General features: G+C 35.7%; 3 protein-coding genes across 4 annotated transcripts; 2 read left to right on the forward strand and 1 right to left on the reverse strand.

Annotated features, from left to right (window-relative positions):
* The first annotated feature begins 17,737 nt into the window (after positions 1-17,737).
* Positions 17,738-19,495, forward strand: LOC104245665 (transcription factor RAX2-like). Its single transcript, XM_009801304.2, has 3 exons — positions 17,738-17,979; positions 18,338-18,467; positions 18,818-19,495. The coding sequence occupies exons 1-3, from the start codon at positions 17,844-17,846 to the stop codon at positions 19,362-19,364; spliced, it is 813 nt and encodes a 270-aa protein (XP_009799606.1). The 5' UTR covers positions 17,738-17,843; the 3' UTR covers positions 19,365-19,495.
* Positions 19,496-42,383: 22,888 nt separating this feature from the next.
* On the forward strand, positions 42,384-50,860 carry LOC104217843 (meiotic nuclear division protein 1 homolog). 2 transcript variants are annotated; one of them, XM_070150224.1, is made up of 13 exons: positions 42,384-42,584; positions 44,929-45,009; positions 45,979-46,095; positions 46,271-46,309; positions 46,389-46,496; positions 46,607-46,669; positions 46,774-46,825; positions 46,970-47,014; positions 47,104-47,183; positions 47,854-48,778; positions 48,952-49,074; positions 49,293-49,670; positions 50,559-50,860. In XM_070150224.1, exons 1-10 carry the CDS (start codon positions 42,582-42,584, stop codon positions 47,929-47,931), a joined length of 666 nt encoding a protein of 221 aa, XP_070006325.1. In that variant the 5' UTR covers positions 42,384-42,581; the 3' UTR covers positions 47,932-48,778; positions 48,952-49,074; positions 49,293-49,670; positions 50,559-50,860. The 2 variants fall into 2 exon arrangements, with proteins under 2 accessions (XP_070006325.1, XP_009766813.1); XM_009768511.2 differs by having other exon boundaries at positions 48,952-49,670.
* Positions 50,861-53,503: 2,643 nt separating this feature from the next.
* On the reverse strand, positions 53,504-58,104 carry LOC104218612 (vacuolar protein sorting-associated protein 32 homolog 2). The gene is made up of 6 exons (XM_009769448.2): positions 58,036-58,104; positions 56,854-56,934; positions 56,044-56,154; positions 55,860-55,949; positions 54,372-54,488; positions 53,504-53,846 (listed from the first exon to the last, which is right to left on the reverse strand). The coding sequence occupies exons 1-6, from the start codon at positions 58,102-58,104 to the stop codon at positions 53,655-53,657; spliced, it is 660 nt and encodes a 219-aa protein (XP_009767750.1). The 3' UTR covers positions 53,504-53,654.
* Between the last annotated feature and the right edge of the window lie 13,985 nt (positions 58,105-72,089).

Consider the following 72,089-nt stretch of genomic DNA (forward strand, 5'->3'; position numbering starts at 1 on the left):
AAAGGCGTTTTATTTTTAAAAGTTGTTGAAATCTCGCAAGCCTAAAGAAAGGAATGGCAGTTTATTTTCAAAGTTGTTGTTGAGGTCAGGAGCCCGCCTGAAGAGAGGAATGACGATTTAGTTTTCAAAGTTGTTGTTGAGGTCAGGAGCCCGCCTGAAGAGAGGAAAGGCGTTTTATTTTTAAAAAGTTGTTGAAATCTCGCCAGCCTAAAGAAAGGAATGGCATTTTATTTTCAAAAGTTGTTGTTGAGGTCAGGAGCCCGCCTGAAGAGAGGAAAGACGATTTATTTTTCAAAGTTGTTGTTGAGGTCAGGAGCCCGCCTGAAGAGAGGAAAGGCGATTCATTTTTCAAAGTTGTTGTTGAGGTCAGGAGCCCGCTTGAAGAGAGGAAAGGCAATTTATTTTCAAAGTTGTTGAGGAGGTCAGGAGCCCGCCTGAAGAGAGGAAAGGCGATTTATTTTTCAAAGTTGTTGAGGAGGTCAGGAGCCCGCCTGAAGAGAGGAATGGCGATTTATTTTCAAAGTTGTTGGTTGAAGATGGGAGCCCGCCCATATAATAGAGGAATACATTGCAAGTCAGAAAAGCAGAAGAATCCAACAGGAATTCCCAGCGGGAAACAATAAAAATCTCCAGCACCGGAAAGCAGAAGGTTGCAACAAGAGATCCCAGCGCAAATTCAAGCGCATGAGTCAAAAGGAAGAAAAGACGCATCTTGAAAGAAGCGGCCTATGAACATTGAATTATGCCCAGCATAACAAATCTGATGAAGAAAGCCGTATCCCCAGAGGAACCACCGAAAAGCTTAATGAATGAATCCATATCCCCAGCGGACCGAATTAGACAGTGAGAATTGGTATTCAGAGTAGCAAAAGGTCGGTGTCATCCCCGTCAGTTCTCGGAAGAAAGAAGCACTGGAATAGACACAAGCCGACAAGAAAGTAAGGCATCAAGAACAAATGGAAGATAGATAGGATCTTGTAATTCGTGGTCTAGCCTAGCTTCTTGATTTTTTTAAAGCATGGTGTAACAAGGAGATTAGTAAGCAGTAGTAACAGTATGCAGCAGCAGTAACAGCAAAATTGCAGTCTCATAGTAGTCCCAGCTACCAAAACTTCCCGAACTACATTAACCTGATTCCCCTTTAGCCAGGGATATGTAGGAAACCTTTGAAGCAAAGGTTCGGTTAAATCTTTTTTCAAAAAATGCTTCACACGGAGCACTCCAACATGGCAAAAATCGCTCGTATCCACTCACTTTATCTTTGCACGAAAGCTCTTTGTGCTTTTGGACAAAGAGGGGCAGCTGTGAGCACGTGATTTTTGCTTCACGGAAACTACTCCAAAAGAAATCGAAAAAGTAAAACAAGTTACCTTCAGGTACAATTTTGAGAATTTGCGTGACATTTTGATAATTTTTCTGTCCGTAAATGCTCGCCTTGCTATAGTTAAAAATACAAAAATACATGTTGCATGCATTTAGGAATAAATGGTACATTTAGGAATTAATTAACCATAATTTGGTTTTAAAAGCGAAAAATCACAAAAATATGCATTTTATTCTATTTGTTGTCATGGTGATTTTATTAAAAGTTTTAATTCGGGTGATAATTGTTGTTAGGTGTTAATTAATATTTGTGTAGTTTAATTTTGGTTTTTATTTTGATTAGGAATTTTTGTTTAATTATAAGGAAAGAAAATACCGAATTTGAGCCAAAATTTCAATTGAAAATCAGGCCCAATCTATTGCATTGGTCCAGTCCAATTGCCCGACCCCTCAGATGCATCAAACGATGCCGTTTCGATGCCTCAATCTGAGTCATCGATTTGTTTCAATCAGACGGTCCAAGTGCAGCCCCTGCTAAGTTGAAATGACGCCGTTTTAGGCGAGTTGATCTGAGCCGTCCATCCAATCCAATCCAACGGTCCAAGATCCCTTTCAGCAACCCGTCTCCAACCCGACCCATTTGTCTCTGGTTCGAACCGACCCCCCTTCTTAAACCAAACGACGTAGTGTTGGTTAACTCCCCTAATCCTGGCCATCGATATTGATTGATCCAGCGGCCAGGATTAAACCACCCACCCCGTATAAAAACCCCCAATCCATCACCCCACGCCCCAAACCAAACCCCTCCCCCCTCGCCTACTGTTTATCCTCGTCCCCAGAAACCCCCCCTCACAAACCCTAGCCGCCTTAGGATTCCCCCACCGTAAACCCGGCAACCACGACTTCGATGACTACCAAAATAACACCCCTGATGCACCTAACCACCCTCGTTCCAAATCCGTTAACCATTTACCTCGAATCACCCTACAACTTCTCGAATCTTCAATCGAAGATTCGAGCAAAAACCTAACTCACCCCAACCAAGCCCAAATTCACACCGTTCATCTTCCTGACCTTCCTCACCCCCTGAATGACCTTGGTTCCGTTCGAATCTAACCAGAAAGGCTCGAACCCCTAATTCGATCCCCAAGAACCCTAGAACTCAAACTTATGGGGGTCTGTCCAAATCAACAAAAGGGTCGGGGTCAAATAGACTTTAACCGAGGTGTTCTCAGTTGAGAACACTTCGATTAAAGTCCATTCGACCCTAAAAATGGTCGAGCCCAAGTTCGAGCCTGGGTCAGTATTGATTTTGAATCCCTGAGGTAAATTTTTCCCTTTCTTTTGTTCCCCTATGAATTCTATCTGTTTTTCAAGTTTAGTTTAGTTTGTGTTGATTTTTCAGTCAAGTCTGTGAATCCTGAGGTAATGTTTAGTTTGTTTTGTGCATTTTATTGATTGTTTGCTGTCCATTATAGCTTGTATAGTCATTTAAATAAGTGTAGTCAATTAATTTGTTTGAAAATTAAAGGAAACAGTACAGTAGCACATTAATACCCTCCATGTATGTTTGCCAGCACCACATCTGTATGCTAACTTATAATGAACCTGTTGAATATGTTCAGTTTTGTCTTTGATCTAGACTACTCATTCGTTCAGTAACCTCATGATCTTCATAGTCTGCTATGGAAGCCTGTTCATTACTGCTTTGGCCTTAGCTTGTTGACTGTTGACCTGTTTGCATTCTGGTTTTGAGTTGGTCAGGATTGGCTCCCAATATGACCAACTCATACCATTTGATTGGCACCCTTGTTTGATTGAGTTTGAATCATTGGTTGAACTTAGGCTGAGAATTGGGTATAACTGTAGAAGTTTAACAGATCAACCTGAAATCAGTGTTAGGCTTAAGTTGATACAGTCAGTTCAGTGATTAGCTAAATTCAGAGGGGTTTATATACTGACTGTTAAGAGTCAGGGTAATACAGTAATATGCAAGGGTTAAGGGGTAATTTTGGGAGTTTAGTAGCATGTTAACAGGCTGTAAAGCTGAGGACTGCCAATTTGTTAAACTTAGTTTAATTGTCAGTGGGGTACATAACATAAGGGCATGGGTTTATTTGAATACTATAACCCCTCCCATGACTCTTGATTAAAACAAATAGGACAAGCATGGGGAACAATATAGTGGGCATCAAGAAAAGACATTTAGGCATGGGGAATTAAGGGGTATGGGCAGAATAAAGGCTGAAGGTATCAAGGCAGCTTGGCTGGCCTGGGTTGGCTTATAAATAGGCTGATTTAGAGTTAAGAAGGGGCTGGACAGTTTTAAGTTTGGATAGAGAAAAGAAAAGCAAAAACAAGGCTGGTCTTTCAACCTTTAAAGGACAGTCTGTTTTCAGAGTGATATAGAGTTGAAAGTGTGCTGGCATAAATACCGTTATAGCTTGCAACAATACCGTTAGAATAAAATAACACCAGTTTCCATTTCAGCCTCATAAATGTTGGGCCTGAGTCGAGTGAACTAACAGGCCCTTATCGGAAAAGGAATGGCCTAGGTCCAGTCCATACAGTGTGCGCTGGGCCTGGGCCCGCAATATCTAAGCGACTGCCCATATACGCGTTCATGTTTCGGATTTTGCAAATCATATTCGGAACCCGACTATAACTAACTTGTAAGCATATAAATAAAGTTGGACCGTTCTTCTTCTTTCATTATTAGAGACAAACTCAATAGAAAACATAGCCACTATAGGATGACCTTTTAAATAAAAATGAGACGAGCCTCGCCAAATTAAACGCACAGATTGCGGGGCCCTCACAAAAATGTATGTATTGATTACTTAGAACTCGGGATAGGCCGTTCAGCGAACTCCACGGCTTTACCCAAAATAATAATACGCTAATCGCTTTAGGCGCGCATTTTAATAAATCTTACCTTCTTAAACTCGGGTGCACATTTATGTGACCCAAATCCAAATCTCAACGGAGTCGAAATGTGTCTCTAATCACGGGTACATTGATTTTGACGTGGTCCGAGATGCATGTTCATGACGTTGCAAATTCCTTTTAAAAAATAAGGATGAGATGAGCCTCGCCAAATAAAAATATAAAATTGCGGGGGCCTCGGTAAATATTTGCTTTGAAATTGCTTAGACTTCAGGATGGACCGTTTAGCAAAATTTCACGGCCCTACCCAAAGTAAATGATACGCTAGTCGCTTTAGGCGCGTCTTTAATAATTTAATTTTCTTAAACTCGGGTGCACATTTATGTGACCCAAATCCAAATCTCAACAGAGTTGAAATATGCCAACAACCACGGGTGCATTGATGTGACGTGGTTGGAGATGTATTTCCATGATGTTGCAACTCTTGATAAAAAAAATATATAATAATGACAAAAGCGGTTAAAAGTTAAAACTCGCACATGAGCTCATAATTGTATAAAATCAGATAAACAGGCCAAATATGACAGTGGAGCGACCGTGCTAGAACCACGGAACTCGGGAATGCCTAATACCTTCTCCCGGGTTAACAGAATTCTTTATCCGGATTTCTGGTTCGCGGACTGTTAAACAGAGTCATTCTTTTCCTCGATTCGGGATTAAATTGGTGACTTGGGACACCCTAAATCTCCTAAGTGGTGACTCTGAAATAAACAAACAAATCCCATTTCGATTGTCCTTTAATTGAAAAAACTCCTTCACCCTCGCGGGGGCGGAAAAAGGAGGTGTGACAGTTGCATTCATGGCCGGAGAGAGAGTGTTGCTCTGGATATCATCCATAAAGGGTGAAATGAGGTTCAAAAAGAAGGGCAAGTTGAGCCCTAGGTATATCAGACCATTTGAGATTTTTGAGCAAGTGGGAGAGGTGGCTTACAGGCTCACGTTACCACCTGGTTTATCAGCAGTTCATCCGGTGTTACATTTGTCCATGCTCTGAAGTATCACGACGATCCATCCCACGTGTTAGATTTCCCCGCTGTCCAGTTGGACAAGGATTTGACCTATGAGGAAGAGCATGTGGCTATTCTAGCCCGGCAGGTTCGCCAGTTGAGATCGAAGAGTTATCCTTCAGTTCGAGTGCAATGGAAAGGTCATCCCGTTGAGGCAGCTACCTGGGAGTCCGAGTTGGACATGAGGAGTAGATATCCCCACCTTTTCACCAGTCCAGGTACTTTTCTATGTTCGTTCAAGGACGAATGGTTATTTTTGAGGTGGAGAATGTAATGATCCGATATGTCATCTTAGGTTTTAGAACCAAATTCTGTGTTTTGAAGCATTTAGAACCTTATTTTAGCCTTTCTCGATCTGCGTGCACAGTAGGGGTATTGACTTGAAAGGCTTATATGCTAAAACTGATAAAAATAATAATTTTGGCCTTAAAAGTTAATTTTAATATACTTCGCTTCACATTTTGAGTAAACGGACCTGAACCCATATTTTGACAAATCCGACAAGTTCGTATCGAAATATGAGACCTGGGCGTATAACCAGAATCGAATTCGGAGGTCCCTAACTCGAGTTATGAGTTTTTGTTGAAAATTTAAAGTTAGAAAGTTTAATGGTTTTAAGAATTGATTGATGTTTGGCCTTGTTGATACCGGGTCCGTATTTTAGTTCCGGAGACCGGTACAGTTTCAATATAATATTTATGGCTTGTCTCTGAAATTTGATGAGAAACGGAGTTAATTTGACGTGATTCGGATGTTTGTTTGTGAAAATAGAAGTTTTAAAGCTTTCTTGAAATTTCATTCGATTTGGTGTTCAATTCGTAGTTCTAGGTGTTATTTTTGCGATTTGATCGCGCGAGCAAGTTTTTACGGGGTTTTAGGACTTGTGTGCATATTTGGGTTGGAGCCCCGAGCGCTCGGAGTGAGTTTCGGATAGGCTACAGAGTGTTTGAACTTAGAAAAAACCCAGCAGTTGATGCACTAGATCTACAGACTTCGCATTTGCAAGGTCTGGCTCGCAAATGCGAGCCTTGCATTTGCGAAGAGGCCATCGTATTTGCGAGCAGTGGGCTGGGAGGAACACCTTCGCATTTGCGAAGTCATAATCGCATTTGCGATCCTCAGATTTCCGCATTTGCGAATATTTTGTTCACATTTGCGAAGGCAGCAGAAATATGGGAGTTTTGCATTTGCGAAGCTTTTCTCGCATAAATGCGAAGCCCATGTCTCATTTGTGACTTCTACAGCTGGGTAAAAATGACTTAGACGAGATTTTCTCCCATTCTTCAAATTTTCAAACCTAGAAACATAAGAGGCGATTTTCCAACGACTCCTTCTTCCCCAAATCGTTGGTAAGTGATTCTAAGCTATCTCCTTTCAATCTTTCAATACATTTCACAAGTTTTCAACCTAAAATCTAGAGTTTTCATAGTAGAATTGGGGTTTTCTGGGTAGACCATAGGGATTTAGAAAATTGGAGATTTAGACCTCAAATTGAGGTCGGATTCCAAAACTAATTATATAAACGGGCTCGGGGTGAATGGGTAATCGAATTTTAGTGCGAATTTTTGGTTCGGATCAAGCGGGCCCGGGTGTTGACTTTTTGTTGACTTTTTCAATAATGACCTAAATTGAATTCTTTGCAATCGTGGGTAGTTTCTTGAATCGTTTGGTTGGTAATTTGCTAGTTGTCGCGTTATAGCATGCGAGTGGGTCTTATTCTTATAATTTTTGCTTTCATTGATCAAATTATCCATGCTTAGACTAGAAAATCGTTATGTTGATCGTTCTTATCATGTTATCGGACTTTTGGTTATAATTGAGTATTGATTCAAAATTGAGGTTGGTATTGTGGAACCAAATATGGAAGTAAGACTTGTTCTTGTTATTTCTATCTCCTTGTTGTCATTGTTCATTTGTTTTGGTGAGAGAGAGTGTTAATGCACGAAGGGTGATGTTGTGCCATGTTGTGAGTGTTAATGCATGAAGGGTGATGTTGTGCCCTATTGTGAGTGTTAATGCATGAAGGGTGTTGTCGTGCCATGATATAAGAGAGTTAATGCACGAAGGGTGATGTCATTCCGTTTTTATTGATTCATATGGTGAGGTTGAGAGTAAGAGCACGAAGGGTGACGCCGTGCATTTTCCTTTACTGTGTTTAGTTGTTCTTGTTTGTTCAAGGTATATTGGGTGATCAAGTTCTTATTACTGCAGGAATTTCTTTATCTTGTGATCCCCTCAGCATGTCCCCATCCCGATATTTCCTATCTGGATTCTTTCATTGCTGTTATTTGAAGATATACTATTACGCTGCACATGTTTATTTGTAGGTGTCTTGTCATAGCCTCATCACTACTTCGTCGAGGTTAGACTCGACACTTACCAGTACATGGGATTGGTTGTACTGATATTGCACTCTACACTTCTTGTGCAGATTTTGGTATTGGTCCTAGTTGATCGAGAGGCATAGCAGCTCGGACCGTACCACCGGAGACTCGAGGTAGATCTGTTGGCGTCCCCAGACCTTAAAGTCCCCGTCTATCTTTTCTATTTTACTGTTTCTTTCGTTCAAACAGTTGTACTTCTTTCAGACTTTTACTTGTAGTAAATCTTAGAATGTTCGTGAAATTGTGACATCAGATCCGGTTAACAGTAAATGATGAAGTTTTTATATTATTTCGCACTTGCTGCATTTCACTTTAGCTTATTAATTGTTATTCATTGAATTGAATAAGGCTTGGCTTAATAATTTTCTAACGTTGACTTGCCTAGCTAGTAGAATGTTATGCGCCATCGGTCCTGACGGTAGAAATTCCGGGTCGTTACATTATCTATGGTCCTATGGAGAGTGAATCATACTGAAATTATACCATGGGTTTAAAATTATATTAAAAGTATTTTGAAATTATGCTGTGAAAATGATTGGAGAATTTGTTTTGCTCGAAATTCGTTATTATTATGCTATAATTTTGGAACGAATTGCTTAGGCCGAGAAACAACTATTTCCGTATAAAAATAGAGATTTTTACATGGTAGGACTTTTATTAAGAATTATCAATATCTATCTATCTATCTATACTATATTAAAAGCGCGAAGGCCCTATCGAAATATTGTTCACCTTTTTTTACCCTTTGTAAGTGCATTATATGTTGGATATACTTGTAATTCTTATCATTAATTATTATTTTTGAGCAAAATTAAAAACTATCATGTGCTTCCTTTTAGATTTAGAATTCTTATTGTTTGACATACTTGCCGTACGAGTTTTTCTTCTCGTTTATTTTTGTTTCCTTTAGTTTTAGGATTCTTGGATTTTTTTTTTTTGTTGTTTTTTGTTTCCTTTAGTTTTAGAATCCTTAGTACGGTAAGTCTTTTTTCCATTGCCCTTTTTGTGCTTGTTTAGAACGCAATTTTTATTGTCTTTTTTGTGTAGGTTTAAGATTCAATTTAATATACTAAAACAGTTTAGAATAAGGAGGAGCTAACCATTTCTATAAAAGAAGTCACCATCCTATACTCTTTGTCATAAACTGCTCATAGCATTGATGTTCGCATAAGTAATTTTTTTTGTGATTTGAGGTAAATTTTACTATATTTTTGAAGTTATGTAATAATGGTCGTTCGTGCATTATTAAGTAACAACTCCACATTGAAAATTTGTTAATTATGATTTTGTTTGCAATATTTCATATATGGTCATTGGCTTAAAATTGACTCATATACAAATGTTGTATAGGTTGTTTGGATCGTTACATTTGTCGCATAAAATTGATTAGGCATTCTAACTCATATCCCTTGAATATTTCATTAATTTAAGATCATTTTCATTTTGTGTTTGATAGTTTAAACTGTCGTGTGCTTCCTTTTAGGTTTAGAATTATTTAGAATTTATATTATTTGAGACTCTTGCCTTACGGGGGCTTTTCCCCCTTTGGTTTTTGTTTCCGTTAGTTTTAGAATTTTTGGAAATTTTCTTTCATTGCCTTTTCTTTTGTCCATACCTTTCTTTGAGGGTTCCAAACATAATGCTATAGAAATTCTTTGTATAGGTAAGCTTGTACTTCACTATCTTTTGAGCATATCTCAAAATATGGGGTGAGCATGATGCTCGTGGCATTGTCCCATCCTATAATATTTTGCAAATTTTGCTTGCTGCAATAGCTCTTTTTTATAAATGCATAAACGTCCAATATTTAGCGCGCACACGAAATAAACACAAAGTTATGTCTCCACATTAGTAGTCATTAATTGAAAATACAAATAACAAATAAGATACTATTTCTTTTTCATACGTGCGTGATTACATACAAATAATTTTATTATTATCTATACTATATTAAAAGCACAAAGGCTCTTAGCGAAATGTCGTTCGTCTTTTTTACCCTTCAAAAACAGCTTTCACAATAGACAAAATTATCATTTAAGTTACTCTCCTAATATTTAGGGCATTGAAATCAATTAAAATTTTGTATATTAAATCTATCCTTATTAAACTATGTAAAAAGTTCTAATATTTAGGACATAGTATCAATTAATATTTTACCTTATATAAATTGTACTAATTATAAAATCCACACTTGGTGTAATACTTATAAACCAAGACTAGAACGAGATTATATGTGCCTTCATTTGATTTCTAATTAAACCGAAATATGAGGACATCAACTCAAATATTAAATTAACATTATTTAATACAAGAACACCTAAATAAAAATTATTTCTTTCTTTTATAATTAAACATGCATTAAAAATTCTTATTTTAATCATACAAATAACAAACTCATGTTCAATTAAGTACCTAAAATAATTATTTGATAGTATATTTAATCATACTAAATCGTACAAGCCTAAATCTATATTATAAAAACACGAAATCTCAAAAAAAATGTTAATTGATATTTTACCTATAAGGATAAATTTATATTGAATAAAATATAATTTAAATAGTTTATTAATATTTAAGACTTCAAATTAATTAAAATTATACTTATTAAATCTTTTCTTATTTGAACTATGTAGAAAGTACGAGTATTTAGATCTTCAAAATGGATGATATATAAAAAAAATATCTAAATTAATATGTACATACACAATCAATGGATTCAATAACTTTTCACTATAATTTGTTTGCCTTGTAAAATTTCATATTTTTTTCATCTATTAAATTTCATATTTAGTAATGTTTTTTTGCCCACATATTTCGACAAAGTTATGTAACTCATAAATTCTTTTTTCTTCTTATCTTATCAATTAGAACCTCACTGCTTGGGTAGCATTGAAACCTTCGAAGGGATACAAAGAAGACATAAGATTCAATTTTTTAATTTATGTTATTTGAATATCTTTAAAGAAACATAATAAAAGTACAACTAATTAATTATGTCATTTTCTTCTTGAATGAACTTGAGAATAACTTATGAAAAATATTTTCAATTTTTTTTTTAAATCTTCAAAGGTTATGTGCTTTATTGAAACTAAAAAGAAAGTACAATAACTCGTGAAATTCAACTGATAAAATTATAAAATTAGAACAATTTTTAAGGTGAATATATTGAATAATGATTGAGGACATCAATGAATAAAGTTTTTTCCTTTATTGAGTTAGCTATATAAGATCAATATTCATTAATTTCAGAAGCTTATAATTTATTTTATAATTTAAATATATATGTAATTTTCTTACAAAAAATAATTTATTAAGATAAGAAACACGCGCAACACGCATATCCTAAGATTAGTACTATATTAAAAGCACGAAGCCTCTATCGAAATATTGTTCGCCTTTTTTACCCTTCCTATAAACATTCCGTGTTGGATAAAATTGTAAATAGATATTAAGGGTTTGTTTTCTTATTAAAAAAATCAAAATTTCCGTAAGATTTAAAAAGGAAGCCGAAGAAGAGAATGAGTTGGTTTCAAACTCATTAAGATCAGTTCATATTTCAGCAATGTTACTTTAGGAGTTTTTCCCCCCTTAAGTGCGTAGGTTAAAAATTAAACAAGGAATATTTAGGTTTTTGAGATCTACTATGAGTTTTTCACTGTGACTTTCCGTTACTCCTATTTCTTTTCAATGCGATTAGATATTCCAATCTCCCACGTAAGGAAGGGACTAAAATAAACTCCTAATAGAGTTCAATTTTAGAAAAGATTCATATTTGTATGAAGCTATATGAATGGCCAATAAAAAAAATTGGAACAGATTTTTCACTGAAAATAACCAAGATGAATTACTTCACATAACACTGTATGCGGTTGTATCAAGATGAACTACACATTCTGTCTTGCTTTAATTGTATGAGTTAACCGCTTTATCAATATTTCCTCAAGCACGAATATTAGTCTTTCCCGAGGCCAATGATTTTGATAGTTCTCCTTCTCCTGATGTTCCTAAAAAATCAGAAAATAATGTCAAATCTCTATCATCACTATCATTGTACGTGGTTGTATTTAAGTAGTGTTAATTTTGAATGATCCGGGTATGTTTGTATTTTCGGTCTTGACCTTTCTTTTTTTATGTATCTATTTTTCTATTGTTTCTCTTCCTCTAAATCATCTGTTATGAGTTTTCATTCAGAAATTCTTTTCGAATAAATTTGAGTTGAAATTTTTTATTGTATTATATTGCCAATATGTATAATGAGTATGGATTAAATTAACTCTAATTTCTTTTACTTTATTCTTTTTTGTTGATTAAGGAGCGCAGTTGATTAAATTTGAGTTGGAAATATTTATTCTTTGACTTTAAAGGGTAACGACATGACCAAGCACCTTAATTAATATGTTAGTATATTTTTGTCAATTGTCAAACAATTCTTATTGTATGAGAATATTTGAATTATAAAGCTCAATGCGGTGTCTATAGGTGAAATGAATTTTAGGAAGCTCCAACTATTTTTTTTTTAAGTCGAATTTTATTTTAAATGAGGTTCAATTTGTTCTCGCACAACATTTAATATTTAGTTCAAAATTGTCACGACCCCAAATATCTGTCATGATGGCGCCTATCACATTACTAGGCAAGTCAACCAGTCAACTAACCATAACCCATTCCTTTAGTAGTAAATTATTTCCAACACGAGTTTTAAATACTGCACAGCCCAACTGATCTGGTGTCACGAGTCTAGAGCCTCTAACACAAGCCTGAATATCTAATACATCAATAGCCTAGAAAGTGCGGGAAAATAACATGATAGAAGGGAAGAAGTGGGACTGCGAACGCCATGCAGCTACCTCGAAATCCCCCAACAGAACACTAAACCGGTTGAATAATGCTCACTCAACCGCTCGGGCACCTGGATCTGCACACAAGGTGTAGGGAGTAACGTGAGTACGCCAACTCAGTAAGTAACTAAAGTAAATAAGGCATGAAAGTAGTGAGGAGCAGTTCAAAATACATAACGGAATAACCAACGAAATAACATGTCATCTTTACAGTTCAAAAATCAGTTTACGTTATAAAACCACATTTCCAGTTAAACATTTGGAACCAATTACTTAGCAGCATATCAAATAGAGGCTTATTTAAAAGAAGAGTGGAATCAGTGAAAAACATCATGATAAGGCCTCTCAGGCAAGGAATCATTCAGAATCTGGCCCCTCGGGTAGTCTCTCGATCACTCGGGGCTCAACTCTCGTCACTTAGTACTCACTCTCAATACTCGGCTCATATATATATACCTCATAGTAACCGATGCAGCGTGTAGCCCGATCCATATATTTATAGTCGACTACTCTCACTAGGGGTGTGCAGACTTTGGAGGGGCTCCTACAGCCCAAGCGTCATATCGCTGCGGCGTGTAGCCCGATCCAATATATATATCGCTGCGGCATGCAGCCCGATCCATATAGGTATCGCTGCGGCGTGCAGCCTGATCCATAATATATACATATAATATCCTCACAATTGGGTTCTCAACCTCTCTCAGTCATTAACCTCACAGCTTCTCGGGCACAATAATAAAAGGTAGGGATCTCCGCCCAAACAATCCTCACATTTAGGAATAGAGTGATAAAACCAGCTTTTAATAATTTAACAGGTAAAAACATGATTGAGGATATGGTTTTTAGCAAGTAAAGTGAGTTAAAACAGTCAAAATGCCCCAACGGGTTCTACAGGTCGGCACAAGGCCCAAACATGGCATACAGCCTATAGTATAGTATAAAAGACTAAAACACGGAATAATATAAGATTTCCAAATCAAGTACGCGGCTTAATAGTCGCTATGGGACAGACCAAGTCACAATCCCTACCGATGCACGCCCACATGCTCGTCACCTAGCATGTGCGTCATCACTTTTACCCAATCAAGTCAAATACCGGGATTTTGTACCCTCAGTTCCAGATTTACAATGGTTACTTACCTCAAACCGGTGAAAATACTATTCCACGATGCCTTTGCCCCTCAAATAGGCTTCCACTCGCGTCGAATCTATCCAAAATCAGAACGAATACGTCACAATATGATAAAGGAACAAAGCCCAAGCGAAAACAATCGAAAAATACTGAAAATTCCGAAATTAGCAAAACCCGAGCCCCGGGCACATATCTCGAAATCGGGTAAAATTTACATTTTCAGAATCCTCATACCCTCACGAGTCTAACCATACCAAAATTATCCAATTCCGGTACCATTTGGTCCTTCAAATCATCATTTTATATTTTTAGAAGATTCCACAACTTTTCTTCCCAAATTCCATCCCAACTCACGAATTAAATGATGAATTCAATGATAGATTCATATATTCTAGCCAAATCTGAGTTAGAATCACTTACCCCGATGAATTTCTTGAAAAACCTTCAAAAAATCGCCAAAATCCGAGCTCTCTAGGTCAAAATATTAAATAAAAACTAAAACCATGTATTTATAGAGTACCCCACAGATTTTCACCTCTGCGGACCGCACTAAACGACCGCGGTCCACACAAAACGACTGCGGCCGCACAGGTTTTCATATGCAGTGATAGGCTTTAGTATTTTGGATGTAACTGTCGCTACAGATGTCCAAATTGCGATATCTTTACCTTTCTGAAAACTAGACACGAAGCGCTACAACTTTTGTTTTTGAATCATCTCAAAATTCCTTGTAGATCAAAAGATATGAGCTTCCGAAGTAGGACCAGTGAAATATTCCCCACCGCGGCCGCACTGCATTTTGTGCGGTCTGCACAGTACCTACCGCGACCGCACTTCATTTTGTGCGGACCGCGCTGGTGAGTTTCGAGACCTGCACCCCTTTTGGACCTGCTACAACTATGATTTTCGGCCTAAAACATCCCGGAACCTACCCGAAACCCCCCAGAACTTCAAACCGATTATACCAACACATCCCATGATATCGTTCAAACTTGTTCAAAACTTCGGAATGCTCACAACAACATCAAATCACCAATTTAACAGAGGATTCAAGCCTAAGAACTCTTAAATTATGTTTTCGATCTAAAAGTCTATCAAATCTCGTCCGAATGACCTGAAATTTTGCAGACACATCCCAAATGACACAACGAAGCTACTGCCACTCTCGGAATTCTATCGACCCCCATATCAAAATCTCGGTTATCAACCGGAATTCGCCAAAATATCAACTTTGCCAATTTAAGCCTAATCTTCTCTACAACTCCAAAACTCATTCCGATCGCGCTCCTAAGTCACAAATCGCCTTCTGAAGCTAACCGAACCATCGGAACTCTCTTCCGAGCCTTCTAACACATAAGTCAACATCCGGTTGACTTTTCCAACTTAAGCCTTCTTAAAAGAGACTAAGTATCTCAACTTCACCAAACTCATTCTGGACCCAATCCAACCAGCCCGATACCATAAAAACACAGATAACGAAGCATAAAGAAACTGAAATGGGGAAACGGAGCGGTAACTCATGAGACTACTGGCAGAGTCGTCACAATAATTTTACTATTTCATTTTTTTTAATTAAATTCTACCTCAATTATTGCTTTAATTTTATTAATACTTAGTTATATGACGAAGAATATATTTTAAATATATAATGGACGTTAATGAACCATTTGGTGGAAACTAATAGTTTTCCAAGGTTATTTTTATCCAAGTACTACTGGTAGCTCCAAAGTTACGAGAGTTAAAATAACAAATGCAAGCTGGGAAAAATCATATTTGGGTTATCAAATGAAAAGATTTAATTAAACAAAAGTATGGGGGTAAGAAAAATCTAACATTCGGTGATTTCTTACTCTGTATTGCTAAGAGATAATTTGGTCTTTTTTCTAGAAACTTCGATTGTTATACATATTTGCGTAATATTTAAATACCAACAACCACAATATGAAGAGTATTTAAATATTCTAACACTAATTACCTTCCACCACATAGTTTTGTTGCCAAAATTATATTTTTTTGTAGAAATTTGGATCCTATAAACGGCTTCTATATTGATATAAGAGTGATATGCAGAGACCTTGATAAAAACACCATACATGCAAAAATAATGATGGAGCAAAATACTTCCAAACGTGTGCTTATCCCCGGAACTCAACTTTCACCTCCAGAAAATGAAGAATACTCTTTTAAATTCACATGAGAACAATTTTTAGTACGTTAATATTTTTCAATAACAATAACTAAATCAGGATCAAATAATCCATGCTATTTGACTATACTTGTCGCAATATATTTACTTGCATGAAAAAACTATGCTATACTTTCAAGGGTAAATTTCAATGTCAACGACAAAAAATTTGGTCTAAAAGAGCAGTCGAAGCAACAAAAAGGAGTATAAACTAAGAATATCGTCTATAAAAAAATATTAGGCTAGATACAACATAACATACCATTTTCTCATAAAATAAATATCTTCAATGACAAATACTACTATAAAACTTAACAAATTATATTCATTTTTTCCTGTTTAGAAGTTATTTAATTATTTTGGATTCAACTATAACAATATTTTTTTCCATTTAAATAAATATTGCATCTATTTCATTCTTATTCTATTTAATTTCTTATTTTTTGACGTTAAAAAATACTTGCAAAGCACGTACACTAAAACTAGTTTATACAAATATATGTAAGAAGTGAGAGTATTCGAGCTAAACTAGCCCAATATTATGATTGTTGCTGGTTTTGGGCCCATTGAAGCAATCAGGCTTACCAAGTCGCATATTGGGCTTGTAAAACTGTCAATGGTGAAGTACACAAATAGTCATTTTTAAGACTGCTATTTAGAAATTAACAAGTACTTATTTTATCTTTAAAATTTAAATTAAAAATCTTAATATCATGACAATTTAGGATATTTATGACCTTAAATTAGATTAAAAAACTAAAATTCATGATATATCGGCTTATTCCTAAATAGTAGCCCTTTAGAGTGGCTTCTGGTGTCATTCTACAATGAACGAAGATAAAAAGGATCTTTACGCAAATAATCGGCTAAATTAGTTATTTACGTTTTCTAGTTGATATACAAAAGTAATACATGATTATACATATAATATACATGATTACACATAAATTATATATCTATCAGCTATTTTTATTTTAAGGGGTCAGGCGAACGACTATATAGGTTAATTCCAGAAAATGGAAAATTGATATGCAATACTCCAAACACATGTGTTCATTTACTAGGCTTAGGAGGGACAAATCCAGTTCTTGGGCCATTAAATCAGATGTACTAATCTGTTTTTTTATCTTTATCATAAGTTTGGTTTCCACATTAGCATTTTTATTTAAAAAATGAAAATCTAAACTCTATCAATCACAACGATTGAAATCATTTCTTGATTAAAAAATTCCTCCGATTATCAAAAGTTAGTGGCTGTCGAATTTAATAAAAAATATAAAATTTAAAGAAAACAAATTGAAATTATGATAAATATTCATGCACACCAATGTTTATAACAAATAATGTAATTTAACCTTAGAAGTTAAAAACTAACAATAACAATAACAAATTCAGTGCAATCCCACACATGGGGTTTGGGGAGGGTAATGTGTACGCAGACCTTACCCGTCGTATCTCATGATGGAAGAGAGGTTGTTTCCGATAGCAAAACAAATAGCACAACAGAAGTTAAAAATTAAAAGGAGAATGAATGATTAACTGATAAATATGTATATGGCGTAAACACTAATGTGCATGTACATTTCTATTGTGAACATTGATCCTTTTACATATAAATCTTATGTTTTAAATTAGATGTTGAAGAAATGGAAAATTTTAGTAGATGTAAAAGAGGCAGACTATTCAACATGACCTAAGTAAAGCTTTGTGGGCTCCACATAGTTGATAGCAAAAATAGGAGAAGATATATATGTTGACATTATAATATACTTATATACCCCTCAAATCTCATGAACCTACATTGACTGAGTTCTTTTATATAATAAATGAAAATTAAATTTTTCAAAGACAAAAAAACTTTAAATATTGACATAGTCAAGCTCACTACACTTTTCCATCTCCTTTAAAAAGAAACCCCTCTTATCTTTAAAATTGGAAGTAACAAATAAAACTATATGTATAGCTAAGTGTCTGGTTAAGACATAGGAAAAAAAAACAAATTTTTTAAAATTTGTGTTTAATTAGGCCATGGGAAGAGCTCCTTGTTGTGACAAAAGTAAAGTTAAGAGAGGACCATGGTCTCCTGAAGAAGACAATACTCTCAAAAATTATCTTGAGAAAAATGGGACAGGTGGCAATTGGATTGCTCTCCCTCAAAAAGCAGGTAAGCAATTGTAGCAGTTCCTGCACTTATTGATTTTACACCTTTTAACATATCGAGTTTAGAATTCTTCTCACACTTTTTTCATCATGATTTTCTCTTTGAGAACATTCGCCTATTCTATCTTGCTTTCTGCTTAAATTCCGCTGCTAGAGAAAAACATATGGATTAGTTGAAAGAGCTACTTCTTCGAGCTGAGTGGACTCGCGCCGTTTTTCGCCTTTCGAATAACTAGTTCTAGTTATTATGGAAAGATTTTGTACTTATCTCTTAAATAATTTGATAGTGTAATTTTTTTTTGTTGTTGTTGTTAAACTCTTCGTTTTCATATATAATAACATTCTTGATTTGCGAATTTTAGGCCTAAGAAGATGTGGGAAGAGTTGCAGGCTAAGATGGCTAAATTACCTTAGACCAGACATTAAGCACGGAAGTTTTACTGAAGAAGAAGACAACATTATTTTAACACTCTATGGTCAAATTGGAAGCAGGTTGGTCAAAGGGTGTTTAATTTCTTTAATCCTAAATTCAAGTATATAGTACAAGAAAAGCAACTAATATTTGCATTGGAGCAATAATAAAGTTGCTTCGGTATAATCTATAGTTCATGGGTTTGAGCCGTGGAGCAGCCGCTTGCAGTAAAGCAGACTGTCTACATCACACCCTTTGGGTGTTGCCCTTTTTCAAACCCTGCATAAATGCGAAATGCTTTGTGCACCGAGCAACCTTTTTTAGTTCAAGAAAAGCAAGAGTCTTGAATTGAATTCTAATGAATCCGAAACAAATTATTATTATTATTATTATTATTTATTTATTTTAATTTTTTTTGGGTGAAAAATAGGTGGTCTGTGATAGCTGCAAATCTACAAGGAAGAACAGATAATGATGTGAAGAATCATTGGAATACAAAATTGAAGAAAAAGCTTTTGGCAGCTGAAAATTACACTAACCTTAGCAGCTATAATTCTAGTGATTTAAATCACAATTTTTCTATAAATTCCTTTTCAAGAAATTACTCTACTATGGATTCTAACACGTTCACAAGTCTAATGGACCCAAATTTAACTAATTTAAATTTGGTGGTTCCAGAAATGTTAGTTCAAGAATCAGATCAATTATTCCCTCTTCAAAGCCTGTTGGAAATTCAAGAAAATGGTGCAATTCAATTAGCTCAAGATCAAGAAGATGGTTATGTTATGGATTTTAGCACTGGAATTTCATCATCTTATAACTATGATTTAGTAAATGGCTTTGATTTTCAAGAGAAATTTATTGGAGCTGATGATACAAATTACTCCTCTAGCTTTTCCAATTATTCCACTTTGGTCCAGCTGCAAGCTCACAATATTCCTGACATTGATCAGACATTCAAAGGATTTGAAAATTAGCTGAGGGGGCAGATTTAATCTAATTAAGAAAATAATTTCAGTCTTTAATTTCGTTTTAGGGCCTTAGTCTTCCGGTCATTAATTAATGTTATGTGTATATGAATCTTAATCAAGAATATTAAAATTAGTTATCTATTGCTATAAAGTGTTTTATTTTCTTCTTATCCCCTTTGTGGAAGATGACCATTCTACTGAATCCTTAATGCAATTGATTAATTATAGCTCGCCGCATGAAGTTTAACAGGGCTTACAAGCAGATGCGGACCTATGTTATAAAGAGGGGTCATCGGCATCCGAAAAGTTCGACAAATAGAAAATAATGATATTAATATAATAATAGTGGCACCCTATATACAAAATAGATTTTAGTTGACTGCAAAATTACACCCGTAACCTTCAAATTCTGGATCCCTTTGCTTACGAGTATGAGAACAAGTTTATGAAATGTTAAATCCGATATCATATAAATAAAGTACATATAAACATCCAAATTTACAAACCTAAATTTAACCTTTAATTTTCAAACCGCTTTTCATATCTTATTACAATATCCATTATCTCCAATTATTTTATTATTGCGCACCTGTGTTTAATTAGGGAAAATGTGGACCTCCGCTCCCTATCATGTACCTCCTCCGTTCCATTTCATGTAATATTCATTTTATTTTAGTTTGTTCTAAAAAGATATAATACATTTTTATGTTGGAAAACAATATAACTTCTCATTTTAGCATTAGTGACATTATTTTAAAGTCATAAAAATATCATGACATGTATGTTTAATTAAGATCATAAGTTTTTAAAACTTTTTTTTTCTTAAATTCCGTATGCAATCAAACACATGCATTCCCGTAAAATGAAATGGAAGGAGTATATATTTATGCGCGATTGGAAATAGGAGCGGATGTAGCAATGTCAATATTACGGGTTTATTGGAATCAGTAATTTTAGCTCAGACCTTACGTATGTGTTAAAAAATTGCCAAATAAATACAAATAATAGATTTCAAATCCAGTAAAAGTCAATGAACTGTGTTAGAATCCCAAACTCGAATTCGAATTCATAAAATTCAAATCTTGAATCCGTCTCTAACTGGAAAATATTAGGACGTAAAATTAACTTCTAGAGCAAGGTACCCATGAACGCATATAAATGTGTAACGTAATTGTCAGCATCGTGCAAGTTTGTTAACTACAGACTCGTTCAGTAGTCATGAATCTTGCATGGATTGCCAATTCAGAGAAATGATAACGTGTTGACGTGTTTCTGGGAAATTTCATTGCTTGGTCTTTGATATAAAAACGATATTATTTTTATCTTTTGATTGCCAACTTTTAATAAACAATTAGAATTTGAGAAATAAATTAAGCATTATGTCTTCACGAGGAAATGCTTGCGTCTGCATGCACATGCAAACGCAATGAAGTAGTGTGCTAATTAATAAGTTCTCCATGTTGGAACTAAATTCCAGTTGGTCCTATTTGTTATTAATTAATCTATATATATATATATATATATATATATATATATATATAATTGTGGGAATGAGAAAGTTGATGTGGCATGCCTCAAATACTAGGAATCATATTTATCTTTTTCCTCCTTTTTTTGAGATTTTCTCCGATTTTAATAGTTAAAAACTCAAAATCATACCCCTTCATTGAACATCTTAATTACTTACGTCTTTGTACGGTTAAGAAATGAAAAGGCAGGCTCCTTCACTAATAATTAAAAATTTAAGTATTAATTACAATTACTTGGTGAAAGAAAGATCATGTTTTGAAAAAAATTAATTGAAGTTTCATATTACTAATAATTAAGAAAGAGAAATGCACCGTTTCAAAATTTTATACCCATTTCTTTTGACTTTTCAACTACCACATTTAAAGATAAAAAATTATTCTTTACTATTTAATTCCTTCTCCACAGGTGAAGAATGAAAATACGCTTCCAATCTTTTCACCCTCTTTTATCTTTTCTCTAATTCTCTCAAATATTCTTTTTTTTATTGTGAGACTGCTTTGCTTTTTCACCAAAACTTTTTGATTAATTATAATTAGTTTAGTGGATTTGTTAAATTTCATAGGCGATTTGTTTATTTAGATAATTTTTAGAATGAATTGCGGTGCATTTGAAATGATGATCAAAGAAATAATACAGTATACATGTCTGATTTATTGATTATGAATGTATTTCTCTCATTTCTGACCCATGGACATAGTCCTTTTTTCTTTCTCGGAAGAAGAAATGTTGAGGAAGTGTTTTCTACGTCCTTACATATTTTTTAGTGTTGCATAAACTGGGAATAAAATTGTTGATATGTCACATTCCATAGTGCAAAAATACTATATATCTTTTATCTCTATCTTTTTACTATTTTCTTTCATTTTTTTCATTTCTCTTATTTTAAAAAGTCCACATCCCATATAGCCCATGCCTCTTAATTTAGAGGTTATGGCCTTTAAAAAAATAAAATATGGAGAAAGAATGTGATAGTTTAACCATAAAAATGAGAGCTCGTGCAACGATTGTAATTATTTTAAAAATTATAGTAGTAATTAAAGTATTTTATATCTTATTTTTTCGAATACCACTTACTTAATCATATATCGCACAAAGAACATATCCAGCAGTGAGCTTTGGTCAAAGCTTCAGCAAAAAGATAATTAAATATTTGTTAATTACTTTCTACTTTTGCTTTATTTTGTCTTCTTGCAAATATTATAGCTTATGGATTTGGCTAACAGGTAACTATGCACTGCAATTATTTAGTTTTGATCTTATAATATGTCGTAATGTGAAAGTTGGTATATCAACCATCGTGACCCTTCTTTTCATCTCATGATCTACTCCGTCTTTCATCACTGTATATTTCCTCGATCTCTCATTTATGTAAACGTTGTTTAATTTCAAATTGTCATATATGACTTTACAAAGATCAAATTAATTTCAAGACATTCCTTCATTCTGACTGAATTTTTTGAGAATATGATTTCTATGAAAATTATTAAATGTGCAGGCACTGAAATATAGAATATGCATGGAAATGGCAAAAGAAAGTAACTTGGTGATACACGCTATTCTCATTTTTGTATTTTAATGTTACAAATTGTCTAGGTACTTGCTTGCCATGTTTGGGGTATCATTTTGGGGGAAGAGTTGAGAAAGGTACTTTAACTTTGTTATTGAAAATTTGAGGAAAAAATTTATATTTTTCTTTTACTATTATACAAGTTGTTTGAGTATATAATTGGAGAGGAATTATACGTTTCATTTTGTCTTTAAGATAAATCATTGGTCAATTCATTTCTTAACGTAAATATCCCCAACTTTTCATGTAACCAGTACCAAAACACATGTTAGTAGATTTCTTTTTATATATAATATTTTTAAAATTAGTGTAATATCATAAATAATATTATATATATATATATATATATATATATATATATATATATATATATATATATACGAAAAGTTCCGTTTAATTTTTATTTGCAGTGAAAAACTTCTTGGTAGTTGATAGGGAGGATTTTATTAAGGGCTTATCCAATACAAATCCCAGTTAATTAGATTAGTAAGGTACAATGATAATGTTGCAATTGCAAAATATACAAAAGATAAAATTGCTCAAAGAGTAATATTTCCCTGATAATTAATTGAATGCTCTTGAGATACATATATGTTATTATTTGACAAAGATATGAGGATGTCGACAAAATTATATGTAATCAATCTTACAAATTAACTAGTTAATTAATAGAAATGTTCATAAGTTACAAATGAATTCTATATAAAGTGGTGTGTTTAGGATTAGGTAATTATTTTGAACAATCACTTTGATGACCAGTCATGTCGGGTGAACGATCATTTCTTCGATGGGAGGAAATTTATAAATTATAAACTTTGTCTTACGAGTCTCTAATACAATATATCCAAATATTATACTATATAGTTAGGTAATTTTTATTTATTTATGTATATATAATTATATATTTTATGTTGAATCCTCTTATCTTTTGTGTGTGTTTATTTTTGTATATTATTTTGATACCATTTAATGTAATTTTTGACTCTGCCACTATCCACTTCCATTCAATCTAAACAATTAGTTCTTCTTCTTCTTCTTCTTCTTCTTCTTCTTCTTCTTCTTCTTCTTCTTTTTTTTTTAAATCTTTGGTGTTTGTTGGAACTAGAGGCAGACCTGTGGCTTATGTTGAGCGGTCACCAGATGTTATGAACTCAACAAAACGATACCTTGATTAAACTTCCAAATAAACTGATTACAATAGAAATGCAAAGGATATAGTCATGAACTAAGAAAATAGCAGTACAGAGAAAAATAGACGAGGAGATAGAGCCCCAGAGAAAAATAGACGAGGAAGAGAGAGACCATGAGAGGGGAGTTTTCTAGATAACAATTCGCCTAACCGTATACTTGCATGAATCGGTAATTATAGTAACTATATTCCTTCTTGTCCAGCAATTCCTTGACACATGTATCTCTAACCTAGGTTCCAGTTGCAGCCCAATAACCTTTTGTTGGGCTGCTTCACATCCTGACTAGTGTGCAACCCACTCCCAGGTCCAAGTATTTCATTTTGGTTTAGCCCATTCATAACAATATTTCTGTCCTTGAAAAGAACCTTGTCCTCAAAGTTCGAGTCTGGAATCGTACTAGTAGCATAGTCGCAACAAATTGTCACCATACCGAAGTGTTCACAGTGGCCTAGGAAGAATATGTAGCCCAGTGTACTTGTTGCAGCAACAACAAGCCCGTCAACAATATCGATTAGGTTCTGTTCAACATTAAAACTCCATAAGACAAACAAGTTTTTACCCAGCTCAATAACAGCAAAGGCATCAACTAGAACTTCAAACATATGTGCTACAAGCTTTCTGTATAATATGATCTCAAGTATAGTAAGAGCAAATGATTCAGGTTCTTGATCCTTAAAGCCAATTGGATCATAAAATCTTTCTAGCAGCAATGCAACTATACTTTCTCTCGGTCTATTTCCACCTAAGACGACAACTATCTTTGTGAAGGTCACATTTTGGAATTTGATGTTCCCATATGCAAGCAAATCAAGCTTCAATGATTTTAGAGCTAGCGGAGTAATCATCGAAGGATGAAAGCGCAAGCTCATATCAACAACGTTCATCCTTTTCCTCACAGAACAAAGTACACCGCTAGGATAAATGAAATTTCCTTGTCTATTTACTCGTAGAACCTTATCGAATGCCTGGATGACCCCATACAAAAGTGCAACAAGAAGTGTCATAATAAACTCTACAAAAGATGCCTTACTTGACTCCCCTGTTAGTCTACCATGTAAGAATTTAATCTGATGCATCAATCTGATTCCATCCTTGATAAAAATGTAATTCCCTTCCCACAGTGGTTCAAACACTTTATGTTCAATCAAAAGCTCGGAACTATCCAATATAACAGTTATGGGCAATTTTGCATTTGACATATGATATTGGGCCACCAGCTGCCTATTTTGCAATTCAAATGAAAAAAGAAAGCAGGAATAGACAAGGGTTTTAACAAGGAAAGAATAAATAACAAACCAAGAGTGACTCATAGAGGAAACCATCAGGAAGGTTTTCAAGGCAGTCTTGCTGAAATAAGACAAGAGCTCATTTAGCTTGGGACTAATACGAGATGCCCAAGGAAGTTCCAACATAACATAAACATACATAACTTCATCGGGAAAGATGCATAATAACCTTCTAAGATTTCTGGCCATCCCAAGCATCGCACTCTCTGCAACAAAAAAGTCAATTCGACAAAGTAATAGCACCTCTGATAGCTGCATATGGTCAGAACTTACAGAGAAAAGTGTACCCTTAGTGTCAGCCTCCTTAACACTGCACCAAATAGTAGAGACAGAGTATAGTGCATCGCAAAGACCGTTGGCTGGGTATTGGTGCACCTCCATAGCACTCAACTACTGACCCAACTTGTCTATGCCCATCCCAACACTTCCATGGAATATAGCTTGAAAGATGCAGGCAGATACTGTTGTAACAGATTTAATAAAAATACAAGTGATCTTGTTAAATGTTCCTCTTATTCTCATTAGTTTGTTCCATAATGTTGACGCCATAAGCATATCAGACGTCAAACTGTCCAACATATCATGGCATATATAGTTCCTTGTACCTCCGAGGTATGTGGTAAGAAACCTTGAACCGGGATCAAAGGAAAATTCCAATCCAAATTGATCAGTTGGAAATCGACGCAAGGATGTAGCACGATAACGTTCACTTAAGTAATCAAATATATCCTTGCTTATAGGTTGGTCGTGACTGGAAGCGGTAAGCAAACATTGCGGTGCTAGTGAATCATCAAATATGATAAGGTGACTGTAAGCATACTTAACTGCAGAAACTGGTTGAAACATTTCATCGGATACCTGGGTTTCAGGATTTACTGAATTGTTCCTCATGGAATTTGCAACTTCCATGTCAATTTCCCTATCCGGTATTTCAACAAACACCTTGCAGGCACAACTTCTTGAATTGTCCTCCTCGGAATTGTGCACAGTGTCGGAGAGTCCTTTATCCAAATCAGAATCATTCTCTGGTTCTGCAATAATAAGAGGTTCTGAGAATTCCTCTGGTTCGTACTTATCGTGCAAAGACACAGCCAAGTCCGAGTGCTATGGAGCGTCGGGGATCGTCTTGGAGGAGGCATGTATCATGTTCTCTATGTTGTCGAGCAGGTTGAGCATACGAGTGTTATTATCCATCATCGCCATCATCAGTCTCTGGATGGCGTTGAGATAATAATTGATAATAGTAGAAGAGTAAAGAGCCACAGAGGATTGGAGTCCAAATCAATGAAAGCACCAAAGTTATGAACTCAACAAAATGATACCTTGATTAAACTGCCAAATAAACTGATTACAATAGAAATAAGGATATAGTCATGAACTAAGGAAATAGCAGTAGAAAGAAAGGAGATGGAGACATAGCCACAGAGAGAAATAAACGAGGAAGAGAGAGACCATGAGAGGGGAGTTTTCCAGATAACAATTCGCCTAACCGTATACTTGCACGAATTGGTAATTATAGTAACTATATTCCTTCTTGTCCAGTAATTCCTTGACACATGCACCTCTAACCTGGGTCCCAGTTGCAGCCCAATAACCTCTTGTTGGGCTGTTTCACATCCTGACTAGTGTACAACCCACTCCCAGGCCCAAGTACTTCATTTTGGTTTAGCCCATTCATAACACCAGACCCCGTAAACTTCGGCAAAAATCTTGTATATGTATATGTGTATACCTTGAAAATGATTAATTTAAATCACTTGGCACCCTTAACGCTAAAAGTCTTTAGGAGGTACTGATTGAACAAAATATTTTACCCCATCACATTAAATTCCTGAGTCTGCCTCTAGTTGGAACAATGATTGAGCTTTCTTCAATTATATCTAAACTTTGCTTTGAACGTGTAAAACTCAAGTGGTTATGTATGGTTGGTGGATCATCTTTGGGTGAAAAAAGATAGGGAGCTACATGAATGGAGGCTCTGATCTAAGTTGGAAAAATGATACTGTATAACCGCTTTTAAAATAATAGCTGAAACATATATATATTTTTATATATTATACAAAAATTATACAAATTTTAAATATTTTTGCGGCTACCAAATATAAATAGTTTCTAGAGCGGGCTAAAAGCGATAATACCCCATCTAAGTTCGACATAGAAAAAGAAAAGATAAATAAACTCTTTTACTATGCATTTATATACTTCCCTTTACATGCAAGTATAAATATACATTGACCAAGGATTTTTCCTTTAATTAACATTACACGACGCAAATTGGCCAGAACCTAATAGCGGATACCAAATCCTGAATAAGAAAAAACAAAAAGAATCTATGGTCTATAAGCTTTAGCTACTTAGCTCCCAAATGGTCGACCAGACAATTATTCACGATTAACGGAAAATATTGGCCAAAAAGAGTCGTCAGACTTGAATATAATAAATCAACTCCCACGAGGGAAAGGAGGAAGTTTATTAATTCTTTTTAATCCGAGTGTGGTTGAAATATTTCAAGTAAACTTTCCACAAAATAATTGATCCCTCTTCAAACTAATTAATATTTCTTTACGGTGATTCATAAAACCTATGCTTTAGATTTGCCGTAGGGTAATTAGGCCCGTGATTAGGGTTAGGATTAGATTTAAGTTGAGCATAGGATAGGATAGAGCAAGGTCCATCTAGTAATTCTTCCTTGGGTTTCATTAAACAATGATTTTAACTCCATTCACTAATAACGCAAAAAAAAGAAGATTTATTGCATCACTTAAAAGATAAATACAAATAACTGACAATAATAAATAAAACTAATTTGCATGAAAAATACGACAGTTAATTAGTCTAAACCTTTTACTCATATTCTATTCGATCGCGGAGACACCTTTGTCCAAAGGGCGTCAATTGACACTTATTCGCCACAAAATTGTATATTTAGGTGATTTTTTTTTTACATACATATGTTATATTGAATTCCTTGATTTTTCATAATCTTACTTCTTTATATTGCGACATCCATAACGAAAATCTTGACTCCGCCACTAGTCCTATTTCCAGGATTATCACCTTTAATTATTTGTAGTACTATCACATAAATAGAAGTTTGCTGAAAACCTTATCTCCTATAATAATGCAATATCCACTGGATTACATAATCTTTGACTAATTTTCACTGGATAATAACAATCTTTCACTCCTACGTATATATTGTAACCATAGCAAGGCAATTCATAGCGTACGTTCCCTCAAAACACAAGCAAAATCAACGTATAAATGGCAAAAATTTCAGTTTACTACTGTCACCTCTTTATCGTCACGTATTTATACGTTCTCAAGCTGACGATTGTCCAAGATCATCAAGTTACTGAATTGCAATGCGCCGCTCCAATTTACAACGTAACATGAAAAGTGAACGATGATTGTACTCCGAGTTGTACGGAGGAATATAAAGATAAATTTTTGGTGCGAGTTGTATACAGAATCCAGATGATCCTCCTACTCCTGTTTGTCTTTATGGATACTATTGTTAAAGATTTCCTTGAAATGAACATGCTCAATATCTCTATTTAAATGTTCGTCTAAATGTCAGACTTATCATTTGTTTGATCGAGTTATAAGGTTGATTCCTATGGTTAAACAAAGTGATTTATCAATGAGCTATAAATCAAGTTTATAGGGCGAAATTGATCTCTTAAGGTGTGTTTGATCTGAAGTAAAATAATTTTCTGGGAAAATAGGTGATTTTCTTACTTATTTTCTGAGGTTCGGTTAGACGATTTTTTTTTTTTGAAAATATATAATTCAGACAAACACTATTTGAGATGAAATAGGTAAGGACGGGGGAGGGTGGTAGATCGGGGTTAAGGGCGTGAGTGGCGGTGGCAATGCTAGAGGTGGGGAGGGTAGGGGAAGGTATTGGTGGGGCTTACGGGGGGGGAATAGATATAAAGAATGACACGCATGGGCGAAGCTACATGTTATAAAGGGTGGTCAACTGACCATCCTTCGTCAGAAGATTACACTGTGTACATAGGTAAAATATTAGATTTTAGAGGTATATAACATATATTAAACACTCTTTCTCGGAGAAATTTTTTCACTTCTTTCATGTTTGAACATCTTTGAGTAAATTCTTAGTTTCACCACTGGCTGAGGGTGAAGGGTGGGGGTGGAAATATAGTGAGGAAGGTTGAGACAAAATTTTGAAATTTTTTTTCCCCTCCTTTCGGCAGGGAAGTCATTTCTTTCCAATTTAAAGGAAATGAGTTCATAAGAAAATATTTAAGCCAACCAAACATGAAAAAATTGGTCATACCAAACACACTCTTATTCTTTCTTTTTTTTAAAAAAACTAAACATCGATTATATGAACAGAGGTCAACTTATTAAAATTTTTGTTACACTTAATAATCTAAAGGATAATCCCCTTTTTTAAGTACTTCGTACATTGATGATTTGTTGTTTTGTAAAATAAAATATGTGCTAATTAAGGTCAATGGAGACTCGAGAGGCCACATGTTATTTTTCTAAACAAAGTTTGAATGTCCAATAATCAATACTTATCCATCAAAATCATAAATTAGAATTTTTTAAATAATATTTTTTTTACAACTTGATTGAAGAATTTACAATTATTCATCGTTCAATGTGTTATTCACCTCTCTTGTTGATGTTAGACTACAACCAAGCCGACAAACAAGGGTGTAAATCTTCAACAAATATTTATATTTAGAGGTCTACACAGTACAAAGAAAACAACTGCCTAAAATACTTAAAATTTGTATTATTCAATTTACTTTCAGATCTTATCTAATTAAGGATCTAACCAGATCAGCAATTTGGAATTATTCATTACAGCAGTTTGTCAAAATTTTAAAATGTTATTATGTAACTGTTTGGTTTTGTTTGACGAATTTTACACTTTTTAAAATATTATTAGCAAAGAATATTGACACCTTTTACTTTTATTTTTTTGATTTTCTTGCCCCCAAATAATGCAACAACATAAATTTGATGGAACTAATTAGTCCAATTCGTATCACATCAGGTTTTCCAAGTCTTCGGTTACTAGTTTAAAACTAGTAGTCAGTACTCACGCGATGGACGGTCAATATTAAAAATATTAATTAAATTAAATTGTGATCGGAGTTGTTTGAACATATTAGACCGTGTTAATAAATTTTAATTGTCATCTTATTTGTCAATATGATATACCCAATAATAAAATCTCTATTAAATTAAAGGGACTTATATAAGCATTGAATAAATTTTTTATTCTATATTTTTCTATATTCTATTATCCAATATTTAGTATTATTGCATTGTTAATAGAAACTTTTATTAGCATATTACTTTATTTAATATTTTTGTCTACTACTTTTTTTAAATAATATAATAGAAGATATAAATTGTGATATATTTATTATTTTATTTTATTATTGTCAATAATATTTTTAATAAACTTTTTATTTTTAAAAAGAAAAACAAAGAAATTTTGAATTGGCAGTTTTTTTTATATTTTCTAATTTTAGTTTTTTAATTTTAAAATAATTTAAAAACTCCAACTTGAAATTACTCTCCCATTTGAAGGGACAGTTTTTTTTTTAATTTTCGTTTTTATTATTTTTTATTATTATTTTATAAATATTTAAATTCAAAAATAATAATAATAACTAATTGTTAGCTAAATAAATAATTATTAATTACTTATGCCATGTGGATTTTTTCTAGGCAGCCACTTGGCTTTAGGAGAGGATTTTTTCCTCTCCTTTTAATAGTATATAGATATAGACTAGGTAACTTGAATCACCAAAAAAATATGGTGTAATGGATAAGATCCATTCACTCATAATCAAAAGTCATGGTTTGAGTTTTGAGAATTAAATTTTTCTGATACGGAATGTTTCCCTGAACCCTATGTGGCAACTGACAACACAAAATTTGGAATAGTGGCCATAGAGTATCCAATGGCAAAACTAGAAATTTGTACAAAGAAAATAAAAAAATTATAAGATGTCACATAATTTTTCTTCATGTCGAGGGGATTCAACGACTTACGTGTAACCAAAAAAGTCATTCTGTCATATTTGCACAATGCAAATTTCCAATAAGCCCCCTCCCTCAATTCAGATTCGCCATCAAAAGTATCGAATACCGAATGAATAATTAAAAAAACAAAAGAATTTGCACTTTGTGCAAATAACACATGACATTAATTAATTAGAACCATGGACATATAAAGTGCGTTTTGGAATTGAAATCATTATTTACAACTTACAAGTGCAAACTACAAACTACTATGGACTTTAGCATCTCTCCATAATATTCAGATTTTAAGTCAAAAGGACTTTAGTAGAAGGGAAGAGCCTGGAAATTTCAAAAAGACAATTCACAATGAATTTTTCTGTGCGTATCATCATTTTGAAAGTAAAAACATTAATAAAAGGAGAATGATAAGTCTTGTGACGACTATCCACAATAGCCATGCATGCAAGGGAACCTTGTCTAGTATTTGAAAGTCCACCATTTTTTGTGACCTCAATGTATAAACAAGATCAACAAGGACCGCTAAGAAGAAGGATGATCAAGAATACTTCTAGCATATGTAATAGTAATAGTCTAGCTAAAACCGTACCTAGTAACTATGATGTTAGTTTGGATACTTCTACTTTTGCTCTAGTTAATGGTTCCTCTACAGGGGCCTCTAGTTCTAGTATTGTAAATCCGATGCCTATAATGCATCTCCTGAATAGCTCTCTAAGAGCTTGATTATCTATCTATATATATTTATCTTTTTTACCAAAAAAAAAACATTAGATTTTGATTCATATAATTGAAGAATAACCAAATTATAACAATAACACACATGCCTTCAAAATAAATAAATAAATAACGGACATATAAATAGCATACTGTTTAACCAAAAATCTGAGTCTTTGGTCAAAGCTTAGAAATATAGAGAAATTCGGGTTACTGATAATCTGGAGACGAAAATAATAAAAGACTTTTGAGAATAATAAAGTAATAAGTAATTTTGTATTTCAGTGTAATCTCAATAATATTTCTTGTCCTTACAGATGTTGAGTCATTCTCCTTTTATAGTTGATTCTAGGAGAAGATGTAATGTCTTTGTCTTAATGAGGCAATTATGAGCAATAAATGACATTAAAAGAAACGTTACACAATCATTTCTATTTAATTCAGATTCTCTAACGTATTTGATATTTAATGTTGTATTTAGACTCTTTTACGTCATCAGATTCGTATCTTCAACTTCTTCCGATCTTCGGTCTTTAAATGACTCGAATAGGTACGAGACTCGTACCTATTTGAGTAATGGTCCACACCTATGTTGTTTTCTTCTCCTCATATCTGTTGTCTCCCGCGCCTCTTGGCTATTTATTGCGTTTTGACTTTTTGACCAGTCCATGTGTCATGACACGTCATCTTCAATATTTAGATTCAGTTTTTTTCCAATACAGATAGTCTCCCCACTTTTCATTTATTTATCAATTAAATATTTGGGAAGTGGATCTTCACGAAAAAGGAATTTTCGTCGTAATCAATGCTATGTCAGTACTGATGCTTCAGTTGTCTTTTTTATTTAATGCTCTGCACACGTGTCACCTTCTGATATGTATGTAATTCTACAGCCTTTTTCCAAGGCTTCTTCATCCCCTCTATTTACGAAGTGATAGTTGCCTTTATTATAGGCTTTCCATCATTACGCTTCTTTGTTTGACGGTTGCTATTATACACATAGTTACCTTTTTTCCTTTGTCTTCTTCTTCTTAAACCCTTAACAGATACTTTACTCTTTACTTTTGTTCATTTCTCCTTTATTTCATCCTTCTTCTGCAATGGCATCTCCGAATCCTAACCCTAAGAGAATCCCAATTCTTGATAGTTTCCCCAACTCCCTTGTACGACATAGAAGGGGTAGAGGGGGCAGGCTTCGTAGCCTAGGATCCGTTCGTGGTGGTTCCTCTGGTTCCATCACTCCTTCTTCTAGTTTTAGCACTATTTCTAGAGGTTCTATCACTAAGAAATCTTCTTCTAAAGGTAAAGAACTTTCTGAGCCTCTTCAAGAGTCTTTAGTTGAGGAAATAGTACCCAATGACTTGTCCTTTGAGAATGATAGAAAATCTCTTCGTGATCAAGTTGTTAATTTAGAGAAAGCTGACACTTTTCCTTCTCTAATCACTGAACCTTTGATTTCTATTGTTCGAAAAGATTGCAACTGGAGAAGTGATCTTCGTATAGTGATTCCTAATCCAAACCAAAGAATATCTTCTTTTAGGATTGGATTTTCTTTTGTTTATACTTATCCCTTCACTTTAGGATTTATTCCTGCTATTGACCCAGTTGTACTTGATTTCTGTCGCTTTTTCAAAATTTGTTTGGGACAAATTGGCCCCCTTGTATGGAGAGCAGTGGCTTGTTTGAGATATTTGTTTGTAAAAGCTAATGTTAGCTTTACCTTTCCCCACCTTATTCATCTTTACCACCCCAAATTATTCCGCCATGGGGTTTTTACTTTAACTGCAAGAAGTAAAAAGGATCTTGGTAAGCCCTGAAGATGACAAGGATCGTGGGTGGTACACTCGTTATGTTGTTGTTCGCACAGTTGATTTGGTGGGTGAAACAAATATCCCCTTCCCTAAGAAGTGGAACTTTGCACGTAAGTTTTATTTTACTTACCGTACCTATCTTTAAGAATTTCAATTTCTCTTCTAATTTTGTCTCTTTTTGCTTTTCTATAGCAACTATGGAAGATGTGGAACCCGTTCCTAATTTCCGTGATTGGGTAGATTCAATCTTGAAAGTTGTGCCTATGGAGGCAAGAACTTGGAAATCCATTTCCAATTTACATGGTTGGAAAGTGAAAACTCACGTATGCATCTCTTTATGCTTTTTTGTATGTTAAGTCCCTTCTTGTTTCTAACTTTTCTCATCCTTCTTTTTGTCAAGATTTGCTATTCGAGGAATGACAGCTGAAGTAGCTATTGCCCTTTGAGCCTCTTCTGGTACTTCACTCTCTTTGGAGAGAACTCAAGCTACGCTATCAAAGAGGAAAGTTGTAGAAGAGGATTCTGAGAATGATGAAGATGAAGACACCTATTTAATAGTTAGACCAAGAATTAGGAGACGCATCATTTCCGAGGATGAAGCTGAAGTTACCCCTGTCCGTGCCTCTCTTATCGAACATGTTCGCATTCCTTCTGATGATGAAACCACTTCGAGGGACACCAATGAGTCTATTCAACGCCTCTTTGTTGGTGGTTTTGAAAGTGGAGAACTAGGTCCAGTTTTAGATGAAATTCCTTTTTCTTCTTTTGTTCTCATTCCTTCTATTCCTCCGTTAGTTTCAAGTGCTTCCTTGCCCATTCTATTTGTTCCTGCTCCCTTATCTATTTCTGCTCCCTTGCCTGTCTCTGTTTCCTTACTTGCTTCGAGTCCTTTGACTCATGTTATTTTCACTTCTTCTACCGCTCCTCCTTCTATAGCTCCCCCTCCCTTTGTTCAACATGCAAAGGAGGGTTCCAGTAGCAGAAACTTGGCTATGACGAGCGTTACACTTGAAGTTCCTGCTAATAACAGTCTTTTAAGGAAGTCTGGTGGAGCAGATGCTGGCTTAGGCCTTTGATTGGAGATATTGAGAAGAAGAAGATGAGCAGTCACAGTTGCTTAACTCTGATGAATGACATAGTTCATTCTACTTTAAAGGTATTTTTTTCTACTTACTAACAAGCTTTTTTTATCTCTAATTTTTATTTCTATGAGTTGTCACTGTAGGCTAACCTCATTGGTACAGAATTGATGGGAAGAATTTTCCTTCTGGAAAAGAAAACTCGTGAGTCTGAAAAGTCTATCCACAAGGCTGAGGAAATAGCCAAGAGAGCCCAGCTAGAAGCAGATAATTAGAAAGAGCAGTTTGAGAATGCTCAGGAAACCATAGAAGAATTACTAGATAGGAGAAATCACCTGGAGCAACAAAAGTGAAGTCTGACTTCTGAGCTAGGAGTTGCCAAAGCTTCTTCAAGTCAATTTGAAAAAGACAAGGAGCTCCTTGAATGTTGGTTTTCAGAACAATTATCAAAGTCAAGTGAAGAAATCAGAGAACTTAAGGCACTCTTGGACAAGAAAGAAGAATATGCAGGAGAATTAGTGCAGAACTTAACTCAAGTTCAAGCTGATTTAAAGATCTCCTCTGACAAAGTACATGCCTTAGAAAGTTCCCATGCCTCCCTTGAAGCTTCCCTTGATTCTCATTTAGCTGAACATCAAGTGTTAAAGAATGATCTTGCTATGTGGGAAAGGGAGTATGGACTTCTTGAGGAGAAGTTTGATTTAGAGGTGAGCTGGGCTTTCTTAAACTCTCGTCATGATGCTTTAATGGAGGCCAGTCAAGAAAACTTTGACTTAGACTTAGAGTTGGCCAAAGTTTTAGAAACCATTGAAAGAACCCAACAATCATTTGACTTTCCTTCTCCGGCAATTGAAGCTCCTGTGGCTAAGGAACCTGTAAATGACGAAGCCGTCGTTGTGGCAGTTGAAGTTGAAGATGTTGCAATTCCAGCTTCCGAGGGTGAAATTTCTACGACTCAGTCTATGGAAGCTGAAACTTCCGTGACTCTTGCTCCCCTCGTTGAACCTAACACTTCAAGCCCAGCTGAAACCGCTCATGTTGCTGCTTCTTCAGAAGTTGTCACCGTGCCTGTGGTTGTTTCTGAAAGTGAAATTAATATTGCAACTTCTGATGTGCCAACCCTTTCAGTGACTAATTAAATTTCCAGATTTTGTTTTTACTTTCTTTGTTGGATGATGGTTTTATCCCTTAGTTATTTTTTTAAGGGATTTTTTGGTGAAAGTCCCCAGTTATCATAATGGGGCATTTGTATAATTTTTTTGTTGACTAAGTTCTTACTTAGTCTTTTTAATTATATCAAGAAGTTTGTTAGTACTTCAATGTGCTCTATTCTTGCCTTTTCCTTATCTACTTAGGACTTATAGAATAGTTTAGCATTTTTATCCTTTGAAAATGCTTTATGATTCTTCTCATGACTTATTAACATGAGGTTTATAAAAGAGGGCCCTTTTATATATCGACACTTAATGAAGAAGACGTCTCAACTTCATAATGGTGTTATAATACGATGAAAGAAATAGGAACACACATGTTTTGTTTGAAACAACTTTTACAAGTTTTTATTCATGAACTTGGACAAGCTTTTGAATATTACATGTATTGAGATACATCTATAACTTTCTCGTGACTGTTTTTCTTGCAACAGATATTTATAAAGTAAATACTTTTCAACAAGGTTTTTCCTTATAACTTGTTTCAATACATAGTCATGACCCTATCTTAATGTATTAGGAAGGGTTTGAGAGGTGATTTCGTTGTTCTCATGGGAAAGAACACTACGATGAATGTTTTGCATCTTCCTTTGTTTTGATAGGAAAGAACATAATGATGAATGCTGAGGTTCCGTAACTTCTGCTCGATACTTGTTTCAATTTACGTCTCCGTCTTACCGCACGTATTTGTGTACAATATACAGTCCCCCAAGTGTTTGAGCGTTGAAGTATGAAGCCTTGAGCACTTGTTTGTTTCTCACAATTTGGTCCTTTTTCCTGAAAACAGAAAAACATACGGGACTCGGAGGTGCGATTAAAGATGAAGTCTGCCTAACCCGTGTGTATTTCCATCAGATTAATTTGTAACCCTGGGCTGGGAATTTTAGAATATTCTATTTTGCCGTGCAGGTCGTGACTCATCATTTGGCACGAGTTAGGGTTTTTGCCTAGCATCTAAAATCGTTAGTAAAATTTTAACAATTCAAAGAAAAATTCTAATACGACGATACCTGATCGTAGGTACATTCTCAGAAATAATATCGCTTTAGGTGGACAACATTCCAATGCGAGGGTAGAACCTTGCCATCCATTGTCTCCAACTCGTACGCTCTTTTTCCCGCAATGTCACGAACTCTGTAGGGTCCTTACCATGTTGGACTTAGCTTTCCTGAATTAGCAGCTTTTGTAGATTGGAACACCTTTTTAAGCACGAAGTCCCCAATTTTAAAGAATCTGAGGCGTGCTTTCCTATTATAATACCGTTCAATTACTTGCTTTTGTGCTGCCATCCTTATTAGTGCAGCTTCTCTTCTTCCTTCGAGCAAATCAAGATTCACCCGCATCTCTTCATCATTTGATTCCTCCGTTGCTTGAATGTACCGTATGCTCGGTTCTCCTATTTCAACTGGAATTAAAGCCTCCGCACCATAAACCATTGAAAAGGGTGTTTCTCCCGTGCTTGTTTTTGTCGTTGTACGATAAGCCCATAATACTCCAGGTAATACCTCAGGCCAATTACCTTTTGAATCTTGTAACCTTTTCTTCAAATTGTTGATAATGACCTTGTTTGTGGATTCCACTTGTCCATTACCCACTGGATGGTATGGTGTAGATGTTATCATTTTAATTTGCCAACTTTGAAAAAATTCAGTGATTTGAGCTCCTATGAATTGCGGACCGTTGTCACACACGATTTCCTTTGGTGTTCCAAAACGGCATATTATATTTCTCCAAATGAAGTTTTTAACTTCCTTCTCTCGTACCTGTTTAAATGCTCCTACTTCTACCCATTTAGTAAAATAATCTGTAAGTACAAGTAGAAATTTCACCTGACCTTTTGCTTGTGGTAGTGGACCTACAATATCCATTCCCCATTTCATAAAGGGCCACGAGGCTATAACAGGGTGCAATGGCTCAGCTGGTCTATGCATATTATTGCCGTATCTTTGACATTTATCACACTTGGACATGAAACCGTTTGCTTCTTCTTCCATTTTAGGCCAATAATACCCTGCTTGAATCAACGTTTTTACCAGTGACCTTCCTCCTATGTGATTTTCACAATGTCCTTCATGCACTTCTCTCATCACATATTCGGTTTGGGAAGGTCCGAGACACCTTGCTAATGGCCCACCGAACATCTTTTGATAAAGATTTCCTTGATGTAAACAGTAACGAGCAGCTTTTTTGCGAAGTGCATAAGCTTTTCTTTTGTCAACAGGCACGGTTCCGCGCTGTAAAAAAGCAATAATTTCATTTCTCCAATCCCATGTTAAATGATTAAAATTTACCTCGTTCTTATCAAGTTCGAGAACGGAATGAAATAAATGTACGACTGAAGCATTTGCGTCGTTTGCTATGTCTGCTGCAGATGCGAGATTAGCTAAAGCATCTGCTTCCACATTCTCATCTCTTGGGATCTGCATTACTTTCCAAGTTTGGAATTGCTTTATTAGTTCCCGTACCTTTTCGAGATATTCTTGCATTCGTGTCTCCCTGGATGTATAAGTCCCCAACATTTGATTGACCACGAGTTGAGAAACACTCTTGATTATAATCTGTGTTATGCCGAGTTCTCGTGCCAATTCTAGACCTGCAATTATAGCCTCATACTCTGCTTCATTGTTAGTTATAGAATGACATTTTATAGCCTGTCTAATAGTCTCACCCGTAGGTGGTATGAGAACTATCCCTAGGCATGCTCCTTTTACATTAGACGAACCATCAGTGAATAAAATCCAAGTCCCCGGGTTTGCACCATTAAAAACTTGTAATTCTTTTTCTGCTTCTAAATGCATCCCCTGGCTAAAATCAGCTACGAAATCGGCTAATACTTGAGATTTTATAGCAGTCCTAGGTTGATAAATGATTTCGTATTCACTTAATTCTATAGCCCATTTTGCTAACCTCCCTGACAATTCATGTTTATGCAAAATGTTTCGTAATGAAAAAGTAGTAACTACAACAATGGGATGACATTGAAAATAAGGTCTTAATTTTCTAGATGCCATGATCAAAGCTAATGCTAATTTTTCTAGTTGTGGATATCGCGTTTCAGCATCTAATAAAGACTTGCTTACATAATAGATAGGAGATTGTTTACCTTGGTCCTCACGGACTAAAACAGCACTTACCGCAACTTCTGACACGGCCAAATAGATGAGTAGATTTTCTCCTTCTTTTGGTTTTGCCAATAATGGTGGATTTGACAAGTAGGCTTTTAAATTTCTAAGGGCTTGTTGGCAATCTTCGTTCCACTCAAAATGATCTTGCTTTTTGAGTGCGGAGAAAAATTTAAAGCATTTTTCTGAAGATTTAGGAATAAATCTCCCCAAGGCTGCAATTCTTCCCGTTAGCCTTTGGACTTCTTTTTTACTCGTAAGGATATCAGGGATCTCCTCTATTGCTTTGATCTGAGAAGGATTTACCTCAATACCACGGTTAGAAACGAGAAAGCCCAAAAATTTGCCTGAGGCAACCCCAAATGCACATTTTTCTAGATTGAGTTTCATATTAAATTTTCATAAAATTTCAAATGTAACAAATAAATGAGAAATATGATCATGAGAATGCTGTGTTTTGACGAGCATATCGTCTATATATACCTCCATGGTTTTTCCTAAATGTTCTTGGAACATTTTGGTGACCAACCTTTGATAGGTTGCTCCAGCATTTTTGAGACCAAAGGGCATTACTTTATAATAGTAAGTCCCCATGTCTGTGATGAAAGAAGTTTTTTCTTCGTCACTGGGGTCCATTTTAATTTGGTTGTACCCCGAATATGCATCTAAAAAACTCAAAAGTTCATGTCCTGCAGTTGCATTAATTAACTGATCTATATGCGGTAAAGGGAAAGAATCTTTTGGGCAGGCTTTGTTCAGATCTGTATAATCCACGCAAACCCGCCACTTACCGTTTTTCTTAGGTACAACAACTGTGTTTGCTAACCAATTAGGATACTTTACCTCGCGTATTGACCCAATTTTTAATAGCTTTTGGACCTCATCTTGAATCACTTGATTTTTGAAAGCTCCTTGTTTTTTTTTTGCTTTACTGGTGTGAAGGATGAGTCTTCATTTAGTTTGTGAGCCATCACATCCGGCGGTATCCCTGTCATATCAGCATGGGACCAAGCGAAACAGTCCACGTTAGCTTTTAAAAATTCAATCAACATACTTCGCATGTCTGAGCTTAAATTGGCTCCAACATAAACCTTCTGTTCAGGCCATTGCCCAAATAATATCACAGCCTCGAGCACTTCAATTGTTTTTTTGATATTTTCATTCTCTTCAGGTTCCTGAATTGTACCAGGTCTCGAGTCTAAATCTGTCTTTTCTTGTTCGGTTGAGGTTTGATCCTTGATACCTTCAATTGTTTCCTATAATTGCTATTTTTCTTTATTTACGGTGCTCGTATCTGTTACAACGTTGATACTCCTGGCTGTCTGCTGATCCCCACGAATTTGGCAAATTCCCCACAGTGATGGGAATTTAATAACTTGATGTAGAGTTGATGGAACAGCATCCATGTCATGGATCCAAGATCTCCCCATGATCATATTGTAAGCCATTTCTATATCTACTACCTGAAATTTAGTTTCTTTAACAACACGTGCAGCAAAAGTTGTTAGAATTACCTCTCCTTTTGTTACCACACTTGAATTGTCGAACCCGGATAGGGTATGTGCCTTAGGTATCATTTTGTCTTCAGCTTGCATTTCACGTAATACCCTTAATAGTATAATATTCATGGAACTTCCTAGATCAATCAAAACTCGTTTTACATTAGTATCATATACAAGTAATGATATTACCAATGCATCGTTATGCGGGCTCATTACTTCTTCGGTAACTGCATCATCGAAAGAAATACTTTTGTTTTCTAAAACCTGCCGTACCCGTTTACCGTGTGTTATCGTTACTTTAGAAACCTTGTTGGAAGTCGTATATGTTACACCGTGAATATCTTCTCCCCCGCTTATAACATTCACGGTTCTCTTAAGTGAAGGGGGATTTGGTGGCTCCTGCCTATTTTTCGTATAGGCTTGCTTACCTTTCTCACTAAATAACTCAGTGAGATACCCTTGTTTCAATAGATGATCCATTTCACTTTGTAAGAATCTACATTCTAAAGTTTTGTGCCCGTGATCATTGTGGAATTCGCACCAATGGTCTGGATTGCGTCTATTTGGATTTGACCGCATCTCTTTTGGCCATCATACATTATCTCCCATGCTCCTCAAAACAGTTACGAGCTCGGAGGTGGTGACATTAAAGTTATATCTGCCGAACCTTGCTTTTAAACTTCTGTCATTATCTCGTGACTCTTGTCTGTTTCGGTCATTTCTGAACCTTAATGAAGAACCAGATTCCCTGTTCCTCGATTTTTGATCATATCATTGACTATCCTGCTTTGACCGTTGAGTCTTTCCCTGCAGGTCCCATATATGGATCGTACCTGTTTTTACCTGATCTTTTTTCGGTTTCTGATCTCCTAGAATTACTCCTTTCTTCATGACAAAACTGAGGTACGGTATCTTCCTCAATTCGCAACTTCGTACTATACCTGTTATAAACGTTATTCCACGTGGTTGCAGGAAATTCTCGAAGGCTTTCTTTAAGTCTTCTCGTGGCTTCGTACTATATGATGTTAGTTTGGATACTTCTACTTTTGCTCTAGTTAATGGTTCCTCTATAGGGGCCTCTAGTTCTAGTATTGTAAATCCGATGCCTATAATGCATCTCCTGAATAGCTCTCTAAGAGCTTGATTATCTATCTATATATATCTATCTTTTTTACCAAAAAAAGACATTAGATTTTGATTCATATAATTGAAGAATAACCAAATTATAACAATAACACACATGCCTTCAAAATAAATAAATAAATAAATAACGGACATATAAATAGCATACAACAACAATCCACTATAATCCCATTTAGTGGAGTTTGGGGAGGGGTAGTGTGTACGCATACCTTATCCCTATTCCCTCCAAAAACTTCCCACCTTACTCTTGGGGAGACTCGAACTCACAACCTCTTGGTTGGAAGTGGAAGTTGCTTACCATCCGAGCAACCCCTCTTATCTATAAATAGCATTTCTGAGCCAAAAGTTTTGACCCACTTTAGTTAATAGCAAACCTTATCTTTTTTTTTTTGGTGTAATTATTTAATACTCAAAATTTACTGATCGGCTAACTCAAATTTACTCCACGTGACACAGAGGGAAGCGCTCCCCATTAGAGACAAACTTGACCAGTAAACTTGACTGAAAAATGATACAACATGTTACGAATGGTCAATTGATTTCGTGACTCTTTATAAATTTGTTATTAGCTTTATGATTTTACCTCTTTTTTACACATATAAAATTTATCTTTTACACATAAAAGATTTAAAAAAGTCATTTTATTAAATTATAAATTATTCAACTTAAGTAGCTGCATATCAACTGTCTAAACTAAAAATAGTCAAACATATGATATATATAATCTATGTGTAGTGGCTTGAAAAAAATAAATAGTAAATTCGGATGGCTATTTGTGTAAGGATCCCATTCGAGCACAAAACAATAGTATTACAGTTCCAAAAGAACCGGGTCTTTATAAATAAATACATCTCCAGTACCAAATATAGCGGTAGAGGAGTGAGGTCAGACAACATTCCCGCCATAATCAAGCATTTATTTTCAAAATCTTCCGGAATCTTCTTCAAAACGCTTCTTTCCCAGTTTCGTATCACTATCAGCTCCGTTCAACTTCCTGCAAAAAAATTCAATTACCGATATCGCTAATTCGAGATGGTAAGCATTTCTACACTCTCTAAAACCTAGCTTATCAATCTGTTGTGTTTGCGGCTTTGCTCTAGCGTAAATACTGTAGCTGAGTCTAGTTGTACCCGGTATCGAAATCCTAAAATGAAAATTTCTGTAATAGATGTACTTTTTCTGATCATTTTGTGCTCGGATTAAGGTAATTACCACAGCTTAATATCATTTTTAAACACGTACATGTGACAATTCACGCATTAAAATCAGTTTAGGAAGTGCTTCTGTAGCCTCAATTAGTCTGTGACTGCGGCTGCGAGTGTAAATACATTGCTGAATCTAATTTTCACGGTATCAAAATCATAAAATTAAAATTTTGGTAATAGATGTATTTTTTATTTTTGAGAAAGAACAATAGATGTAATTTTCTAATATTTTGTGCTCCGATTGAGGTAATTACCGCAGCTTAACATCATTTTTAAATACACACGCATAGGTGTTTGTATATATGTGTGTATGTGTGTGTGTGTCTACACACACACTTAAATTCAGTGTAGGAAGTGATTTTGCAGCCTCAATTAGTCTGTCTTTGCGGCTTTGTGCAAGTGTAAATACGTTGCAGAATCTGATTTTCATGTTATCGAAATCCTAAATAAAATTCACTGGTTCTGGCAGAACTTTTGCGGTAATAAATGTATTTTATTTTGTTAGAACATTTTTGTGCTCCGATTAAGTTATGTAACCCTTTTTTGCTCTTCGTCTTAACTGAAATATGTTTAGCTGTGTGTGTTTGCGGCTTTCCAAAAGTGTTAATACGTTGCTGAATCTAATTCTCACGGTATCGAAATCCTTAAATGAAATTTACCCGTTCCATCACATTTTCAGATAATTTGCTGAACGGTAATTGATGTAATTTTTTTGTACACTTTTTTTTCTTCGCTCTGATTAAGGTAAATATCGCAGTTCATCATCATATTGTGAATACACAAACATGTGTTTGTATTTAGGGGTGTGTACACACACACACACATACTTTCTCGTGTTAGTTTAAGTGTAGGAGGTGCTTCTGTATCCTCAATTTATTTTATTTTTTTTGCGCTCCGACTAAGGTAAACTGTTCGGTTTAACATCATTTTTTAATTCACACACATATGTGTTTGTACCTTTGTTTTGATGCATTAGATTCAGCGTGGGAAGTGTGCTTCAGTTGTCTCAATTAGTCAGCTTTCTTCATTATCTGAACCATATAAGATGAGGCTAGTTGTCTTATAATTCAATCTGTCTTGTGCTGCTGATGTTTTGAATTGTAATTGGTGAGGTGGCTGCGTGACTTGTTTCTTTTTTATTCAGTCTTCAACTTTTATGTAATCCTTTTTTTTTACTCTTCATCTTAACTGAAATATGTATGGCTGTGCGTTTGCAGTTCGCACGAGTGTAAATACATCACTGAATCTAATTTTTCACTATATCCGTACCCTGAAATGAGATTTGCAAAATTTTCAGATTTTGTGATGGATCTTTTTCAGGAATAGATGTATTTTATTTTGTTAAACTTTTTTGCGCATTGCAGTTTAACACCATTTCTGAATACAAATATGTGTTTGTATCTATGTGTGTGTGTGTGTGTATTACAATTCTTTCACCTTAGATCCAGTGTAGGAGGTGCTTTTGTAGCCTCAATTAGTCTGTTCTCGTCATTATCTGATTCATATAACATGAGGCTTAGTTATCTTATAATTCAATTCCTTTCTCGGGCCCCTGATGTTTTGAATCGTAATTATTAGATGGATGTGTGGATTTGTTTCATCTTTAATTTCTTCTTTATTTTTTATGTAATCTGTTTTTTTCCTCTTTTCTTAACTGAAATGTGTATAGCTGTGGCCCCTGGGGCTCAGTTCAAGTGGTAAAGGTTGAGGGACTTGTGACTTTGGTTACACGTTCGAGCCTTGTGCCATGCGAACTAAGCATGGTATTTAAGTGGAGAAGGGTAGAGGGGCAAGTCCATTATCTGCAAGTTGCAAATGGCGCGGTTGGCCCTATGGGTTGGCCCAGACAAATTCTCGGTCATAAAAAAAAAGCAAAAGTATAGTTTTGGTTTCTGCAAGTAATTTTAAAAAGGAGAAAAAATGTTCCACATTGAGGAACTTTATTATGCCGATGTTGCTCTGTATATAGCTTAAAAATTATATTAATGCCCTTTCACTAATTTCCATGGATGTCATATTTTGGCGTTGGAACATACAAAAGTGCAATCCTGTAAGTCTGGAAGGCTGCTATGAACTCTAAATTATATAACAGCAACTTTGATTGAAATATGTAGCACAGATGCATATGAGTTCTGTGATTTTCAGTATCCAACTCCTGATTTCTTCTTGAACAGTCGAAGAAAAGAGGTCTTTCATTGGATGAGAAACGAGAGAAAATGATGCAGATCTTTTATGATTCACAAGATTTCTTCCTCGTAAGTATACTAGTCGTTATTTTGGGTTCCAAAAGAAGTGGAGCTTTTTTATTTTTGCTATAAGATCATGCATAATTACAATGGAGATCAATGCCATTTAATTCAACTAGTGGTTTTAGTATTGGTGCATGTCCCTCGGACACACATCCTTGTGGGAAATGACTAATTCCTAAGTTGTATTTGTTTTTTTGCCCAATTTGTGCTACTGATCTTTTCAGAAACCGGTTATATCATGAAATTCGCTATATCTGGAGAAATATAACATCATTCTGACTATTCTTTCTGTAACTATTGTGTGACTTTTCTTTCTGTATCTTTAAAAGCACCACCCTTCTTCTGTGGGTGATAAGCATGCCATGGTGAGAAAAAGCATTTGAAAATCCATTGGTAGTATCTGTAATTTAGTATGTTATGCATGAATATCTAGAGCAGTGACATTACTTAACGGAAAGTAACATAATGGATAATGTATCTACTTTAAGGGCTTTGTTAAAACTTTAGCAGCATTTATGCTATCCAAACTTAGCAGAGGGATCTTTTAGATGTTTTACCAGAGAGCTCAAAAGTTTTGGAATAGCTGAAGGTTCCTGTCTGACGAGGCCTGTGATATTTCAGAACAAGATAGTAATTTGTTAGATAGTTATATAGCGACGGTCACATCTTCTCTTAGTTGTCTTCTCCTGTATAATACTGGAGTTACCTCAATGAACAGACCAGGTCGTCTTGTGGTATCTGTGCTTAATGCATTCAAGAATGAGTCTCAACCTGCCTCACCCACCAAACTCTGTTTAATTATCTAATTTCAACCTGTTATTTCTGACATCTGATTCGGGAACAGCGCGCTTATATCTTCCAGTTACTGCTGGAGCCTGAAGGACAAATCACACTTTATTTATTTATAGTATAATTATTACTGCGTTATGATCTAATTATTACTTAGTACATTTTTCAACTCCTTTGTTATTTCAGCTCAAGGAACTTGAAAAGTTGGGTCCTAAAAAAGGTGTTATCAGCCAGTCAGTGAAAGATGTCATCCAATCTTTGGTGGACGATGACCTTGTGTTTAAAGACAAGATAGGGACCTCTGTGAGTAATATCTGGATTGTGTTATAACAGCATCATTCTTGTAATACTCTGCTACTAAGCATAAAGTTGTTTATCTATGTTTTATGTGCTATAACAGCACCATCCTTTTACCCTCCAGAAGTTTTTTTTTCCTTCAAACAGCCTCAATTATGTTAACTGACTTGCGAAAGTCCAGGTATACTTTTGGAGCCTGCCAAGTTGTGCTGGGAACCAGGTAAGCGGTTGGATTAATCTTTTGCACATGCTTGTCATCTTCATTTTCAGCTGCTTCATACTTGGTTCTCATTCAACAGCTGAGAAATGTAACTATAAAGCTTGAGACTGATCTCCAGACCAATAAAAAGCGGCATGCTGAACTTGTTGAACAATGCAAGGCTTTGAAAAAGGGACGGGAAGAATCTGTAAGTACACCAACTTCTAGATGGTCCTCTAAGTTAATCTTAACATAATTTTGTATGGATGACTTGAGCTGGTGGACTGTTTCTGCTTTTCACTTCTGTGGCATTACTAGGATGCACGAGAAGAGGCCTTGCATGAGCTGAAAGCTATTGAACAGAAACACAATGAACTTAAGGTTGAGGCACACTTTTTGATATTTTTGGACTTCCGAAATTAATCGTCATACTGGGTTAGCATTTTTATGCTAAAAAACTGAAGTTGGATGATTTTGTTGTTCAGGAAGAGTTGGCGCAGTATGCAGACAATGATCCCGCTACTCTTGAAGCAATGAGTAAGGAACTTTGAGCATCCTTTTAAGGCTTAATATAGTATTTACTGGACAATGGTTTTAATTATTCAGCATTCATTGTGCACGCACCAATGTGCTGTTCTTTATTATGTGGTGTTTCCTGACTTGTGAATTTCTTTTTGACAGAGAAGGCAATTGAAGTTGCCCATTCAGCAGCTAATAGATGGACAGGTTTGGCTATTCATGCATCATCCAGTTATTACCTTGTAACTTCCATTATTGGCTCTCTTTCTTAATGATCATGTGCATTTGCTATACAGATAACATCTTCACTTTGAGACAATGGTGTTCCAATAACTTTCCCCAAGCAAAAGAGCAACTTGATCACCTATACAATGAGGTACAAAGCAAAATCCATAGGAAGAATCATGAGTTTGTTTATACAGGATTGTGAACTGCTGCTAGATCATGCACCAATTGAATATATCAGATGAGGTTAGAGAGTTAAAGATACTTAACCATATTTCAATTCAACTTTGCGACTATGATTCCTCTCCACTTTAAAATACAGAGTATGCCATGTAACGCCATGAAGCATCTCAAACAATGGAAACTGAAATAGATCAACTCTTTGTACTTTGTAAAAAGGGGTTCCAGTAGGTACTTAGTTATACATTGATAGCCTTCAAAGCTTTCTATCCCATCCCTCCTGCAAACCCTTGTGATCCTACACCTGATCCTAGTCCCCTATAATCACTCTGATTTTCTCTTTGGTTCTTTCACTATTTCTTGTTTGCAGTTTTTGAACTTGACTGAAGATAGGCAATATTGCCTTTGTCCATAGGAATAGTTAGTTTTGGTTGAAAAGAGTTCACTCCCTCCGCTAGTTGAAAGGTTAAGTGCATATTTTCAAAGTTGAAGGGGTTATGTTTACAAATTAGAATTAGGCCAGTAAAGCGCAAAAAAAGAGAAAGAGATGCAAGATTGAAAGAAATCTAAGTGCAGATGCATTGTTTAATAACAAACTTCCCGTACCTTGTGTAATTGGTCTTTTCCTTGTCTTATGACAGGTGGGAATAACAGATGACTTCGACTACTTTGAGTTGCCGGCAGTGGTTCCTCTTCCTGTTACTAATGGTGAACTTTAATTTGGCAGAGAGCCAGTTAGACATATGCTTTCATTATGTTGTTTGACCTTTTGCTATGTTTGTTTTCTCCAGAGGTATATAAGTTGGTTCTTGCTTTAAAAATTTGAATGATGAGAAACAGTACCAAAATCGAATATGCAGACTGATAGCATTTAGTTAGTGCCCATATGTGTGCATTTAATCTGGGCAGCTGAATAGCCATAATATGTATTTGCCTTACGTGCTTTGTGTACTACCCGAGGACAAGGGAATATTTTTTTGCTGTTCAATATAGTATGATAGATGATCCCCATAATGCTTTTAATTTCCTACTAATGCTGCGAAAGAACTGATTGTTTTATCAAGCCATAGATGTGAAAACAGGCTCACATCTGTGACTTTTATTCTGATTGAGACAATGTTTTCTGGTTGAAAGTTTAGCTTCTGAAGTGCATGTACAGAAACTTCTGAGACAGAAAAGATAGTAATATTGTCATTAGGCAAGTCTTTTTTCTGGAAGACGGCAAGGGAAAGGAAAAATAAGGCCGGGAAAAAGATATGGCTTGTGTTCTTTTCTTTCTTTGCGTTGAAAACTGAGGTTATTTTTCTTCTCATTCAATTAAAGAAGTGGCTCGAGAAAATAAAATCAGATGTAGAGCTGTAAAACGAGGATCTGAAATGTAAAGTAGATTCTAAACCCATGTTCATTTAGAATCCAGCTGCACGTTTTGTCGCCTCTAATTGAGGAGTAAACGGTTTTTTGGCTTGTATTGAGACTTGGATCACAAGCTGTGGAGCTTGGGCCACCTTGTATACACCGGACAAATTTTACGGGATACCTGCTATTTTTTACCAGCACAGATATCGGGTAACTTTTTCTATTTGAGACTTCATGTTTCTCAACTCATTTTATTGATTCTTAGTTATATACTATGTATCATTGTCTTTAATTTTTCAGTTGTAATTTTCTTTCCGGTTTAACCATCTAGTATTCTAGTGTATTTATTGACTCGTCTAATTCGAATCTCATTTAATATACAGACGTTATTTCGTTATCACACCAAAGTATTCAATTTTGGAGGCCGAAACGAGTGCTACTGCTTGAATTCAACTCCAGATTTTTGAGATGTGCCCAGTTTGCTGTAACCAAAGAAGCCAACAACGGTTAGATACATGAACGTCTAAAAAGCAACGACCAGTTCCATTTTAAAATTTGAAAAACTAAGGAAACAATGAAGAAAATGGAAAGAATAATAAGACAAGCAATCATGTTTTTCATCTTGGCAACTGGCAAGTGGGGGAAGGAATTTTCATTTATTAGAAGAGGTCCATAATTATTCTATACTATACAACTCAGTACTATCTGTTTTCATAACGTGCAGTGAATATCAACCTTACACGTGTCCCTTAATCAACGGCTAAAAACAGGCAATTTATTATTGAGTCCTCACCAAACAGGGAAGAAATCTAGTTTGACAGAGTGGATACTGAGTGGGGATCCTTTACAATCAAATTTCAAAAAAGGCAAATAGGGATTGAGGACTCCCTCATCTCTGCCTCCCTTTTAAATACCAGTTTTTTTTGGTGTAAACCATAGCTTAGCATTTTTAGAGATAGAAAGAAAAAAGGGTCTCAAGAAAGAAGAAAAATGGAGGTCTTGAGACTCTGTTTAATGGCTATTTTTGGTTTGGTTTTGGCATTGGCTATTCCTTCAATCAATGCTCAAGTCCCTGAGCCTGCTCCTGCCCCTGCAAGTGATGGTAAGCCCTCAATTTTTTCAACCCCACCCCACACATGTGTATTTGACTACGTTACTCGGACTCTTCAAAAATGTTGTTGGGTGCTTGTTGGATCCTCCAAATTTAATGTATTTTTAGAGGATCCGATACGAATGCTGCATCACTTTTGAAGAGTCCGAGTAGCATAGGTATTTGAGTTTTGATAATGTATGAACAATTCTTGGCTCTAGAAATAGATCTAGGATATATCAGCAATAGTAAAACTTCTTAACATACACACGCCTATATATATTTTTTCGGTTCAATCATCTGGTATTTGAAGTTAGTTCACTGGCTGGCTAATTCAGATTCACGTCGAGTGGGCACATTAAGGGGCTAAACGCTCCGTACTAGAAGTTCTCCATTTTTAGGTCTAAACTTAGACTTCTGGTTAAAAATGGAGTAATTTCAATCATCCCGTTGAACTCCCTTTCGCCCACCTAGCTCTGCCTTGCTTGCTGCATCTCTTGATGGTTATTGTGGCCGGTGGCAGAGCCGCATGTAAGGGAGGAATATAATCCCATCTCAAAATTACACTATGCAATAGGGCAAAATCAATTTTGTGTGTATATGGGGCGGAGCTAGAATGCAGGATACGGGTTCGGCTGAATTTAATAGTTTTGGTCCAAATTTTGTATTTATGTTGAGAAATTCATCTTATATGGATAATGATTAACTTTAGAACCCAGTAACTTAAACGGATTAGAATTCCGAACCCATAAATTTCAAATCTTGAATTCGGCTCTAATAAATATATAAATCATCAAGTAGGAGATACATGTACCATTTTGGCGATCATAATATAATTGTTCTTTTTAAGTCAGGTTGGTAATATTATTTAATGTGGTATTATTGGTTTGCTTTTTGCAGGAGTTGCAATTGACCAAGGTATAGCCTATGTGCTAATGCTGGTTGCTTTGGCCATTACCTACATTATTCATTGAGCAATTTGTATAGCCTCCATTGCGGTTATTTTTTTTTTTTTTTTTAATTTTCTTTTGGTTGTGATGGATAATGGTAGGCATGATTTGATCATGTATTTCATACTCTTGTATTCTTTTGGAGGTTGGAATTTGCTATTTCTTTCATTCAATGATTAAATTGTACAAATTCTTTAAATCTTCTTTCTACTTTCCATTATGTATGGTATTGTCTTTTCCATATTAACAACAGTTACACCTCAGTCTCAAATAAGTTGGAGTTGGCTATATGCCATCTATTTTTATTGTGTCCGATAGTTGGAGACACACGAACTCGGGGAAGAATAATGTGTATGCAGATCTTATCCTAATATTACGAAAATAAAAAAAGATGTTTCCTATAAACCTTCGGCTCAAACTCGGGCAGCCAAGTGCCTAGCAAAAAAATTACCGGTGACAGAAGAATACCAAAGATATTTAAGATATTTCTTGCCTCTCTGGGCATTTTACCTACAAAAAATGCTACCAAAGGAAACAAGTATTCAAAAAATTAGGGAATTAGGGGTGTACAAAGGAAACCGAAAAACCGTACTAAACCGATAACCCGAGTCAAACCGAGAAAAAAAAAAAATCCAACTATGGTTTGGTTTGGTGTTAGAAAAAAAAAACTCCACCATAATTGATTTGGTTTGGTAACTAAAAAAAGTCAAACCGAAACCAAACCAACCCGACATTACATGTATACAAATTTTAAAATATTTTATACATAAAAATAATAATTGTAATGTAATTTATAAATATTTTTAACCTTTTTCATAGTTCTCTATTTTAATGTATTATTTCAAGTTTTGACTTAGAACTTTTGAATGATCAAATATATTTTATAGCCCATAAAAGTTAGTGATTCAAATAAATTCTAAAGCAAAATCAAATCAATAAAAATGCTAACAAAAAAAAAAAATTCAATTCAATACTAGGAATGACAATAGTATTGGATATTTATTTTCTTAGTTTTTCATTACTTTAGATAGTGAAAATACATAACTTACTTTTAATATTATTTAGTCATGTAATTAATACTTCGTACTTATTAGTCGTACTTATTTAACATGATTATGACTTATTAATTAGCAATATTTATTTATGCGATTTGTTGACTATTTTAGTATAATCATGACTCATCTCACAATATTTTGTATTATTTTATTGGGTAACATCGTATATGATTTTATCCTACTAGGACCTAAGAATATTAGAGCACAAATTATAAAATTTATGCTATGAAGATTTTGTCGAAAAAAACCCGAAAAACCCGAGAAAACCGAAAAATCCGAGAAAAATCGAGATTGAAAAACCCGACTTGTTAGTTTGGTTAATAGATTTAAAAATCCGAGATAATTGATTTGGTTTGGTAATTGGAAAACCCGAACCAACCCGGTATCATCACCTCCCATTTCATAGATTTCTAGCAAAATCTTTTTCAAATAGGTAAAAGTTTTTCTCCCTCTCTAACTGTGCTTTTAAAAAACCGACACGATATGTTCAAATTGGAGGGGAAATTTTATTTTTAAAGTAAGGTTGGAGACTGAAAATGATTTTCACCCTTTTTAAATGTAGAAATTCAAAATCTATAACGAATAAGTGAATTAGACAGGATTCTTTTGTCATGAAATCGAGAATAAGTGGTGGATCGCGTGGATGATTTTTTACAATTTTCATCGTAAATGTGATATACTTGTACAAATAGAAATGTGGGGAGTCTAGAATTTTAATTAAAAATTTTGCTCGATTTTAAAGAAAAAATGTGAGGGGGTAAAAGATGAAAACTGCCAATGCGGGAGAGTATAAAAATTATGCTAGTCCTTTTTATTGGGATTTGATAGTATGCTCCTAGTTTTATTACAATCATTGTTGATTGCTGATTCAATTCAATAAAACTTTTGTTTTGAGTTAAAATAAATAATATTAAACAACACATTTTGTGGTAACAAACACGGCGTTTCATAAATATCCTCTTTAGCAGATATAATATCACTGAGGAAAATTCAAGATAAAAGAGAAAATTGTATGAACATAAGATTTTAATGAGCATGGACCACAAAATACAATGACACAGCATCCAGGGTCGGACCTTAAAGGTGGAGCCAGGATTTTAAGTTTATGGGTTCAGAATTCTAATCGTTAAAAGTTATTGGATTCTAAATTAATCATTTATACATATTTAATGGATTTTGTAAGACAAACACATGGTTCGAATTAAAGTTCTTGGGTTCGGCCAAATCCGGTCCCGACACTCTACCTCCGCCACTTGCAGACCTAGTTAATAAGTTACGTGAATAGAGTAACTTCAATAATTTGTCAGTATCCTATATAAAGTATTAAAAAAATTCCTAAATATTTATTAATATTTGACTATGTTGTATATCATGTCTTTGTAAGAATCCATAAACTTCAAATCTTGAATCCGCCTATAACATCAACACTCGGGAAAATTAAAAAATAAAGATAATGACAGAGTAAGCATAAATATTTTTATTAGCATGGACCATAAACTGCAATTGCAAATCTCCATTTTCTGCAAAAACTCTATGTCCAATATGATCCAAAGCAGATATCAAATATATGTGAAAGCAACAGCACTGATCTCTCTTAGTGGGTGTTTGGACATAAGAATTGTAAAATTCAAAAAATAAGTGAATTTTTTTAAAGCGAAAATGATATTTGAAAATTAAAATTGTGTTTGGACATGAATATAATTTTGGGTTGTTTTTGAAGTTTTGTGAGTGACCTGAATGAAAATTTTGAAAAAAAGCTTTTTGGAGTTTTTCAAATTTTCAAAAAATTTCAAAATTCGGAAATTTTATGGCCAAACACTGATTTCGAAAAAAGTGAAAAAATTCTTATGTCCAAACGGGCTCTTGGTTTTTCAAACAATTTTACTCACTTTTCGCTAATAAGTAACTAAATCATAGAAAGCAACTCCAAATTCTCACCAACTGATAAGCTATAGTTTACCACAGCTAAAACAATAATACATGGTCTAATCTCAAAGAGCCATCTCTGCTTGTAAAGCAGCAAGTTCATCGTCTTCAGCAGCGCGATTTTGAGGAATAGGCCGAGCAGGTTGCTTCCCTGCTGCGACAGCCCCTGTCGCAGCAGAGGCTGCAGTTGCTGGTTGAAGCAACTGCTCTTCCAATTCATCACTTTCCAATTCTTCAAGTTCTGCTTCCAATTCATCCTATAAGGGCAACAAGAGAATTCATCATAAATAAACTAGTTTTATACTAGCTGACAACCTGCCACAACTCTCCTCCTTTATTCAGGCTTGGTACCGGCAAATTTGAGCAAAATAAAAAATATGAGCTTAAATGGAGCGGCAAAAATGAGTTTAAATAAAGTGCAGAATATATAGAGTCCATCATCATAAGTTAGCTAGTTTTATGTTAGCTGTCACCCTACTACAATCCTCCTTTATTCGGGCTTGGGACTGACAAATTTGAGCAAAACCACCGTCAAAAATAAGCTTAAATGGAGCGACAAAGATGAGATTAAATCCTCTTTTATTTAGGCTTGTATAATTAATACATTCTTTTTATATTTACTTTTATATTTATTTTCTAATATCGGCTTAAATGGAGGGATATAGTCCGTTGATTCATATAGAAGACCCTAACTTACTTGAAACCGAGGACAAATTATTTTATTATAAAGAATACAAATAAAGACTGGAGGGGATAATAATAATCAGAGATATGCATGGAACCTCATCAAAGTCAGCTGCTGAACCAATAGGAGTGGTCAAAGCCTCCTGTATTTGCTTTATTTTCTCAGTTTGTTCATTTATTTCGTCCATTGTCTTGTCCACATCATCAATTTTCTTGTAAAACAGATGTATTTTAGGCGCTACAAGTTTATTAACATACTTACCACAGTTAAAAAGAGCAGATAACCTTCAAAAAAGCTTAACCAATCGCAATCAACATGTTATATGTATAAAAAAAGACAATTCAGTGCACAAGGTATCCCGCGTTCACACAGGATGAGGACCACACCCTTTAGTGACTGCTTCCACGGCTCGAACCCGTGACCTATAGGTTACATGAAGACAACTTTATTGATGCTCAAAAGCAAGCATTAGGGGCAACTTGATGCATGTTATATGTATAAAAAAGGCAGTCCGGTGCATAAGGCATTTCACTTTCACACATAGTTCGGAGAAGGACCGCATACTACTTTTACGGCTCGAACCCAAGACCTATAAGTTACACGAAGATAACTTCACTGTTGCTCCAATGCAAGCATTAGTGGCAACTTGATACATGTTATATGTATAAAAAAGGGCTGCCCGGTAAACAAGATATCTCGCGTTTACGCAGGGTGTGGAGAAGGACCACACGTCCACACCTCTTAAGGGCGCGATGTAGCTAACCTACCCTAATGCAAGCATTAGTGTCTGTTTTCACAGCTCGAACCCAAGACCTATAGGTTACACGAAGATAACTTTATTGTTGCTCCAAGGCAAGTATTAGTGGCAACTTGATGCATGTTATATGAATAAAAAAGGGTAGTGTGGTACACAATATATATTGCGTTAACGCAGGGTGTGGAGAAGGACCACACGTCCACGCCTATTAAGGGCGCGATGTAGACAACCTACCCTAACGCAAGCATTAGTGACTGCTTTCATGGCTTGAACCCGTGATCTATAGGTTACACGAAGATAACTTTAATTTACTGTTACTCCAAGGCAAGCATTAGTGGCAACTTGATGCATGTTATATTAATAAAAAAGGGCAGCTGGTGACATAAGGCATTACAGAATTCGAAGGACCGCACCCCTTAAGGATTTTGAATGTAAACAGCCTACCCTAATGTAACCATTAGTGGTTGCTTCCACGGCTCGAACTCGTGACTCATAGGTTATACGTATATAACTTTATTGTTGCTCCAAGGCAAGCATTAGCGGCAACTTGACGCATGTTATATGTATAAAAAAGGACACGCTGGTGCACAAAGCATCTCGCGCTCACATAGAATCTTGAGAAAGACCACACTCTTAGACAGCCTGCCCTGATGCAAGCATTAGTGGTTACTTCTACGGCTCGGACCCGTGATCTATAGGTTACACGGGAATAACTTTACTGTTGCTCCAAGACAATCATTAGTGATAACTTGATACATGTTACATGTATCAAGTATAGGAAAACAACAAACAATAAAAAAGAAACAAAGTAAGTTTTGTCACTTACATTGCTTTTTGCATTGCTTTCATTGTAGCGGCTGAGATTCTCAAAGCATCAAGAGTTTCAGTTGTAGCTTTAGCACTTTCTAATATTATCATCTACACATTGAAAATTTGACATGTAATTTATTTATGACAAATATAATTTTTAAGTATCACCATACAAAAAGGTTGATAATAATAAACAAGCAACCTGATCATGAATGCGAAGTTGGGAACTGCCAAGTCTTTCAATTTCCTGCTCATAAAGCTTCTTCCTCTTCAAACATTGAATAGCCGCTACAATAAAAGAACGGTAATTAAACTTCTCTTTAATTTATAAGAAGATGGAGAGCTTTGGAGCAATAGTAAAGTTGTTTCCGTATGATCTATAGGTTACGGGTTTGAGCCGTGCAAGCAGTCACTAAGGCTTGCGTTAGGGTACATCACACTTTTTGGGGTGTGGCCCTTCTCCGAACCTTGCATCATGAATGCAGGATGCTTTGTGCACCAAACTACTCTTTTTTTCCTCTTTAGTTTAGAAGAAGGCTGGAATTTCCAGATATGACAAAACAAGAATGCTTATTGCAGGACTAAAATATTATTTGACATACTTCGAATTCCGAGAGTCAAATTTTTTAATATTGATTGTGAATACAAAAATAGAGTCTTTAAGTTTATGAAAAAAATATACATACTTAAAAACTACGTTAAAGATACTATAATAAGTCATAATAATTAACAATTCAAAATATTTAAAGGCATATGAAAAAGTCGGAGTCAACGAAAAAACTCGTTTGACTCTTAAAATCCGAACACTGACACTTAAATTGGTTTGGAGGGAGTAATAGAACGTTCTTTTAGTTCACAAAAAGACTAGAAATATCCGGAAAAATCAAAGTCAGGAAAATTCTTATGCTTCCTTATAATGTACAGCAATATGAAAATATGACTACAAGCCATATGTAAAAGCTTAATATAATGAAAATATGACTATATATAAGCAAACAATTCTCAACCATACCTCTTTTATTCTTAGCTTTTCAACCTCCACAGAAACCTTCTTCAAGAATACTTTCTCTTTCTTCTCGAGATCCTCTAAATGCTAGACAATCAAGAGAAACGAAAACTTCAAATACATGCATTGTCTTAGAAATGATGATTTCTTTAACAGACTAATTTTTCAATCATTACTTTAATATTATCAAAATGACAGCATGACGCACAAAGTATCCTATATTCGTGCGGGATCCAAGGAGGAACTGTATCCCGAAAAGTGTAATGTTAGAAGGTCTCCCCAGCGCAACCGTTAGTGGTTGTTTCCTCGAACAGAAATTCTGACCATCACAAGAACAAGTACTACACTTTCGTCCAAAATTCACCAGTAGTGGCGAATCCAGTAATTTTGCAAATAGCATTCAAGGTTTAATATATATATCTATAAAAAGTAATTTTTGATCTATACTAAGTTACGTTGCTTCGACATAGCAGTTTAGGTGCCGCATCCGTGTCGACACAACACTAGTATGGGTGTGAGTATGGGATCCGTACCGGATCTGGTCAAACAATTTTGGTTACTTTAACCATGATGGACGGAAAAATTCGAGATGAGATACAATTTGATTCCCAAAATCAGAACCAAAACTAGGGTAAATTTGAGAAAATAACATACCTTCTAGGAAATCAATCATTTACTTATCTACAACTTGAGAATAAAGAAAAGAAATCCACACTTTATAAGCTATACGTAAGTATTCCACAAAATTTATCATAATTAGAGATTTTTTTATATTTTTAAATTATTTTTAGCCGGATCCTTGCACCTGTATCCGTACTAAGATCCATATCCCCGAAATCTTAGAATTTACATCTCGAAGGATCTGACCTCTAGATCCGCACCCGTGTCGGACACCGCACCCGTGTCCGAGCAACTTATGATCTATATATAGTATAATTTTTTATATACTCAATGTAATTTTCCGATAAAGAGTGATCCACTGAACACCTTTCACTCTACATGGCTACGCCACTGTGATCACCAGTGATCTCAAAATTAAAATCTTCCTTTGCTAAATCAACATCATTATAATTAAAAAGAAACCATACAAAATAAGTTAAATTAGCAACTGTTATAATTTAGAATAAATGACTAAATCGCATATATGAATTTCAAACACAGCACTATCAATTACATGATGATGTGTACCTCATTTAACTTTTCGAGAGTTGCAAGAATATTTGGTTCCTCCTTGGGTTTCCCAAGTAACCTAAACATCTTCCCAAATACAATGCAATACTAACGCCTTCTTTATTCCTGTGATGAAACCAACAAAAAAGGTAAACAAACTTTTATGAATAAAACATCCAAGAAAAAAGATTTTCTAATCGAAAACAAAATTTCAGAGATAGCATAAACCGAGGGATATAAGGTATGCGTTTGCACTATTTTCCTCGGACTCCATTTAGATAAACTTAATGTTTTTTCGGTATTCATTCAGATATTGGTATACTACACATGCAAGAATTTCTTTCCAACAACAACAACAAACCCAGTGCGAGCCCATTTGTTCTCGAAAGGATAAAGTGTATGCAGACATTTTCCCTACCTTACCTACCACTAGATTTTCTTTTCTATTTTTTTTTTCTTTTTCAATGCAAGATTTTCTTTTCAACATGCACAAGGTTCAACATGTTCACCTTGATGAACAAAATTATTCTATACTTTATCGGTGGGAGATACAGTAACGCGTGGAATTAGTCTAGGTGCGGGCAAGCTGATAAAAAAAGGCACCCCAGTTTACAAAGCCTGCATTCATGCAGGGTCCGAAGAAGGGTCGCACCGCAAAGGGTGTGATAAGCCTATCCTAATGCTTGACCGCTTCCACGACTCAAATCCGACAACTTTATCGTTTCATCACGGCTCGAATATGTGACCACCACTGCATGTACACTTTGATGGACAGAATTATTGGTGCGTGCAAACTCACTTCAACACCACAATTATTTTAAAAAAAAATCAACATGCACATGTACCTAGAAGTACGGAGTTAACCAACCTGCTATATATATGCCAATTCCTTTATGCCTATCGATCGCTCTAAGTTTGAATTATGCCTTTTCATTTACAATGGGAAAATAAAAGACTAAGGAAAGAATAACGTAGAACTAATTGGGATTTAAGCGAGAAAGCTAGAGGACGGCAACCCTAAAACTTTCTTACGTTATGTTATTATAACTTTATCTCCTTTTTCTATATTCTTATCGATTAAGAATAGGTTCCTAAGTAGGCTTTAACTTGTTTTCTATGAATATTTAAGTTAACTAAGTTGGGCATCAACATTAAACTAACCCTTTCATATTATCCCTTCGGATTCAGAGTGTCAACAAATTTTATTTGAGTATATTTTTATAAGAAATTTATATTTAAGAAATTTGTGACTTCAATTTTTGAATATGCAAAAGATAATTTTGTTGCAGAATATCGTGGGTTAACAGTACACAATCACACACAAAGCAAATAGAGAAGAAAAATCAACACAAGGATTTAACGAGGTTCGGCTAAGCCTAATCCTCGGGGCAAAAGCAGAGAAAGTTTTTCACTATGAATGAGAAGAAAAGCACAGTACCATCTCTACGATCCCCAACTATAACTGCTATATATAGATCCCAAAAGATCTCAAACATATAAGAGAAATGTTTTCCAATTTGACAAAGACCATAGCTTTTCTTTTCCCGAATCTATTAGGACAATGAGTTTTCCTAAACCTATATGAATTATGGGTTTCCAAAAAATACAAGAAAATATTTCAAGCCACAAAATAACAAATCTTCCCCTTGGTTTGAATTCTCTTTATACACAAGAGCAATGTCTCTCTACCTTGCCCTCAGCCCTCGCGAAAGCTCTATCTATTGTCGCACACATCAACCAAGTCTCGAAAATGCCTAAACTTGTTAATTGACTCAATCTCTATAGCCATAGCACTAATTCGTCGATTTGGTTTTGTACTCTGAATAACTTCTGAGTAGCTATAACACTCAAATGCATCAACGATGTCTGCAACTGCCAAAGAGAATCCCACTTAAATCGTATATCCAAGAAGATTCCCATCAACTACGTTTGCAAACTTTTGCGGTCGGTTGATCACTCTCTTCTCTCTGCCTGTTGCAAAGCTATATGGTTGTTGTTGCGCAGATGCATCAACATTATCATTTTGATCGATAGTTTGCACCTCCTCCACTTCTTCTACTTTAGAACTACTGGGCCGAGCTAGTGGAGATTCAATTTTTAGCTCTTTGCGGTCACTGGCACCACGATCTGTTTATGCTATTGCCTTCTCCCTTTGACTGTCTAGTGAGGTAGATTCATTGAATGTTAAATCCCTACTGATAGTTAGCCCTGGAGTCTTTTGATCTGTGCACCACAACCTATAACCTTTCACACCAGTTGCATACCCTACAAATATGCACTTCTTTGCCTCGGCTCAAGTTTTCCATCCCTCACATGAGCATATGCAGGACAACCAAATATCCATAAATTTGAATAATCAGCAGGCGAACGGGACCATACCTTAAAAGGAGTTTTGAACCCAATAGTTGTGGATGGAGATCCGTTGACCAAATAACAAGCTGTATTGATTGCTTCAGCCCAAAAATCTTTGCTAACACATGAGTGTGAAAGCATGCTTCATGCCATATCATAAAGTGTTCTATTCATACTTTCTGCAATACCATTTTGTTGTGGTGTTCCGACATAAGTGCGGTGTCTCACTATGCCCTCTCTGTTGTAGAAATTATCGAACTCAGAATTGCAAAATTCCAACCAATTGTCAGTTCGAAGACGCTTAACTTTTCTTTTCGTTTGCCTCTCAACCATCATCTTCCATTTAACAAATGTCGGAAATGCCTCATCTTTTATTTTCAGAAAATACACCCACATCATCCTTGAGTAATCATCAATCAAAGTCATAAAATACCTGGCACTACTCTTGAAGGGAACTCTGTTTGGATCCCACAAGTCAGAGTGTATATAATCTAACTTGTCTCTAGTCTTGTGCTCGGCCTTCTTACTGAACTGTACCCTTGTCTGTTTACCAAATGCACAATGCTCACAAAATTCAAAACTTGATTTTTGTACCCATTCAGCAAATTGTACTTACTCAATAAAGACAATCCATTATCACTCATATGGCCAAGTTGCAAGTGCCACAACTGAGACTAATTCAGATCACTTTTCCCAGAAGCTACAGTAGCTTCCCTTTCAACTATACTGGCCTGAAGATGATACAATTTAGAATGTAATTTACCCTTCATGAGTACTGTGGAGCCTTTATACACTTTAAGTGTTCCATTATCGGAGTGAAATTTATACCCTTGATCATCCAAAGTTGAAAGAGAAATTAAATTTGTCTTTATCCGAGGAACATGCCAACACTCAATATTTCTGATAATTCCGTCGAACATTCTCAATTTGATGTTACCAACCCCCTCTAGTGGTAATGGATTATCATCTCCCATGTAGACAGTCCCACTTATTTTCTTGTAAGTTGCAAACCAATTCTTGTGTGGACACAAGTGGAAAGTAGCACCAGAATCAAGAACCCAAGAAATCTTCCCATGCCTAGAAATCACAGCACAGACTTCCCTTACGCAGTCACTATCATCATAATTATTGCCATTGTCAACAATATTTACCGAATTATCTATTTTCTGCTTCCCACTTTTCTCCTTTAGCTTAGGACAATCTCTTTGTACTGACCTTGCTCCCCGCACTCATAATAGTGTTGCTTCATTGCTCTAGACTTTAATCTGGCGGTTGACTTTTTCTTGTTAAAGTCCTTTTGTTGTGTTCTTCCTCTAATCACAAGACCTTCGCCCTCAATTTTGCTGTTTGGAAAGCTCTTTTTCAACTCTTCAAATTTTAGTGCATTACTAATATCTTCTAGTGAACTGCTGTCTTTCCCATATAGTAGTGTTCGGCAAAAGTATCATAAGACGGTGGTAAAGAACATAACACAATCAAGGCCGGGAGCTCACTCTCAATTTTGATATCCACATTCTTTAGGTCCATTATAATTGAATTAAACTCATCAATGTGAGTTTTAACAGGTGTACCTTCATTCATACGGAGATTGTATAACCTCTTTTTCAGGTAGAGGCGGTTTGTTAGCGATTTCTTAGAATACAGATCTTCCAGCTTCTTCCATGCCGTTGCTGCAGAAGTTTCTTCTGCAATTTCCTGAAGAACGCTATCTGTAACGCTCATGAAGATCGCACTCAAAGCCCTCTCCTTCAGGTCTGCCTTCTTTGTCTCTTTCATCTCTTCAGAAAAATCCTTATCAATTGCTTTCCATAGCCCTTGTAACACCAGGGATGATTTCATCATAATCTTCCATAGACTGAAACTAGAACCTCCGTCAAATTTCTCTACTTCGTACTTTGTTGAAGATGATGAAGACATCTTAGCACTATATTATATGTAGAAACCCGAACTTTGCTCTGATACCAGTTGTTGCGGAATATCGTGGGTTAACTAGCACACAATCACGCACAAAGTAAATAGAGAAGAAAAATCAACACAAGGATTTAACGAGGTTCCGCTAAGCCTAATCCTCGGGGCAAAAGCAGAGAAAGTTTTACACTATGAATGAGAAGAAAAGCACAGTACCATCTCTAGGATCCCCAACTACAACCCCTATATATAGATCCCAAAAGGTCCCAAACATATAAGAGAAATGTTTCTCAATTTGACAAAGACAATAGCTTTTCCTTTCCTAAATCTATTAGGACAATGAGTTTTTCTAAACCTATAGGGACTATGGCTTTCCTAAAAATACAAGGAAATAATTCAAGCCACAAAATAACAAATTTAAATCTCATTTAAAAAAGTAATGAATAAATTCATACTAAGATGCTTTATCATGCTATTAACCGCTTAAAGATAATATATTATATAATTTATGTACAATATATGTATAATTAGTATATAATTTATATATATATATATATATATATATCGATTAGAAGAAGTAAATATTAAATTCAGTCGACTATTGTAAAGATTCCTCTTTATCCTATTAGGAATAATATTTTTAAATAATATAAAGGATATAGGGCTAAATTCACTTATGTATAATTTATAGTTGCTCAATTTTTTTATATTTGATTCATTCATATTCTTATCTCTACAAAATCATTTCCTTATCATTAAAATGTGCGGACTCCATGTTTCAGAATAATATATTCTATCCGTTTTAATTTTTGTGACACAATTTTCTTATTAGCTTGTTCCAAATAAAATGACATATTTTTCTATTTAAAAATAATTTAACTTAAAGTTTTTAATTTTATCCTTAATAAGAAATTTTATTGTCATACAAACAATATGACCCACATAGCTTTTATCTTTTAAGCTTTTAAGATCATAAGTTTTAACGGTCCTTTTTTAATACCGAGTCAAACTATATCTCATAAATTAAAAATAAATTGTACCTATTACTATGATGTAAATTTACACTTGGTAAAATGACCTCGTAGCCACTTAAACTTGCATCGATTTGCCATCCCGATATATAAACTTCTATTTTTTTTATTTTGACACTAGTTGATGAACTGAATACAAATAAACACATCTGACTGAACGCGTTATTCACTCACTTTGACATGATTGACATGTCATATACTAAGCCTTTTTATTCTTTGACATGTGTAATCTGTGGGTCCTACTTTAAAAAAAAGTTATTTTAACAGATTTTTATTCTCCTCCTCTTTAAAAAAATCAATTTTGTCTTCTTCTTCGTAGTCAAAGCTCCTAACGATCCACCACCATTCCACCATATTCAATACTCATCCATCATCAACTTTTTTTCCATTTGCTTCATCTTAAAAATTTCCCTCTTAAAAGACCTCCTAATTAGTAAAATTAGTCATTGCCTCAACGAGTCACTATTGAAAGGCCGGGTTTTTTTTTGTCGTGGACAATCCCTCAGACAAGAAAAAATTAAAGATGATATTCATTTTAATTTTTTGCAGTGAAGCTTTTAATGAGGAAAAATAGTTATCTATTTTGATTTCCATGTATGATGTATTTTTGGGTATTTTTCAGCAGTTTTAATGGGGAAGGAGACATAGGTTAGTAAGTCTAGCAGATATTGTGATGCTTGGGAAGCCAGACCATTGATTTATTTGAAATATTTTTATGGAGAATAGGTGCGCCATTGTTGTTCAGTAAAGAGCTTCAAGGCCTCTAATGGAAATGTAAAAGAAAAAAAAGAGAAACAGAAGGACACGTAATGTTGGGGTAAAGAAAAGAAAAGAAAGAGAAAGGCGATGGAAAGATGGGGTTTTTATTCTTTTTTACTTTTTATCTTATCTTTTCATTTTTAACTACTCAAGCAAATTGCTTTCACGCATCTGACTTGCGTGCAGTGGCAAAGTCAAAAATTTCATTTAGGATGTTCAAACTTGAAATAAGTAAAAAAAAAATCCGATAAAAGGTGTTCAATATATGTTATATACCATTAAAATTTAATATTTTATCTATATATACAGTATAATTTTTCGACTAATAATGGTCAGTTGACCACCCTTAGGCTTATATACCTTCGCCTGTCACGACCCGGATTTCCCACCCTCGGGAGTCGTGATGGCGCCTACTAGTGAAAGCTAGGCAAGCCAACCAACTGACCTATTTACTATGTTTCCATTTTTAATCCGATAGCAGTTAAGAGCCAACAATTAGATAACAACAAAATTGAATAAGCGGAAGGCTGCATTGTAAAGTTTTAATAATACTACAAATACCAATCCATAACAAATCTACCCAAGACTAGTGTCACAATTTCACAGACTATCTAGGAGTACTACAAATAAAGGTATGAAAGAAATAAATACAACACTGTCTCTGGAAATACATAAAAGAAACAAGAATAGTAGGTAGAAGGAGGAGCCAAGGCCTGCGGACGCCTGCGGGACTACCTCGGGTCGCCTGCTGAACAAGAAACAACAATCTCACTGCGGTCCGAAGTCTACATCACTGTGATCTGCACAAAATAGTGTAGAGTATAGTATCAGCACAACAAACCCTATGTGCTGGTAAGTGCTTGGTCTAACCTCGGCGAAGTAGTGACCAGGCTAGGACCAGACTACCAATTAAACCTGTGCAGTTATATTATATACAACGGAAATAAAACAAAAATAAACAATTAAAGATGGGATGGGGACATACTGAGGGAAATATCATTTATCAAAAGTAATTCAATAGAAAATCATAAAGACCATTTAGAATTCACAACAAAAGAATAAGGAAATCATAACCAATCATTAAACACTTTTATTATCTACCTTTGCGGCACACAACCCGATCCAAATTATAAAAATACTGTTGCGATGTGCAACCCAATCCATATCATTTATCACTGTTGTGGTGTGCAACCCGATCCAATTATATTGTTGTTGCAACGTACAACCCGATCCAATTATATTATTGTTGCGTCGTGCAACCTGATCCAAACATAATATTGTTGCGGTGTGCAACCCGATCCAAATGTAATATTATTGCGGCGTGCAACCCAATCCACATATACAGTTCAACACCACTCACAAAGAGAGTCCCGGCAAGGGATCAATAAAGAAACAACACTATTCCAGCAAGGGAATCGACAGTATAAGTAAATACGTCCCGGCAAGGGAAAATCAACTATAACCAGACTTGTTCCAACATCTAACTTCCTCAACTAGCACCAATACTCAATCATAAGTAATTTCCACGAGAATAATCATAATCCTTGCTCAACACAGAGAATCAACAACTTAGGCATTCATAGTATTTATTAAAAACACAGTAATTTCAATTTAAGACTCACGGTCATGCTTGACACCAACGTATAGATACTCATCACCATGCCTATACATCATACTCAACAAGTAATACGTAGCAAATATGACACAACTCCTAATCCCTCAAGTTAAGGTTAGACCAAACACTTGCCTCGATGCCACAAACACAACTCAAGCCTCAGCTATTGCTTTACCTCTTGATTCCACCACCAACTCACTCGTATCTAGCCACAAGTTACTTAATTATATTAATAAATGCTAAATGAATCAATTCTAATGCATGGAAATAAGTTTTCTAAAGTATTTCCCAAAAAGTTAAAACTCGACCCCGGGCCCGCTTGGTCCAAACCCGAAATTTGAACCAAAACCCGATTACCCATTCACCCCCAAGCCCGGATATATGATTGGTTTTGGAATCCGACCTCAATTTGAGGTCTAAATCCCCAAATTTTAATATTCTTACGTTTTTCCCAAAATTCCCAATTCCACCATGAAAACCCTAGATTCTAGGATGAAATCTTGCAAAAAGAAGTTAGGGAGTAAAGAAAAAGAGTTAGAAATCACTTACTAATGTTTTGCAGAAGAAAGGTTGTTTGAAAAATCGCCTCTTATGTTTTTGGGGTTTTGAAAAATGAGAAGTGACTAAAAATCCCGTTTAAATATACCCCTCTCAGACCCTCTGTGCGGATCGCACAAAAAGGAGTGCGGCCGCGGAGCTCACAATGTTGATTGCGGTGACATACTTTATTATTTTAGCCATAAATTTCTCTTAAGATGTCCAAATTATGATTTCTTTACTTTTCTGCAAACTAGACACGAAGGGCTACAACTTTCATTTTAGAAACATCTCAAAATTCCTTGTAGATCAAAAGATATAGGCTTCCGAAGTCAGACCAGTGAATCTGCGGATTCTTCTTCATTGCGGACCGCACAAAATCTAGTGCGGCCGCAAAGGCCCCTCCGCAGTCAGCACAAAATCATTGCGGACCGCACTGGCGGGTTCAGAGATTTGCAACATCTCTGAACCTGCAACAACTATATTTTAAGCCTAAAACATCTCGGAACCTACTTGAAACTCACCCGAGGCCTCGGGACTTCAAACCAAATGTGCATACTTACTCAAAAATATCATATGGACCTACTCATGCGATCACATCATCAAAATAACATGTAAAACCATGAATTAAACCTTAAAACTCATCATTTTCATCAAGAACACTTAAAATTCATAACTCTTCAACCGGAAGTCCAACTCACGTCAAAAACTTCATTTTTTGCCAAATTTCACAGTTATCTTTTAAATACTATAACAAGTTTGTACTGGGCTCCAGAACCAAAATACGGGGCCGATACCCATGGTTTCAAACATTAATTCTTTTCTTCATTTCTTAGATAATTCAGCAAAACAATTTCATTCAAAAATTGATTTCTAAGGCTTGGGACCTTGGAATTCATTTTCGGGCATACGCCCAAGTCCCATATTTTACTACGAACCTCCGGGATCGTCAGAACACGGATCCAGGTCCGTTTGCTCAAAATATTGACCAAAGTCAACCAAAATCAAAATTTTAACTCTAGAAATTTCTATTTCTCTTTTTTCACATATAAGGCTTTCCGGATATAGGTCCGGTCCATGCACGCAAATTAAGGTGAGGTAAAAAGGAGGTTTTTAGGCCTCAGAATACTGAATTTGTTTCTAAAATAAGTGATGACCTTTTGGGTCATGACATCGCTGATAACTAGGGATTTTGATACATTTTATACTCATTCTTGCTTATGATTTGATTAGAAATTCACACAAAATAGTTTCGAAAGGCTCACAAGTTGTGCTTAATAGCATGTTTGATCAAAAAAGTGACAAACTATCAAAGATCAGCTCAAAAAGGAGTGAAACTTGCACAAGTCCCAAGACAAGACAAAGCTCAGGCAAAACAGGCGTAGTGCGGCTGCACACCATTTTGTGCGGTCCGCACTTGGGGATTCAGAGAGGTTGACATTCAGGCACAAAGGCAATATGGCCGCACTAGGTTTTGTGCGGTTCGCACTGAAAGTTAATGCGGTCGCACTTGATTTAGTGCGGTCCGCAGACCCATGAATCAGAGAGATGCCAGTTTTGAAGTTTCAAGCCAATGCGGTCCGCAGTCCATTCTGTGTAGACCGCACTAGAAGCCTTTACGGCCGCAGTCCGTTCTTTGCGGTCCGCATTGCCTGAGTTCAAAGAGTTGGATTTTTAAGTCAAGAGCCCTAGTGTGGCCGCACTCCATTTTATGCGGTTTGCACTAACCCCGCAGGGGCATTTTTGTTCAGATTTTTCAGCTTAGTATAAATAGCTTCTTTTCCCATTTTTAGGGTACCAGATAGTTTTGTAACGTAGCTGCACTCGTGGGTTTGACTTTCTTAGCTATTTTTGGGCAATTTTATCTACTTTTGATCATTGAATTTTGTTATTTACCTTAGTGATTAATTAATATGAGTTGTTCTTCATCTATTTCTTGCTTTTCTTCTTTAGTTATGAGTAGCTAGACCCATAAACTAGGGTTGTGGCTCAACCCTAGTGTGGGTAATTGATGGGTCTTGTATTTTAGGGCTAGATTGACTATGGATGTTTGATATTTGGGCCAATTTCATGGTTAATTGCTGAATTAATGGTTGCAAACACTAGTTTGTGCTTAGTTGACTAGGTCTCTTCTTGATAAAGAGAGCCTAAGTCTCCGAGATTGGTCCAACAAGGAATTGGGGCGCACTCAAGAGATTGATAACCCCAATTAAAGGGTTAAATCTCGAGAGAGTAATACCCGACTTGAACCTGAGTTGTTTGTGCAAATTTGCATACCCAATTGGTCTTGAGAAAGTCAATTTGGGCAAAATCACTCGAACCACCGAGAGGTGCAGAGTGGGTAATATCGTGCAACACTCCCCAATTATGTCAATCGTGTCTTAGATTCAATTACCCGTCAATTAACCACCTAGGTGAAAGTCATTACCCTAGTGCCTTTTAAACCATTTGAACAACCCTTTTTAGTTTAACTCTTTGCGTAATCTAGTTGCATTTACCATTTGTATTTTGATCATAGTAGAAGTAAAAAGAAAATCCCAAAAATGAGTAAAAGTGTAATTTGGAACACATACGCAATCCTAAACTAGATAGATACTCGATTCCAAACTCTAGCTCTCTGTGGAAATCGATCCCGACCCTAAATCGGGTAAAAGCTGCTCAAACCCTCTCTCGCTACTTAATTAGTAGAGCGGAGTAGCCGCGATCACTTTTGGCACCGTTGCCGGGGAGCTAATGGTTTTGGATATCTATTTAGTTAGTTTTGTGTATTGTTCTTATTTCCTTCTTTGTTACTTACTTATTTGTGTCACAACTCAGGTACCAAATGGTAGCGAACAATACTAATAACCCTCTTGGAAACGTGATTACGGGGGAGGAGGTAGATGATGTCGGGGAAGATGAGGTGTCTCTTGTACCTCAAGGACAACGTAGAGGCCGCAATGCCAATGCTAATCCGAATGGTGATATTCCAGACCCTCATCTGCCACCTCCAAGAGTGGCTCCCAGAGTACTTCCGAACCAAGGCTACACGAGTGCTATTGTCCCACCTCGAATCCGGGCAGACAATTTTCAGATAACCAATGTGATGTTGACCTTACTTAAGTAGCGTGGGTATTTCACGGGCGTTGCAAATCAAAATGCCTACAAATATATCAAGGGGTTCGTGGATATATGCTGGGGGAGAAAGCATATGAATGTGTCCGAGGATGCTCTTAGGTTGAGACTCTTCCCATTCTCACTTAGAGGGAAGGCATTGGATTGGCTCGAGCAACTTCCCAACCATTCTATCACAACTTGGGATGAGTTAGCGGAAAAATTCATTGCTAAATTTTTCTCGTCGGGGCATATGGCGGCATTGCGTGATGAGATATTGGTTTTCAAGCAAGAGCCCACAGAACCTTTGCATGAGATTTGGGAGCGTTATAGAATAATGGTGAAAGAATGCCCCAACAATGATATGACCAAGGCTATGATACAACAAACCTTCTACCGGGGCATCAATACAACAAATCAATGCATAGTGAACCAACTTGATAGAGGCAACTTTATGAAGTTGTCGTATGATGAGGCATGTGATATACTTGACGAGATGGCTGACACTTCTTCTGCATGGCAAAGTAGAGCCAATGTGCCTCAGGGTGACCCCACGGTTATTCATTTGCATAAGGAATTACATGATCATGGACAGGCTATAGCAGAGTTGACAACTACTATGAACCAATTGGAAAAGGCACAGTTGCAACAAGTTCAAAATCCTCGCCAAGTGAATGCCATGGAGAGTGTCAATATGCTTGTCAACAAAAGAAGGCAACAAAACCAAGGGAATTCCTAGCAATTTGATGATGACTGTGATGGATTTCAAAATGATGATTATGATGACCAAAGTGAAGAGGTTCAATATGTAAACAACTATCAAGGCCAACGAGGCAACTCTTCCAACCAATAACAGTGGAGACCTCAAGGCAATCGGGGCAACCAACAACAAAACATTGGTAATTGGGGGAACAACAACCAAAACAACAACTGGGGCAATCAGAACAACAATCAAAACAACCAAGGAAATTGGAATGAGAATAACAACAATTGGGGTGGTAATAATAATCAAGGTAGATGGAACAATGGAAACCAAGGAAATCGGGGGCAAGGCTTTCAAAGGCCCCCAATGTACCAACAACCGAACAATCCGCCCCCATTTCCATCTCAAGGTCCTAGTTATTCTGGCAATGATATGGGTAGAATTGAAATGATGTTCAAACAGATGATGAAGAAGAATGCGGATTCAGATGCACAGTTGGCTTCCCACAATACCTCTATCAGAAATTTGGAGGTGCAGTTAGGCCAAATCTCACGGTATTTAAACACTCGCCCTAAGGGTGCTCTACCAAGTGATACGGTAGTGAACCCGAAGGGTGGTAACAATCATATTATGGCAGTTACAATAAGAAGTGGGAGAGGCAGTGATGTGAATGCCTCCAAGCAAAAGCAAATCTTGGATGATGATGTTGAGTTGCAAGAGGATGAAGTCCCTTTGGTAGTTGAAGATGTGGTTGATGAAAATGTGAACAACGAAGTGAGGATTGATATGCAAGATGTCGAGGTAGAAACTCAAAATGATGTGAACCCGTCTAAGAAACACATAATTGACATGCCGGAGCCGGTTGTGCCAACAGCCAAGGCTCCTTTGCCAAGGCCACCTCCACCTTATCCTTAAAGGCTTGCAAAGCAGAAAAATGATAATCAATTTAAAAAGTTCATTGATATGATGAAGAGCTTGTCCATTAATGTGCCTTTGGTGGAGGCTCTTGAACAAATGTCGGGCTATGCAAAATTCATGAAAGACTTGGTCACAACGAAGCGTTCCATGGATTGTGAAACTATAAAGATGACTCACCAAGTTAGTGCTATAGTGCATTCAATGGCCCCGAAGCTTGAAGATCTCGGTGCTTTCACCATTCCTTGCACCATTGGGAGTGCGGATTTTGCCAAGGATCTATGTGATTTGGGAGCTAGTATCAATTTGATGCCCTACTCAGTTTTCAAAACTTTAGGTATTGGGCAACCTAGGCCGACTTCCATGAGGTTACAAATGGCGGATAGATTGATAAAGAGACCTTTGGGTATTATTGATGATGTTCTTGTCCGTGTGGACTAATTTATCTTGCCAGCTGACTTTGTGATCTTGGACTGCGAAGTGGATTGCGAAGTGGACTACGAAGTTCCAATCCTATTGGGAAGACCTTTCCTAGCTAAGGGAAAGGCATTGGTAGATGTGGAAGGAGGGAAACTCACCTTCCGGGTGGGTGATGAAAAGGTGGTTTTTCATGTGTGCAAGTCTATGAAACAACCCAACAGTACCGAGGTGTGCTCTTTTGTTGACCTCGTCACATCAGTGATAATTGATGATGCCAGTGAAATGATCAATGTGGAGGACCCATTGGAGGCCGTATTGTTGAATCTTGATATCAATGAGGATGCAAGCCGAGTGGAGTGTGTAAATGCTTTACATGGAATGTGCTTTTATTCTTATGAGCCTAGGAAATTGTCTTTGGATCTCGAGAATAGAAAGCCTCCACCAACCAAACCGTCAATTGAGGAGACTCCGGTCTTGGCGTTGAAAACACTTCCTCCATACCTCAGGTATGAGTTCTTAGGCTCAAATTCTACTTTGTCAGTTATTCTTTCTTCTTGCCTTACTAACATGCAGGTTGATGCCACATTGGCGGTGCTTCAAAAGCAGAAAAAGGAAATTGGATGGACTCTAGATGATATTCAGGGAATAAGCCCTACATTCTATATGCACAAGATTATTCTGGAAGATGATGCAAAGCCCTCCTTGGAGCACTAAAGGAGGTTGAACGAGGCAATACAAA

The sequence above is a fragment of the Nicotiana sylvestris genome, chromosome 6, assembly GCF_000393655.2.
Source record: "Nicotiana sylvestris chromosome 6, ASM39365v2, whole genome shotgun sequence".
NCBI classification, from domain to species: domain Eukaryota; kingdom Viridiplantae; phylum Streptophyta; class Magnoliopsida; order Solanales; family Solanaceae; genus Nicotiana; species Nicotiana sylvestris.

What these genes read in the sequence shown, in the direction of transcription:
- LOC104245665 (XM_009801304.2), top strand. Translation starts at nt 17,844, where the DNA reads ATGGGAAGAGCTCCTTGTTGTGACAAAAGTAAAGTTAAGAGAGGACCA. An exon ending in TGCTCTCCCTCAAAAAGCAG is followed by an intron (nt 17,980 to 18,337) that starts GTAAGCAATTGT and finishes TGCGAATTTTAG; the next exon opens with GCCTAAGAAGATGTGGGAAG. An exon ending in TATGGTCAAATTGGAAGCAG is followed by an intron (nt 18,468 to 18,817) that starts GTTGGTCAAAGG and finishes GGTGAAAAATAG; the next exon opens with GTGGTCTGTGATAGCTGCAA.
- LOC104217843 (XM_009768511.2), top strand. An exon ending in AAGACAAGATAGGGACCTCT is followed by an intron (nt 46,096 to 46,270) that starts GTGAGTAATATC and finishes GCGAAAGTCCAG; the next exon opens with GTATACTTTTGGAGCCTGCC. An exon ending in AGCAGCTAATAGATGGACAG is followed by an intron (nt 47,015 to 47,103) that starts GTTTGGCTATTC and finishes TTTGCTATACAG; the next exon opens with ATAACATCTTCACTTTGAGA.
- LOC104218612 (XM_009769448.2), bottom strand. Translation starts at nt 58,104, where the DNA reads ATGTTTAGGTTACTTGGGAAACCCAAGGAGGAACCAAATATTCTTGCA. An exon ending in AACTTCGCATTCATGATCAG is followed by an intron (nt 55,950 to 56,043) that starts GTTGCTTGTTTA and finishes TTCAATGTGTAG; the next exon opens with ATGATAATATTAGAAAGTGC. An exon ending in TGAAAGCAATGCAAAAAGCA is followed by an intron (nt 54,489 to 55,859) that starts ATGTAAGTGACA and finishes CATCTGTTTTAC; the next exon opens with AAGAAAATTGATGATGTGGA.